This window comes from Nicotiana tomentosiformis, chromosome 3 (genome assembly GCF_000390325.3).
Source record: "Nicotiana tomentosiformis chromosome 3, ASM39032v3, whole genome shotgun sequence".
Lineage (NCBI taxonomy): Eukaryota > Viridiplantae > Streptophyta > Magnoliopsida > Solanales > Solanaceae > Nicotiana > Nicotiana tomentosiformis.
Genome location: NC_090814.1, coordinates 41,943,608 through 42,004,555, shown reverse-complemented (window position 1 = coordinate 42,004,555; position 60,948 = coordinate 41,943,608). Strand labels below are relative to the sequence as shown.

General features: G+C 41.0%; 2 protein-coding genes, 1 long non-coding RNA gene and 2 other non-coding genes across 5 annotated transcripts; 3 read left to right on the top strand and 2 right to left on the bottom strand.

Annotated features, from left to right (window-relative positions):
• Positions 1-15,917: 15,917 nt before the first annotated feature.
• Positions 15,918-19,451, top strand: LOC104114732 (uncharacterized). The gene is made up of 4 exons (XR_690458.4): positions 15,918-16,060; positions 16,171-16,327; positions 16,698-16,874; positions 19,044-19,451. It is a non-coding gene; the product is annotated as an uncharacterized lncRNA (long non-coding RNA).
• Positions 19,452-39,589: 20,138 nt separating this feature from the next.
• Positions 39,590-39,695, bottom strand: LOC117281092 (small nucleolar RNA R71). The gene has a single exon (XR_004511708.1). It is a non-coding gene; the product is annotated as a small nucleolar RNA R71 (small nucleolar RNA).
• An 839-nt stretch (positions 39,696-40,534) lies between these two features.
• On the top strand, positions 40,535-41,182 carry LOC138907693 (uncharacterized). Its single transcript, XM_070198298.1, has one exon. It carries the CDS (start codon positions 40,535-40,537, stop codon positions 41,180-41,182), a length of 648 nt encoding a protein of 215 aa, XP_070054399.1.
• A 17,783-nt stretch (positions 41,183-58,965) lies between these two features.
• On the bottom strand, positions 58,966-59,072 carry LOC117281093 (small nucleolar RNA R71). Its single transcript, XR_004511709.1, has one exon. It is a non-coding gene; the product is annotated as a small nucleolar RNA R71 (small nucleolar RNA).
• Positions 59,073-60,111: 1,039 nt separating this feature from the next.
• Positions 60,112-60,735, top strand: LOC138907692 (uncharacterized). Its single transcript, XM_070198297.1, has one exon. It carries the CDS (start codon positions 60,112-60,114, stop codon positions 60,733-60,735), a length of 624 nt encoding a protein of 207 aa, XP_070054398.1.
• The last annotated feature ends 213 nt before the right edge of the window (positions 60,736-60,948 follow it).

Genomic DNA, 60,948 nt, shown 5'->3' with positions numbered 1-60,948 from the left:
AGCCAAACACAATTACATATCATAAATACAACTATAATAGACTAAGATAATTAATGAAATCAAGACTTTAACAAGAAATTCAAAAATCGCCCTAAAAGGTCTCCCCGGGCCCACGTCTCGGAATCGGGTAAAGTCACAAAATATGAACACCCATTCACTCACGAGTCTAACCATATCAAATTTACTAAAATCCAACACCAAATGGTCCTTTAAATCCCCAAAATTCACTCTCCAAATCCCTAGCCTCTAACCCCCAAACGTCACCTCAAAAACACACCAACTAGGTGGGAAACCAGTAGGGAAACATCATTATTGAAGAAAACTGAATACAAGAAGCTTACCTCAGTAATCTCTTCAACATTCCTCTCAAAAACCTCCAATGTCCGAGGTCAAAATGATGAAAATGGCCAAAAATATCGAAGTCTCGCTTAAAAAGGTTCTGCCCAGGCATTTTCGTACCTTCGGAGCCTGGGCTCGCACCTATGCGCCCTCTTGTGCAGATAAATGAGCGCTTTTGTGCAAACCACTTAATCTCATCTGCCCCCGCACCCGCGACCTATAATCCGTATCTGTGCGATCGCAGATTTGGGAAAAATATCGCACCTGCGGACTCCGTTGATCCTCCTCACTTCCGCACCCACGGTTCCTAAGCGCATCTGCGGGCATCGCAGATGCGGAATTTTCCTCGCACCTGTGACCCCTGACCAAACATCCCAATCTGTTTCTGCGCTTGCCTCTATGCACGTGCAATTCTGCACCTGCGGTCCGTAAATAGAGGATCGGGGCTAATACACTCAAAACGATTGGCCGGATCGTTACATCCTCCCCCTCTTAAAACAATCATTCATCCTCTAACAAGCATAGAGACATACCTGAAGTGGTGAAAAGATGAGGATAGTGGCTGCGTATATCATGCTCGGTCTCCCAAGTTGCCTCCTCGACCAGCTGACCCCTCCACTGAACCTTCACGGAAGTAATGTTCTTTGACCTCAGCTTTCGAACTTGCTGTCCAAAATAGCCACAAGCTCCTCAACATAAGATAAATCCTTGTCCAACTGGACTGAGCTGAAATCCAAGACATGAGACGGATCGCCGTGATACTTCTGGAGCATCGAGATATGGAATACTGGATGAACTCCTGCTAGACTGGGAGGCAAGGCAAGCTAATAAGCAACCTCCCCATCAATTCACAACACCTCAAATGGGTTGATAAACCTTGGGCTCAGCTTGCCCTTCTTTCCGAATCTCATAATACCCTTCATGGGTGACACCCGGAGCAGGACTCGCTCTCCAACCATGAATGAAACATCGCAAACCTTACAATTCACATAACTCTTCTTTCTGGACTGGGCTGTGCGAAGTCGATCCTGAATCACCTTAACCTTCTCCAGAGCATCCTGAACCAAGTCTGTGCCCAATAACCTAGCCTCGCTTGGCTCAAACCAACCCACTGGAGACCGATACCGCCTACCATACAGAGCCTCATACGGTGCCATCTGGATGCTCAACTGATAACTGTTGTTGTAGGTAAACTCCACAAGTGGTAAGAACTGATCCCACGAACCTCCAAACTCCATCACACACGCACAGAGCATATCCTCTAATATCTGAATAGTGCGCTTGGACTGCCCGTCCGTCTAAGAGTGGAATGTTGCGCTCAGCTCCACTCGAGTACACAACTCATGTTGTACAGCCCTCCAGAACCGTGATGTAAATTGCGTACCCCAGTCAGAGATGATGGATACCGGTACATCATGAAGCCTGACGATCTCGCGGATATAAACTCGAGCCAGCTGCTCGGAAGAATAGGTAGTCATCACAGGAATGAAATGAGCTAACTTGGTTAGTGTATCGACTATCACCCGAACTACATCAAACTTCCACTGAGTCCGTGGAAGCCCAACAATGAAATCCATAGTGATCTGCTCCCATTTCCACTCCGAAATCTCTAACTTCTGAAGCAACCCACCTGGCCGTTGATGCTCCTACTTCACCTGCTGGCAATCTAGACACCGAGCTACATACTCCACTATTTCCTTTTTCATTCTCCTCCACCAGTAATGCTGCCTCAAATCCTAATACTTCTTCGTGGCACTTAGGTGAATGGAATACCGCGAACTGTGACCCTCCTAGAGAATCAACTCATGCAAACTATCTACATTAGGCACACATAGCCTGCCCTGCATCCGTAACACACCGTCATCTCCAATAGTGACTTCCTTGGCATCAGCATGCTGAACCGTGTCCTTAAGGACGAGCAGATGGGGGTCATCATACTGACGCTTCCTGATGCGATCATAAAGAGAAGACTGAGAAACCACACAAGCTAATACTCGACTCGGCTCAGAAATATCCAATCTCACAAACTGGCTAGCTAAGGCCTGAACATCCAATGCCATGAGCCTCTCTGTTACGGGTAGATATGCTAAACTCCCCAAACTCTCCATCCGGTGACTCAAAGCATCGGCCACCACATTGGCCTTCCCGGGATGGTACAAAATGGTGATATCATAATTTTTAAGCAGCTCCAACCACCTCCGCTAACGCAAGTTAAGTTCCTTTTGTTTGAACAGATGCTGCAAACTCTGGTGATCGGTTTAAATCTCATAAGGTACACCGTAAAAATAGTGCCACCAAATCTTCAAGGCATGAACAATAGCTGCTAACTCACGGTCGTGGACAAGATAGTTCTTCTCATGCACCTTCAGTTGTCTGGATGCGTAGGCAATCACCCTACCGTCCTGCATCAATACCATGCTGAGACTAATCCGCGATGCATCATAATATATAGTATAAGACCCGGAACCTGTAGGCAATACCAATACTAGGGTTGTAGTTAAAGCTATCTTGAGCTTCTGAAAGCTCTCCTCACACTCCTCTATCTACCTAAACGGAGCTCCCTTCTGGGTCAGCTTGGTCATACGTGCTACAATATATGAGAAACCCTCTACAAATCGATGTTAATACTTCGCCAAACCAAGAAAAATTCGGATCTCTGTAGCTGAGGACGGTCTGGGCCAACTCTTCACTGCTTCAATCTTCTTCGAATCCACCTGGATCCCATCACTCCATACTACATTACCCAAGAATGCCATTAAGTCTAGCAAAAACTCACACTTTGGAAATTTTGTATATAACCTCTTTTCTCTCAGGGTCTGAAGCACAGTCATCAGGTGCTACTCATGATCCTCCCGAGTCCGGGAGTACACCAGAATGTCATCAATAAGCACAACGACTAATGAGTCAAGATAGGGTCGGAACACACTATGCATCAAGTGCATAAATGTTGTTGGGGTGTTGGTCAGCCCAAATGACATCACAAGGAACTCGTAGTGACCATATCGAGTCCTGAAAGTCATCTCCCGGATATCTGGTTCCCGAATCTTCAACTGATGATAGCCTGAACGTAAGTGAAAACACTCTAGCACCCTGTAACTGATCAAATAGGTCATCAATACGAGGCAAGGGATACCTGTTCTTCACTGTAACTTTGTTCAACTGGCGATAATCAATGCACATACGCATAGAACTATCCTTTTTCTTCACAAACAAGACTGGAGCACCCCAAGGTGACATACTGGGCCGAATGAAGCCTTTATCAAGCAACTCCTGTAACTGCTCCTTCAACTCCTTCAACTCAGGAGAAGCCATACGATATGGAGGAATAGAGATAGGCTGAGTGCCTGTCAACAAATCAATGCCAAAGTCAATATCTCTGTCGGGCGGCATGCCTGGAAGATCAGCTAAAGATACATCTGGAAAATCCATCACTACTGGGACTGACTCAACTGTAGTGGCATCAATATTGATATCTCTCACATAAGGTAGATACGCGTCACACCCCTTCTCTACCATTCGTTGAGCTTTAAGAAATGAAATAACTCTGCTGGGAGTATACTCTAAGGTACCTCTCCACTCTAATCGCGGTAATCCTGGCATATCCAGCGTCACAGTCTTAGCGTGACAATCAAGAATAGCATAATGGGGAGACAACCAGTCCATGCCCAAGATAACATCAAAGTCTACCATACTGAGCAATAATAAATCGACTCTAGTCTCAAAACCACTAAGAGCAATCAAACACGACCGATGCACATGGTCTACAACAAGAGAATCTCCCACAAGTGTAGACACATAAATAGGAGAACTCAAAGAATCACGAGATACGCCCAAATACAAGGCAAAATAAGAGGACACATAGGAATAAGTGGAGCCTGGATCAAATAAAACCGACGCATCTCTATGACAGACCGGAACAATACCTGTAATGACAGAGTTGGAAACAACTGCCTCTGTACGAGCCGGAAGAGCATAATATCTGGCCTCGCCTCCCCCTCTAGGGCGACCTCTACCTCCCTGACTTACACCTCGAGCTGGCTGAGCAGGTGGGGCGGTAGCTGGTGCTGTAATCATAGCCTGAGGACCCAGTGGAGCACGCGGTGGCTGAGAAGTCTGTGGAGGTGCACCCCTCCTAAGTCTGGGGCAATCCCTTACCATATGGCAAGTGTTGCCACACTCAAAACAAGCTCTCAGAGAGTGTGGCTGCTGTGACTGGCTCGGGTTAGGTCTGCTGGACTGACCGCTAAAAGCACTCCGTGTAGGAGGTGCACTAGATACTGGCAGTGCATAATAAGGCTCCTGGGGCCTAGAAGGGGTCAGAATACCACTGGTGGCTGGAAGAGCTGAATGAACGGGGTGACTCCCATTGCCTCTACCATGGAAAATTGTAGCTGGGGCACGAGTACCGCTATAAGTGCCAGACTCTCGAGACCTCTTGGCCTCTCTCTCCTCTCTCTCTCGAGCAAGCATGCCCTCTAACCTCCTTGAAATACTCACAACCTGCTGGTAAGAAATATCCATCTCCAACTCCCGGGCCATGCTAAGCCTGATACTGGGGTGGAGTCCTCAATAATTCGACGAACCATCTCTCAAACTATGGCAACCAAGGCTGGTGCATATTGGGCCAAATCACTGAAGCGAACTGCATATTCTGATATAGTCATAGCACCCTAGCGTAACTACTCAAACTCCGCACACCATGCGTCTCTGAGACTCTAGGAACATACTCCCTCAAGAACATGTCCGAGAACTGAGTCCATGTAAGTGAAGGTGCCTCGACCGGACTACCCAACTCATAAGCACGCCCCCATTGATTGGCTGCTCCTCTAAGCTGGAATGCAGTAAAAGAAACCCTACTCGACTACGCTACACCCATCGTATGGAGAATACAGTGACACTTCTCCAGGAAACCCTGGGCATCCTCTGACGCCAATCCACTAAAGGTAGGATGGTGGTACTTCTTGTACCTCTCAAGTTTGAGTTGCTCTGCCTCAAAAATTGTTGCCCTAACCTCGAGCTGAGCTGGGGCTACCGGCTGCATCAGTATAATCTTTGGAACCTGGTCGACCTGAACCCACTGCTCTAGAGTACCAGCGACGAGAATCTGTGCTCCTCTCCCAGCCTGAGATGTGGCAGGATCAAGTGGAATCGATCCAGCCTGAGCTAAGGTGCTGAACATGCTCTAAAACTGGGATAGAGTCTCTTAGAGGGCTGGTGCAGCAACGGTACCTCAGATGCCTGCCCTCCAGCTGGAGCTACTGGGGGCTCCTCTGTAGCAGCTCGTGCGGGTGCTCTGGCTCCACCGCGTGGACATCCTCGGCCTCTACCCCGGCCTCGGCCTCTCGCAACTCTAGTAGGGGGAGCGGGTGCCTGGTCATTAGATCCTCCTGTACGTGTCCTCGCCATCTATAAGAGAATAGAATACAAAAGTTTAGAATTTCGAAGCCAACAATTTCGCACGACAAGGAATCAAAGAAGTGTAATTTTTCCTAACAATTCCATAGCCTCCCGAAGATAAATACAGACGTCTCTGTACCGATCCGCGAGATACTACTAAACTTGCTTGTGACTCACGACACTTATGAACCTAGAGCTCTGATACCAACTTGTCACGACCCAATTCTCCCTCCGTAAGACGTCATGACAGCACCTAGTCTCTACGACTAGGTAAGACTAACACAATGCGGAAATAACAAAATGGTAGTAAAACTTGGCAACTAACAGCAATGGATAATTGAATAACTAGTAACAATGTCACTCGGCATGTACAATAACCAATACTCTATAAATACATAGTCTTCCTAAAACTCGAAACATCGTAAGTCACAAGCTACAGAAGGAAAACTAGTATCTCTATACACCAGAGTTTAATAAAAGAAGTACGGAAGGAAAATGACATAGGAGAGAATAGAGGGGGACTCCGAGGTCTGCGGACGCGGAAGATGTACCTTGAAGTCTCCGTACAGCAGCAAGCACTCTCAGCTAATAACAGGGTTGATAAGAAGCACCTGGATCTGCACACAAAACATATGTAGAACAGTAGCATGAGTACACCACAATGATTCCTAGTAAGTGCCAAGCCTAACCTCGGTAGAGTAGTGACGAGGTCAGGTCAGACCCACTGGTATATAATAAATAAAGAAGGAGAATATAACAGTATAATAAGAGACTGGAATTTAACAAAAGGAAAACACAGCGAAATAACAGTACAAAACATAGGGATAAACAGTAGGGGATCTCCCGAGATACCGTCTCATAGTCCTAAAATGTAAATGTGCAGGGAAAACTCCCGAGTTACCACCTCGTAGTCTCAAAAGTAAATATGCAGGGAGAACTCCCAAAGAACCATCTCGTAGTCTCAAAAGTAAATGTGCAGGGAGAACTCCCGAGGAACCGCCTCATAGTCTCAAAAGTAAATGTGCAGGGAGAACTCCCGAGGAACCGCCTCGTAGTCTCAAAAGTAAATGTGGGAGAACTCCCTAGGAACCGCCTCGTAGTCTCAAAAGTAAAAACGCAGCTCAACTAATAAATACCACAGGTAACAGCAGGAATTCTACAGTTAGACTGATAAAGAACAAGGAAAAAATAGGAAATCAACTAGGCATGCTGCACAGAGTTCAAATAAGCAGTTAAAGCACGTAGACATGCGATATTAGACAAAACCGGATAACTACACATATTGGTATAACTCAATTAAGAATGAAAACAGGTTACTACTCAGTAAAAATCGGATTTTACAACAAATAACCCGTGTACACACTCATCACCTCGCGCACACAGCGCTCACATATCACAACAGTACCAAATCCTAAGGGCAATATCCCCACATAAGGTTAGGCAAGCCATTTACCTCGAACCAAGCTTAATCAATCAGTAAGAATGTCCTTTCCTTGATTATCCGACTCCGAATGGTCCAAATCTAGCCAAATATAATTACATATCATAAATACAACTATAATAGACTAAGCTAATTAATGAAATCAAGTCTTTAACAAGAAATTCTAAAATCGCCCTAAAAAGTCTCCCCAGGCCCACGTCTCGGAATCGGGTAAAAGTCACAACATATGAACACTCATTCACTCACGAGTCTAACCATATCAAATTTACTAAAATCTGACACCAAATGGTCTTTCAAATCCCTAAAATTTACTCTCCAAATCCCTAGCCTCTAACCCCCAAATTGCACCTCAAAAACACACCAACTAGGTGGGAAACTAGTGGGGAAATATCATTATTAAAGAAAAACGAATACAAGAAGTCTACCTCAGTAATCGCTTCAAAATCCCTCTCAAAAACCTCCAATGTCCGAGCTCAAAATGATGAAAATGGCCAAAAATCTCGGAGTCTCACTTAAAAAGGTTCTGCCTAGGCATTTCCGCACCTGCGGAGCCTGGGCTCGCACATGCGTGCCCGCTTGTGCGGATAAATGAGCGCTTCTGCGCAAACCACTTACTCCTATCTAACCTCGCACCTGCGATCTATAATCCGCATCTGCGCGATTGCAAATGCGGAAAAAACGTCGCACCTGCAGACTTTGCTGATCCTCCTCACTTCAACACCTGCGGTTCCTAAGGGCATCTGCGGGCATCGCAGATGAGGAATTTTCCTGGCTCAGACTCTTACAAACCGATCCATCCCAAAGAAACCCAAATCAAACATGCAAATACCATGGTACACATAGTCATAAAATCGAAGATTGCAGGCAACTAAGGGAGGAGGTGGCCCGTCTATTCAACGAGGGTCATCTTCGAGAATTCTTGAGCGATCGAGCTTAAAACTATTTCAGAGACCGAGACGCAAACAGGAAAAACAAGTAGGAAGAACCACAACACGTGATTCGCATGATCGTTGGTGGGATCGATATTCCATGAACTCGAGACTATGCGCCAGAAGGCGCATTATCATTCAATGATGAGGAAGCAGAAGGGATCTCACAACCCCACAATAATGCTTTGGTAGTCTCTATACTTATGAATAAAATTTAGGTTAAACGTGTTTTAATTAATCCAGGAAGTTCGGCCAATATTATTCGATTGAGAGTCGTGGAGCAGCTGAGCCTACAAGATCAGATTGTACCTGCAGCTCGGATTCTCAATGGCTTCAACATGGCAAGCGAAACAACTAAAGGTGAAATCATCCTACCAGTAAATGTAGCTGGAATTATTCAAGAAACAAAGTTCCATGTGATCGAAGGTGATATGAGATACAACACACTGCTCGGATGATAATGGATTCACAATATGAGGGCGGTCCCCTCAACCCTTCACCAAATGCTGAAATTTCCAACACCGGATGGAGTAAAAATGGTGTATGGGGAACAACCTTCTACCAAAGAGATGTTCGTGGTCGACGAAGTCATACTGGTATCAGCGCTTTTGTCAACAAAAAGATCGGAATCCAAAGGAAAAAAGGAAGCTAAATAGCAACCACAACTACCGGCCTCTACTCAATCAAAGAAGCAGGGAACGAACGAAGACGATGAATTTTGGATCCCTCGATCCTTTATAATCCCCGAGGATTCCGACGGCACCAAATCGACGGTCGAGGAACTGGAGCAAGTCATACTGATCGAGCATCTACCCGATCGAAAGGTATACCTGGGTACGGGGTTAACCCCCGAGCTCAGGAAATAACTCATCAAAGTTCTTATCAATAATATGGATTGTTTTACTTGGTCTCATTTAGATATGATAGGGATCCTGCCGAAAATCGTTGCACATCAACTAAGCTTGGACCCGAAGTTCCGCCTGGTAAAAATAAAAGAGAAGACCCCAATCCGAGGTAAAACAGGCTTTCATCAAGGACGAGGTAACCAAACTTCTCAAAATAGGATCCATTCGAGAGGTAAAATACCCTGAATGGTTAGAAAACGTAGTCGTAGTCTCTGAAAAGGGAAATAAACTTAGAATGTGCGTAGACTATAAATATTTAAACAAAGCATGTCCTAAAGACTCTTTTCCTCTACCGCATATCGATCGTATGATCAATGCCACGGCCGGCCACGAGATCCTTAGTTTTCTCGATGCCTACCTCGGGCAAAATCAAATACAAATGAACCTGGAAGATCAGGAAAAGACTTCGTTCATCAATAGATACGGCACCTATTGTTATAATGTAATGTCGTTTGGACAAAAAAATACTGGTGCCACTTATCAACGCTTAGTAAATCGAATGTTCGAAGAACAAATAGGTAATTTAATGGAAGTTTATATTTACGATATGCTAGTTAAGTCCTTGCGAGCAGAGGACCATTTGACACATTTGCAGGGGACCTTCGATATACTAAGGAAATACAACATGAAACTCAACCTGGAGAAATGTACATTCGGGGTCGGCTCGGGCAAATTCCTCGGCTCTATGGTATCAAATCGGGCTATCGAAATCAATCCCGATAAGATCAAGGCGATCGAAGACATCACAGTTGTGGATAATGTTAAGGCCATACAAAGATTAACCTGGCGCATATCCGCCCTAGACCGATTCATCTCGAGGTCTTCAGATAGAAGTCACAGGTTCTTCTCACTGCTAAAAAAAAAAAATTTTTTGCATGGACCCCGGAATGCCAACAAGCATTGGAAGAACTAAAGCGGTACCTCAAGCCCGCCACCGCTTCATACTCCAAAAGCGGACGAGCAACTATACTTGTACTTAGCAGTCTCGAAAATCGCGGTAAGTGGGGTTCTAGTTTGAGAAAAACAAGGTACGCAATTTTCTGTTTATTATGTTGGTCGAACTCTAGGTGAGGCCGAGACCCGGTACCCACACTTAGAAAAATTAGCACTCGCCCTAATAAGTGCCTCTAGGTAATTAAAACTATATTTTCAGTGTCACCCGATCTGCGTGGTGACTACCTATCCTCTTCGCAATATTTTGCATAAGCCCGAACGTTCGGGCCGATTGGCCAAATGGGCCGTCGAGATCAGTGGGTACGATATCGAGTATCGACCCCAAACGGCTATCAAGTCTCAAATCTTAGCGGACTTCATGGCCGACTTTACGCCAGCCCTCGTACCCGAGGTTGAAAAGGAACTATTAATAAAGTCGGGTACATCATTGGGGTGTGGACCCTATTTACAGATGGTGCTTCAAACGCGAAGGGGTCCAGGCTAGGCATCGTTTTGAAGCCGCCCATGGGTAATACAATTAGGCAAGCTATCAAAACTTCTAAGTTAACTAACAACGAGGCCGAGTATGAGGCCATAATTGTAGGTCTCGAGCTAGCTAAAGGTTTGGGATCAGAAGTTATCGAGGCCAAATGTGACTCCCTGCTCGTGGTAAACCAAGTCAACAGAACTTTCGAGGTCTGAGAAGATCGAATGCAGAGGTACTTGGAGAAATTCCAGGTGACTATACATCGATTTAAAGAATGGACCTTACAGCATGTGCCTCGAGAAGAAAACAGAGAGGCCGATGCCCTTGCAAATTTGGGGTTATCATTCGAAGATGGCGAGATTATCTCGGGGACTGCCGTACAACTTTCAAGGTCAGTAATCGAAGAAGGACACGCCGAAATCAACTCCATAAGTCTGACTTGGGATTGGAGGAACAAATATATCGAATATCTAAAGAACAGGAAGCTTCCATCGGACCCTAGGGAATTGAGGACTCTACGAACGAAGGCCGCACGATTCACATTGGCCGAAGACGGAACATTGTTTAGAAGGATATTCGATGGACCATTGACAATATGTTTGGGACCAGGAGATACCGACTACGTCCTACGAGAAATCCACAAGGGCACTTGTGGAAATCATTCCGGTGCCGAATCGTTGGTTCACAAAGTCATAAGAGCAGGATACTATTGGGCCGATATGGAAAAAGATACAAAAGAGTTTGTTCGAAAGTGCAATAAATGTCAAAGGTATGCGCCGATGATTCACCAACCCGGAGAGCAACTCCACTCAGTCTTATCCCCATGGTCATTCATGAAGTGGGGAATGAATATCATCGACCCTCTGCCATCGGCCCCAGGTAAAGCTAAATTTATTTTGTTTATGACTGACTATTTCTCTAAGTGGGTTGAAGCATAGGCTTTCAAGAAAATTAGAGAGAAAGAAGTCATAGATTTCATCTGGGACCCCATTATATGCCGATTCAGGATGCCTGTCGAGATCGTGTGCGACAATGGAAACCAATTCATTGGCAGCAAAGTGACAAAATTTCTTGAAGATCACAAAATAAAGAGAATCCTGTCGACACCATATCATCCTAGTGGGAACGAACAAGCCAAATTAACAAACAAAACCATCATTCAAAATCTAAAGAAGAGATCGAATGACGCCAAGGGAAAATGGAGAAAAATATTGCTCGAAGTCCTTTGGGCGTATCGAACGACGTCAAAATCAAGTACGGGGGCAACACCATTTTCTTTAGTATACGGCAACGAAGCTCTGATCCCGGTTGAAGTCGGGGAACCCAGCGTCAGGTTTCGATACGGCACCGAAGCAGTTTCTTTTTGTGGTACCGTTTTTGATATTTTTGCTATTTTTCGTATGGGTTTGAAGAAAGAAAGAAGTAGTAGGATTTGGTGTTTTGAGAAGGGGTTAACAACAAAACCTGAGGATTTTGCAAAATGGAAAAACTTGAAAGAGGTAAAGGCTTTGGAAAAGAAAGTGAAAGTAAAATTTGAATCAATGAAGAGAGGGCCTATTTATGGGATTTACAGCGATAATTTAAAAGCACTAGTGGCCGACCATCATCTGACGCTCATTAATGATTTGGGGAACTATACTGACAGGACGTTTTCGGTCATTTACGAGGATGACATCATGACAATGATGACGTCGTAATAGGTCAAACTAGAGAATCGAAGACACAGTTCATTTCTTGTTGTTATACTCCAAAAAACGAGGGGACTATCTGTATACGGTTAAAATCGGGCCCACCCGATTTTTCTATGCTGACCGAGACCAAGAAGCTGCATCGAAGGTCGATTCCGAAGTGGATCGGGTCAAGGCACGAAGACAAGATACCGAGCTCGGGATTCGAGACACCTGCTAAGATAGAAGCCGACAATAATTGAGACCAAACAAGACAGGCTTCAAGCAATACCGAAGATAGCATAATAACGGAAATATCGAAGATAGCATAATAACGAAAAAATGAGATATCCGTGACTGGTCGAAGGTCACGGCAGAAATCTCGGAACAGATCGAATCAAGAACGGTTGTTTAGCTACTCATGAGATTTCCTTCTGTAATTTGAATTGTACAATATATAGAATTTCTCTACTATATAAAGGGAAATTCTAACCATTTTGTGGACATAACTGAGAAAAAAATAATATAATTTTCTTTCTCGCTCACACTCTTGTTCTTCAGCTTATTGTATTTTTATTGTCCTTGCATCGACCAGTTCGAGGATACTCTAACTCAAGGGTTGAGTTCTACTCAAATACTGATTTGATTTACTTTATTGTATAATTCTTTCATTAATTTTTATATATTTCAATTGGTATTAAGTGAAATCACGTATCATTAAATCCACATTATAAGTTTAATTGTTATCCAATTTTAAGGGTATACAACCTTTATAACTCGGCCTTTGAATGTCCTATTTGAGAGTAAGTTAAGTGTGTGGATAAATTTTGAAATATAATTGATGATATTGTGAGTTTTGGAGGTTGAAGTTAATATTTATATTTATATTTAATGCATGAAATTTAGTACTTCTATCTCAATTAAGTTTATTACAAGATCATATGGTATTTTATTATTTTCTTTTATCGCGGTTAACTTGATTAGTTTGGGAAAAAAAGAGCTAGTTGATCTTCTTCTCCAAAACGCAAGGATTTGGTGACTCTTATTGCTCCAGTGCCCCCAACTGCATAAAGCAGAGATTCTCTGTAGAATTGATGAATTGGTGATGATGATGAAGGAACCAAACCAGAGAAGAGACAAAGTAGTAGTAATATGAGATGCCCGTATTGTGTGGGTCCTCTTTCTAAGGATATGGTAAAAACAACCATTTCTCTATTCCTTTTTCGTTTAGTTCTGTATTATATGTATATAATATATGTATGAGAGTGTTTCTCTCATTCCATTTTTGCAGGAGACAAGCCAGTGGACGGTTCCCCCTCTAATCCGTGATAGCTTTTCTATGGTTCGATTTCAGATTTTCAATTAATTATTATGTTAATACTACTTTTTTTCCCAATGAGTAGACAAGTTGCACATGCATATTGATACTGTTAGTAGTAGTCATGGGCGGCTCAAGCTTATACAGGGTCTAAAACCAAAGTTTAATATGAAGCATAAACTTTTAAAAGAAAGTTATAAAATATCTTTTTATTTGAAGTATATTCTTCTAACTTTTTGAGATACAAAGTTGTTAATAATATTTTTATAATCGATTTTCTCTTATTATTCCTTTTCAATTGATAATCTTTCTTCAGATATTGTTGATCCTAGATAGGATTTTATAGAGCAATAGAAGTATAGAACTATTGGAAGCTTGAAAGTATTGTTGAAATATGAAGAGATTGGAAAAAAGAAAGATTGACTTGGACAAATTAAGGAAGAGAGAGTAAAATTTTTAATGAAGTAAAAAGTGAAAAATTAAAACGTTAGAAAAATTATACATCTATCCATTTTTAGGTAAGTCAAATTATTACTTTATTTTTAAATCTAAAAAGTTTTTTTTTTCTTTTTATATTAAAAATTTAACTTTTGTATTAAAAGTACTAAATATTATTTTTTAAATACCTATGAACCTATTATTTTTAAAAGAATGGACCCCTCCAAATTTGGGGGCCTATGGCACAAGCCTTACTACTTCTAACGTTGGAGCCGGTCCCGGTAGCAATGAAAAGAAAATACGAAGAATACTTAAAGTTGGTTTTATAATAGAAATATTAGGTAAACTTTACAAAAGGTCATGTAACTATGATTTATTTTTCACCAAAGCCGTATAACTATGCTTTCTCATACAAAAAGTATAAAACTTTCACCAATTCGCACAAAAATCATATTGACCAAACACAACTTTTCGATAATATTTTTTTATTCCAAATTTATTATTTTTTTATTGTATATATATATATATATATATATATATATATATATATATATATATATATATATATATATATATATGCGCTTCCAAATATAATAATAAAATATATATTTTTGCATATGTGTATTATATACATAAATATACATATTCTATTCACTTTTTGGCTAGCGAATGTAATTAATTTCGATCGACCAGTCAATTATATTGGATCGGGACTGACCTGTCCGATCCAATACCCTTATACATAAATTAGAATAATACTAAAAGTGAGCCCTTCCCCCAAAAATAACTTAGTTTGAAATGCGTGAGATTCTGACCCAGTAACAAAAGGTATGGACAATTAAAAAGCTCTTGAAACAATAGTCCTATCAATTTGAATGAACATCTTGAAAAGAAAATAAAAGATAGAAGTATCGTGTTTTGGAGGATTCACTTTTAGTATCATTTTAATTTATATATATGGGTATTGGGTAAGGTGAAGTGAGGTTGGGTTGGGTCATTTCTATTTTAATTGAATTATTATTTATTAGACTGAAAAATATGGAATAAGAAAATACCATCGCAAAGTTGTATTTTTTGGTCACTACGATTTTTGTGTGAGTCAGTAAAAGTTTTATAATTTTTATGTGCAAAAAACATAGTTATATGACTTTAGTGAAAAAAATCATAGTTATATGACTATTTGTGAAATTTACCCCAGAAATATTGGTATTTAAGATGAATTGATAAATAAATTTTAATTTTTTTAATGTTGCAACATATGAGAGTTACGTAGAATAGTAATAGTACCTGTACTTTTAGAAGTGTGTTAAATGTAACTCTGAAACCCCCGTTTAAAAGTTTTATGAAATCGCCAATAGAAAATGTATTGGATAAATCGCCTGTTTTGTCTCTAAATCTGCTTGTCCTAATTCATCGCTCTTTTCGAGCTACTTAATTACTTACTTAATGGTTCAGATTGGTTCTGCAGTTGATGGGATTACAAGTGCATTTTATGGGTTCAACCATGGTATGAACCTGTGTTTTGAGTTTTCACCATCCTTACTTTATGTATTTGGTTAACATTTGCGATTCTCCTTGTTAACCGGCTTTTCGTGTCACTTATATACTTTTTTTCTTGAGGTTAAATGCTCTATGTTGATTATAATTTGCTCTATATGGAGCACATGGATGCTGGGAATTCATATGGCCTATGGCAACGGATACTTTTGCAACGGTTTAGAAACCGTTACAATAGATGGGCTGTTGCAACGGTTGTAACTGTTGCAATAAGATGTGGGTACTACCGGCACACTTTAACTATAAGATCATTGCATTTGGGTGGGAACCGTTCCTATAGGTGTTTGGTTTTGCAACGTTTATGCGAACCGTTCCAATATATATTTATTGCAACGAATCTTGGAAAAAATTTAATGAGAACGGTTATTAATTCCCTCCTAATTTCCCCCCTCAATTTTAGTGAAACCCGCCAAAATCCCTCTTTTTTGCATTTTTTGTCTTTACTTAATTAATATTTTTTTTATGTAATAACTATTAATTAACTTTTAACCAAAATGTTAGCCAAAATAACAAAATAGATTAGAACAGATTCTCACGGGCCACAGCAAATATAAACCCGAAAAGAAGACCCAGACCATATATATAAGGCAAAAAGAGGAGGCCTTATGGAATTAAACCTCAACCCATAACCAAAATTGATAAATCAAAGGTGAGAACCAATTTGGCGTTCATATTCTTGTTTTCGCTGGTTGCCATAGTGTTAATTGATTGAAATTTGCAAAAGATAAGCGATTAAGATTTCTGTGATTGTTCGATTAGGGTTTTGATTAGAAATAGGACTTGAAAGAAGGAAGAGGAAGACGAGAGTTTGACTCCAAGAAATAGCAAAAAAAAGACACTCAACCAAAGTTTCTTCCATCTCTTCGATCCCATTCCTCGCTGAAAATTGTCGCTTGTAGCTGTGGGAGAAACCACTGTAAATTTTTATTATTTTTTTAATAAATTTGGGATAACCACATTCGTTGGTTGTGTGTTTGAATGAAGATTTCAGTTTTAATGTTCCTTGTTACCCGGTTCTTTGTTTATTTTTATTTTTATTTTTATATATGGGGGTATTTGAGTGATACAGTCTGATTGAATGCATACATAAATTTTTATATGGGCTGTTCATCTCTTGATTTACTTTCTAATATTGTTTGAATTGACATGCCTTTTTGGAGTTTACTTGTTTTGACAATCAGTAGGGTTTGCACCGGTAGTTTAAATGATGTTTGTGGAATTGCTCGATTTCTGGCTTAATTGCTTGATTACCATTAAGATCACATTTTAAAGTTTAATATTTTAAGGTCGAATGGAATTGAGTTTGAGGAGGTCCATCAAAACTCTACAGAACCCGACTTTGTTCCCCGGAATTTGAAACTTCAACCTGAGAGATCGGCTATCCAGTTTATGATCGGAAGCTCTTCTGTCAATCTTCCATCAGCTGTCCATGTTAACCATAACTTCAATCTACTGTACTCTTGGTAATTGTTATCTTTCTAATTAAACTTTTGTTGGTGAACTTTTATGTGGACTTTCATTGTACTTCCATGTATGATAACCCCTATTTACAAAAATTAACATTCTTTTACTTTTATAAAGGACATAATCTTTACTCTTATTGAAAGATTAATCTTTGTTGTAACTCTTTTTTCTTTTATGATAGTATATAGTTAAATTTTTATTCTAAATATATCATACATGGTCAGATCAATCACCTTTTTCTTTTCTTCTTCTTTTTTAGTCGAGTTTGATCACTTTTTTCAAAACAAACAATTTAAAATCACTTTGTTGTTGTGATCTTTCTTTTATTCTGAGGGGAAATAGTGGATGCAGTTTCCATATATGTATACAATACTAGTTTCGTATGTGTTCTGATTATGTATTATTTGTGAGAGATTAAACTGATTCAAGGTTAGGAACTTAGGAATATTTTGAGTCAATTCTCTATTTAATCTTCTAACTATGGTGCCAAGAAGGATGAATAGTCACTTTAATTCCAACAAAAAATAAACTTCAATGTCTTGCTTTTTTCCTGTTTTTTGCTCTTTTTTTTGTTCAATTTTAGCGTGCTCTTTCTTGTCCAACATTGCTATAACATGATCTTCAAGTACTTTATAATTTGAATATTAAAGAAAATCTTTTAGATTCTTATAGTGGAAATCAAGTACGTTTAAACAGCTGTTGAGTACTCCATTTTTAATTAAATTATTGTTTGAGAATCTGTGTGAAACAAATTGCTGTAAGAGTGCTTACCTTTACAATTGGATGTTGGTAAGGCAAAGGCCTTAATGATTAAAATAGACTAAAGTTGGCAGGGAGATATTGATAAATGGAATAAACATTGCAAGAAGGGGTTATTTATTGAACAGGTTCTGGCTCTTCTGGTTAATGGACAGAATATGGTTTGAATATTCTTTGGATTTTCTATACTCATTATGCATACATGTTTCAATAAACTCATGCTGATAAAAGAGTGAAGGTGAAACTTTATTATTCTGTTTTTTTCCCTTGTATAATGTGTGCACTTCAGTATTTAGATCATCTGAAAAGCTTTTAGAATAGTCTGAAGGATTTCTTTTAAGGTCCTTTTCTTGTATGATTTTGCTTGATGACTTGCTTTATATTTTTATAAAGAATATCAAAGTACCTCATTCAATTCAAATATCATTCATGACATGACTACCAACCTGGATATTAGAACGTATAGTTTATTTTGCAATTTCTCTTTGTTTGTCTAAAGAGAAAGTAAATAGGCATTCATAAGTAACTTATTTCTGCGGTCAATTCTCTATTCTTCCTTCGATTTGCCGGAAAATCATGGCATATTGTCGACAACATTATTTCTTGTTTTGTGAAATAATATTTACTTGTGATTTACCCAAGTATACTTGTTGTCCCTTTGTGTGAAATATCCGTATCAAGTGTCTTTCTGTTGCATGAAATAACCTTCTTTTTGGTACTGAGAAATATTTCTCACTTTTTCCATCATATTAAATCATATAGTTGATTGACTTAGAAATTTATCTTCTTTTTTGCCCGAAGAAAATCATGCGTGGCCATCCTGTTTATAAAATTTATTTTCTTATTATTTCTAATATAATTGGATGACATAGATTGTGATATTCAACAATGGATATGGTTTGTAGCCTACATATCTCAAATACTCCCAGATTACTAATGAAGTTAAAAAGATGTGTTGCTAACATAATTGTCTTTATGGATGTGTGACATTGCATTGCCTGCAAACATTCTAGACTATTTAGTATAGCCATAGACTTGTGTTAGTCACTATTACTTACAACAATTGGACTTGTTGGAAACTGTATGCGTTAATTTGGAAATTGTATGCGTTAATTTGCTGTTAATATTAGACTTCCACCTCAGCTTAGGAGTTTCTGTTGTGTTAACAGATGTGAACTCCATCGAACTAGTTGAGCACATTGAGGGAGGATTTAATGACTCAATTCTTTGCTATTTGCTTGTTTTCTGCTGGCATGAAAAACTTCTTCCATTATGATTTGTATGAGCATTATTGAGACTCTTGTCTGGATGCCCTTTAAGCTTCATTAGTACTTAAGTTTCCTCATTTTTGCTTAAATTATCAACTAGCGCTTGAAGGTAATAATGACTTTATTTATCCTCTTTTGTAGGTGGAGACAAGAGTGGGTTGCTCTAGTGGTGAGCACCCTCCACTTCCAACCAAGAGGTTGTGGGGAATTCTTGGAGGGAGGGAGCCGAGGGTCTATCGGAAACAGCCTCTCTATCCTAGGGTAGGGGTAAAGTCTGCGTACACACTACCCTCCCCAAACTCCACTAGTGGGATTATACTGGGTTGTTGTTGTTTTGTAGGTGGAGAAAATGATGAAAAAGAAGACGAAAGCGATGAAGATCTTGACCTTCCTTAAGAAGAGTTTCTGATTTATTGCTGAAAATTTAGATGTTCTAGGAATCTTTTGTGATCAAACATTTTGAAACTTATGCTAACTCTTAAATTGTAAAACTTATGCACTTGGATTAAACTATTTTGCTTTTATGGATATTACTAGCTTGTTGGACAAGGACAATTAATTTAGATTGTAAATGTTTATGAATAGTTTCATTTTGTGAATTATATAAAGTTTAGTGCATTATAATTTATTGTATGTGTAAATAATTATATATAAAATATCATTGTTTCAATTAAACCGTTACAATAGGCCACCAAAACCGTTGCAATAGGCAACAAAATATGTTTCAGAAGGCTATGTACACCGTTGCAATAGGTCATACAAACTGTTCCAATTGGATATGTAAACCGTTGCAGTAGGTAATTCAAACCGATGTAATAGCTTTTGCTGAGCTATAAGAAACCGTAGCAATAGAAAAAACCCGTTATAATAGCTTTACGAAATCGTAGTAGTATCTTTAATTAGCTGTTGCAATAACTTATATGACCGTTGCATTAAAACTATGGTAACGGTTTTAAGCCGTTGCAATAAAATAAAAATACTCATTGCATCAGAGAGAGATGAATAACCGTTGCGGTAAATGGGACTATAGCAACGGTTAAAGCAACCGTTGCCGGAACCGTAGCTACAGACCTAATGGCACGCGATCTGGTGGAACGGTCTATAAACCGTTGCAATAGAGCTATGGTAACGGTTTATGTAGCTGTTGCAACAGTTGTCTCTATGTTGCCATAAATTGATTTTCCGGCCGTCTCTCCGACTAGTTTAGTACTAAGACTTAGTTGTTGTTGTTGTTGTTGTTGTTGTTATTGTATGCTCTGCTTCATGTGACAACCAAACCATGTTGTAACATGAAATACCACCACCCATCTGGGTATTGGTCAAGCATACTATCATTCATTTTGAATTTGAATTCTTTGTGGAAATAAATGAGTAAAAGATACTTTGATTTTGCTATTTTTCCTGATACTGATACGTTCATCTGAGGGCTAACTTTTGTCTAAGTACTATACTCGTATTATTATTTACCCGTAAAATGGCACAGTTGAATTTGTAGCATGGTTTATAGACAAACGAATCGATTTGATCCCAAAATAATAAATAAATTAAATAAAATACAAGACTTAGCATTGAAATCGAGATTGAATAGCAGATAGCTTGGCTCCGGGAGAAAGGCTTTCGAAGGCAGTGATGTGTGGCCAAAATACTATATTTTTAGTACATTACTCGCCTTACATGTTAGTTTAATGTTTAATTGTACGACGTTTGAGCTAAATCATATTGTTTTATGTGTAGGAGTATCGGACGACAAAGACAAATGAAAGTTGCGCAAAAAGAGGACAAAAATGCAAGAAAAGAGCATAAAAGCATCAAGTACCCAAACCGTGCTACAGACCAAGTAAAGCCAGCTCTATAGCCTGCCTTATCGTGCTACATACCAAGTAACGCCAGCTCTATAGCCAGCTTGACCGCGCTACAGACCAGGCGTAGCCAGCTCTATAGCCACGCTGACCACGCTATAAGCTTGGCCTCGCGAGGTCTATAGCCCGGTAATTAAAAGTCGTGAATTAAAAGACTCCAGCCCGAATTTGGACTCAAGAACTTCAACCCTAGCCTATAAATACTCCCTAAACATGTCTAAGAAGGGAGGACGTTTTTAGAGCAGATTCGACCTAAAGGAGAGACATTTTTTGAGAGGAGATTCGACCTAAGGAGGCAAGAACACGCTAGGAGTAAGGCGGAGAATTCTTCTACTAGTTTTTCACTCCCGTCTTCCTATTTCGATTATTGGTTATGAATTCTAGTATTGTACTTTTGCATACTATTATGAATAGCTAATTTGTTATCTAGGGTTTTGATGGAACCTTTTGTAGGATGAATTCTTATTACGTTTTTATATAATTGAGCCGTTAGATTTCTCTACTTGTTCAACTACGCGTTTATTGTTGTTGATTGAATGGCCATCAATTGACTATGCATATTTAGTGTGTATATTGCTCGAGAGAGAGTACACATTTAGGTAGTTGTTGAACAACACCACTCCTAACGTATTTGAGAGATCAATATGGAGGGTTTAAAGGCAGGATTAGAGATAACAAAACCTTGGTGCAATCGTAGTAAGCGATAAATTAGTGCCAGCTAGCGTAGTTCGAGAGAATACGTCTAGTAAATTTTAGTAGTTGCTCGAGAGAGAGCTACAACAACCAAAGTACTCATGATCGGTAGAGAATACTTAGGCGAAATTCTAGAAGACGTAGGGAGAAGGATTCCGAAAATTGGGGAAATCATAACTCTAGATCTCCTTAATCTTTTCTCCAACCCCTAGTATCCCTAGTTGTTAATTCACTACTTTAATTTGTTAGTTAATTAGTTTAACATAAGAATCTTTATATTTATAACATCGGAATTGTTCGAACTTGTATTCTTAGTGATATTTAACAATTATAGCGAAGCCTTAGTTCTCTGTGGGATTCGACTCCAGACTTTTAGACCGGATTATATTTGAAGCGACCGCTTATCCTTTTTAGGACTAGAGTTGGGAGTGATCAGGCAGCAATAAGAATAACGTTAGACAGGAAATAAAGTATTATTTAGCTTGGAATGATGTGTAGCATAAGCTTGTCAGAATTTTCGTATCCTACAATGGTTGTTGAAGCCACTATTTATAGCTATACCTAGGAAACAAGGTCCTAGGATCAAGCCCCTCTTAAATGACAATAATGGGAGCCATTGATGGATATGTAATGGTAGGGCATGGATGCCAAAATTCTCTGTAACGGATGTGTGTTTAATACTGAGGAATATTCTTTATTGAATGTCATCTAGTGAAAAATATCTGTTTGCTCTCGTTGATAATGTTCCCTTTGGGGCCTACCCGGTGCCAACCGAAGCTGTTGTCCTCGGATTTGGTTTCCACTCGCTTCATCTTCCGTCAGCCCCTCATTCCACGTGTCGCTCTGTCATTCGAGTATTTAATGTGAACCGATTTTACCTTATACAGATAGTCCTCCTGCTTTTTGGTGGCACATCTTTGTGTTACCGGGAAGTTGGTGAAGATTCCTTTCTTGGCGGGAAATTTTCTGAACACTTCTGAAAAGTTTCTCACGCTTGACAAGACACACGTCTCTTTGCATTTAATACCCCGAACACGTGTTACTCCACGATTTAGCAATATTTTTGCCGGTTCTCGAGATAATTATGGCCACGATTTTAGCCGCCTATTCCTTTACTTATACGCCTCATTCTTCTTCTTTTACAGTTATCAGTTTTACAAACTCTCTCAACTTCTTTGCATTCAACTCTTTTCTGCATTCATCTTTCTTTAATATTCTTCAAAGAACTCTTATCACCTTCTGCTGACCATGGCTTCTTTGCATTCATATTTCTTTAATCTTTTCTAAAGAACTCTTATCACCTTCTGCTGACCATGGCTTCTTTTACTAACTCTTCCAAGAACTCCGGTCTTCTCTTCGATGGGAGCCTGAAGAAGAGCAAAGACAAAGAAATTGACGTCGATGCTGACCCTCCCACGGTGAGCACCATCATCCCTAAACAACTCAACACAACCAAGGACTTCGAAGAGAAGTTCCTTTCTTCAAACTCTCGCACTTGGGCTGTTGGCAAATACCCTTCTTCTATTTGCCCTTCTAGCATTCCTGCTGTGAAGGAGGACTGTGATTGCCATGACCTGAACATCATTGCTCCCAATTTGGTGGAGCGAGTAACCTTCACTAAGAATGGCTTCACATACGTTTACATGTACCCACTCACTTTGGGTGCTTTTTCTTTGAGCGAGGGACTTGACCCCGTGATTTTGAAGCTGTGCCACCGATACCAGGTTTGTTTGGTACAGGTGGGATCTTCGGTGTGGCGAATGGTGGCTTGTCTGCGGAGGCTGTGCTAGGAAATGAAGGAGGACCTCACCTTGGCTCATATGATGAATCTTTACTCCCCCAAGGTTTTTCGTGGCAGGAGTAATAAATTTCAAAGCGCGCTTAAGCCCTGAAGGGAGACTCAAAACATATTGAGCACTTTGCCTCGCTTAACAGGCGCTTCACTGTTGTCATCAAGGCTCTAAGGCATATTATTCTTTTCTAACGAGCGTAATCCGGAAGAGGCGACACTAAACAATTAATATTTCACTTTATCATAAATTTTCTTCAATTTATTTGTCCATATATTTGGTATTCATGATTATAGATATTAGTCTTGGACTACACATACATATTTATAGTTTTTCTTTATTTGTGCCTTTCTTCATTACAGCCCATGCTTTATTTGCGCTTTGCGCTTAAAGCCCCAACAAACCGTAGAGCTTTTTTGCGCTTTTTGCCTTTGATAACATTGATTTCAACAAACGTGGTTACCATGCTTTTCTCACAAGCATGGATGAAGATAATGACCGTGGATGGATGGAGCGGTTCGTCGTCATTGCCACAAGGGACATCATCCCGACTATAACTTTGCTTTCCCCGAATCTTGGACTCGTACATGTAAGATCAAAGTCTATCTTTTTTTCCTAAAAAAGGCTGTTTCATGTCGTCGCTGATCCTTCTCCTTTCATTATTTCAGCAACTCGGTGGACACCACTGAGGGTTAAAGGCCTGGACTGGTAGGTTCAGAAGATTCTGGACATCACCACGCCTGAGACCCGCCGGTGGAAAGAGTTGTCCCCCAAATATGGATGGAGGGCCAAGAACCATGATAAGCTGACTCGTAAAACCGATTCTACCTTCATTTCAACTTTTTACATAAGAAAACTGGTTAACCTCACCTTTTTGTTGGGTTCAGGTCTCCCACAGGGCTCTGTTATCATCCCTGAGGAAGACATTTTGGTTGATTCCGTAGAGGATGCGAGGTTGTTAAATGAGGCTCTCACCCAAACAGGCACCATCGAATCTGCTTCCGGTGCAAGTACTTTCTCTCAGAGTCCCCGGTCGGAGAACAAGCAACCAAAAAGGCAGCGTTCTTCCTCGGCCGAGGGCAAGAATAAAAAGGTGAAGAAAGCCGCTCCCGAGCCTACCGCAGCCACTGTGGTTATTGACAATGATGGGGAAGCCAGTGATGAAGGGGCTTCCCTACAAAGGAGATAACGACATTCATCACTCAACAAAATGCTCAATCTGAAGAGCTTATAACCCCAACCGAGGACGATGTCCAAGTGCTCTGGGGAGAATTTGACTTGGTGAGAATGCCAATTCTCCCTTTCCAGTCCTAGTTGCTACTCCCGGTACTATGAGGCCGAGTACCGGGCCTCTTTCGCCTTCGGTTGGTGAGCAACCAACAAATAGCACTGCCTCTGCCGCAACTGCTTCTCAACCCACAACACCATCAAATTCATCTCCTTCCACGCCGGCCGCAGACACTCGAGAGCAGGATGTCCCTCCTCCCCAGTCCCCGAACCATGGGAATTTAGGACACAACTACTCTGCCCCTTCTGCAGATCCCCAGAGGAGGAGGAGTGTCTCCCTCGCGGTGTCTACTAAGTGCAATCTCTTGTCCCGACTGGTGGAAGGATAAGAAGAAAATACACTCTCTTTCAAGAGAGTATTTGTTAAAAAATGCCATGCACAATGCGGCAGCAGTACCGAACTTGCTCTTTCATTGCCTGTTTTTTCTTGATTTGTCGTGACAGGGTTTTTAACTTTGGTATTTGCTTCACAGGCCAACTTCCTTGCTTCCGAAGGCCTTCAAAAATTGATCCTTGACAAAGAAGGACTAGTTGTTGGCCGAGAGGGACCAAATTGTTGCTCGCCTCCCGGTGCTGGAAGCAAAAGCTGTTGAGGCGAGTGAGTTAGAGGCTCGGTTGCAATAGAGTGAGTAGGAAGTGATGGCCCTCAACCAAGAAGCCTCTCAGCTAAATATGCAATTTCAAAAAGCTAAGGCTAAATGGGATGAGGTCCAAAATACTGTGCTCGCTGTTGCCGAGCGTGAATCTGCCTTCATTGAGAGAGTGAATAACATGGAGGCAACCTTGATCTCCAAAGCTGAAGAGGTTGTTGCTGCCGAGGAGAAGCGTGCCCATATGGAGGATAGGTATAAGAGGATTATGGAATATATAAGGTTCATATAACCACTATCCGTGATCTTGATCTTAGCCTTAGTGCCACGAGATCCAAGTGGGATGGACTTCTGACCGAGGTTGATAGGCTTAAATCAAAACTTCAGCGCCGAGCGGATTCTCTCATCATAAAAAAAACACATTCTATGTATAGCATGAGCAGAAAAACCTTGGAAGAGGCCAAATCGGGCGTCATTGATATTGGCGATGAGATCGCCAAGGCCCGAGAACTGGAGTTAACTGCTCGAAGATGCCTCCCAGCTCAGCTTGATGAAACTGAATCTTCTGGTTCCGGTTCCGAGTTCTCAGGAACCAAGGAGGAATTTGAAGAGAATAATAATGAAGGTCAATATCCTGAGTCGACGACAGATCTGCTTACTTCTCCGGGGGCGCTGATGCTTCTCTTCCCCCGAGGTCTGGGAGGAACGTAATTTAGCTTTTTGCTTTTTTTGTTGCTTTTTGTATTTCTATACTTCTGCTGCTTGGCACGTAAAATAAATAAAAGTGCTTTTCTGTTTAAGCATTGTGCAAAGTTTACTCTTTTGCGTCGAATTATGCAAGGCTTCGGGTACATTTTTCCCCTATAGCATTTGGGTTTCGGGCATAAACTCTTCCAGAACCAACCCTTTATTAAGAGGGTTTCATAAGAGAGGGCCCTCTTATGCTTACGATGCTCTTGAAGAGAACGTCTCCTGTTCATTCTGGCACTAGCATTTGAAGTACTTTATTAACTTTCAAATGATAGAATCAATTCATCGTTTGGAAAAGAAACAAGATAAAAATAAAAGGACTTTATTTTATTTCTTCTATCTTCAAAAGTACATAAGCATTCGTTTTACTGAAAGAAAAGAAATTGCCATTACATGTGGTTAATTTGTACAACTTGTTTCTATGAGTTGGCGGTGCAGTCCCTAGTCCCAATGAGATATTTTTGTTCATGAATTTTGTAGTTCCGTTTTTTGTGGCAATCAGGTTGCCGTATTCTCATATTATTCCCCCCAGTATTCGAATGCGAAGAATGTGAATGGGAACACTAGATGTCTTGCTCCTATGAGAATTCCATTAGTGAATGGTTGGATAATCTTTTGTTCGATAGAAAGATTCATTTCGCGTTAGGAACTTTGCTATCGAGAAAAAATATTATCTAACCACCCCTAGTGGCTTGTAGGAAAGAGCACTCATGAACGATTGAATAGCCTTTGGTCGGATGGCAAGTTTTGCTTCCCGTTAGGAATTTTCCATCGAGCTAAAGACTATCTAACCATCACGCAGTGGTTTGTTGTTTCCATGCCTTATCACTTAAAGGTCTTATTTCTGCTGATGATGTTTTCTTCGTAGTATGCTGTCCACTGCTGCCTTGTTTAAAACCTTGCCAGAAAAATCCAATTGGGTTAAAAACTGGACGATGGGAAAAAGAGTGCAGCACATACTTTCAGTACAAGCAGTGCTCATCAGCAATAATACCTTTTGAGGCGAGTCACATTCCAGTTACTTGGGTAATTTGACTCTGTCTTGGTTTCCTAGTTCATATGATCCTTTCCCGGTGACAGCTGAAACCTGGTAGGTGCCTTCCCATGTCGGACCTAGCTTTCCTGCATTGAGCTCTCGGGTTTTTTGAGTCACTTTTCTTAAAACCAAGTCTCCCACTTTGAAATAATGGAGATTGGCCCTTCGATTATAGTACCTTTCCATTCTTTGTTTCTGGGCCACGATCCTTATGTGCGCCATGCCCTTGCGTTCGTCAAGCAGCTCCAAAAGTGACTAGCAATGCTTCATTGTTTGTTTCTTCGTCCGTCCGGAAGTATCACAAGGTCGGTTATTCTACTTCCACTGGGATCAGAGCTTCTGCTCCATATACGAGGGAGAAAGGTGTCTCTCCCGTGCTTGACTTGGCCATCATCCGGTATTCCCACAACACCCCCAATAACGCTTCGGACCAATTGCCTTTGACTGCTTCCAACCTCTTTTTGAGGTTTTGAGTAATCACCTTATTGGTTGATTCCGCCTACCCATTTGCGGTCGGATGGTATGGCGAAGATGTGATTCTTTTACTCTTCAAGGAATTTTGTGACCTTTGAGCCTATGAACTGTGGCCTATTGTTGCAGGCAAGCTCTTTCGGTATTCCGAACCGACAGATTATGTTTTCCCATAGGAAATCGACCTCTTTGCGCTCGCCGATTTTCTACTTCAACCCATTTAGTGAACTAGTCAGTTAAAATTAAAAGAAATCTTACCTTCCCGGGAGCCGGTGGCAGCGACCCGACTATATCAATCCCCCACTTCATGAATGGCCACGGGGATTGTACCGAATGCAGCAGTTTTGCCAGTTGGTGCACTAACGGTGCATGGCATTGATACTTGTTGCATTTCTGAATGAATGCTTTAGTGTCTTGTTCCATCCGGGGCCAGTAATATCCTGCCCTAACTAATTTTAGCACCAATGAATTTGCTCCTGAATGATTCCTGCAAATTCCTTCGTGAACCTCTCTCATGATGTAATTAGCCTCGAAGGCTCCTAGACATCGGGCCAACGGGCCTTGGAATGACCTTCTATATAACTGTCCTCCCCAAAAGCAGTAATGAGTTGCTTTGGTGCGGAGCGCTCGGGATGCCTTCTGGTCTTCGGGCAACTTGTCATGCTCAAGGTAGTCGATGATCTCATTCCTCCAGTCCCAGACCAGTTTGGTTGTATTTACTTCATAATAAACATCCACATCCAGTACCGAGTGCCTGAGCTATACGACTGTACCGAAATCTGATCCCTTCATTTTCGTGGACGAGCCTAAATTGGCCAATGCATCTGCTTCTGCATTTTCTTCTCTCAGGATGTGGGTGATTGACCATTCCCTAAAACGTGCGAGCAAAGTTTGGACTTTAACCACATATTATTGCATGCGTTCTTCCTTGGTGTCAAAGATCCCATATACTTGATTTACCACTAGTTGGGAATCGCATTTGATATCAATGACCTCGACTTCATTGTTAGTTAAGGGAACAATTTTTATGGCCTGCCTCAGAACTTCTCTCAAGGACGTGATTAAGACCACCCCTAGCCTGGACCCTTTCACGTTGGAAGCTCTATCCGTTAACAAGATCCAAACTCCCGATGTCGTTTCCGACACCATCACCACTTCTTTTGTGGCCAAAGGTAGTAGCCTGGGACTGAAATCGGCCACGAAGTCGGCTAAAACTTATGATTTGATCGCAGTCTTGGACTTATATTCGATATCAAATTCACTAATTTCAACCGCCCATTTGGCTAGTCAACCTGACAACTCAGGTTTGTGAAGGACATTTCGTAGGGGAAAAATTGTCACTAAGGCTATCAGATGGCACTGCAAATAAGGCATAACATTTCGAGCGGCGACTACGAGAGCCAATGCCAGTTTTTCGAGGTGCGCGAGTTTCCGCTCCTGATAAAATTCTGCTAACATAATAGATAGGAGATTGCGTTCCTTCTTGCTCCCAGACTAGAACGACCCTTGTCGCTACCTCCGAGACTGCTAAGTATATTAGCAACTATTTGCCTTCCTCCAATTTTGATAGTAACGGAGGGCTTGACAGATATCATTTCAGGTTTTTTAGAGCTTGTTGCCATTCCAAAGTCCATTCGAAGTTCTTCTTCTTATTCTTCTTCAGAAATGAGAAAAAGTGAGGGCATTTTTCCGAAGACTGAGAAATGAACCTGCTTAGAGCATCAAGTCTTTCGGTTAGTCTTTGGACTTCTTTCACGTTTGTCAGCTGGTCTGAAATGTACTCGATGGCTTTAATCTTGTCGGGATTGTCTTTGATCCCCCTTTGTAACACCAGTAAACCCTAAAATTTATCGGAGCTGACTCCGAACACACACTTTTCGCGGGTTAAGCTTCATGTTATGCTTCCTTAGGATGTCAAAGGTTTCTTGGAGGTGTTTAAAATGGTCACCTGCGTTCAAAGACTTCACAAACATATTATCTATATAAACTTCTATTGTTTTCCCTATTTACTTTTCGAACATTTTGTTCATGAGCCTCTAATAAGTGGCTCCGACATTTTTAAGCCCGAAGGGAATCACATTATAGAAATATGTGCCAAAGTTTGTTATGAACAGAGTTTTTTCCCGATCCTCCGGGTTCATCTTAATTTGGTTGTACCTGGAATAGGCATCGACGAAACTCATCAACTTGTGTCCGGCCATTGCATCAATCATTTGATCAATGTTTAGCAATAGGAACGAGTTTTTTGGGCACGCCTTATTCAAATCCTTATAATCTACGCACATACGAAATTTATTATTCTTTTCTGGAACTACAACTACGTTAGCTAGCCAGTCGGGATACTTTACCTCCCGAATTGAACCGATATCGAGCAATCGAGTTACCTCTTCTTTAACAAATCTGTTTCTGACCTCAGCAATTGGGCGCTTCTTTTGACTTACCGGCGGGATGCTTGGGTCCAGGCTTAGCTTATGCATGGCCACCTCTAGCGGGATATATGTCATATCCGCGTGCGGCTATGCAAAACAATCAACGTTAGTTTTAAGAAATTCAATAAATCCTTACCTGAGCTCGGGGTTTAGTCCTGTCCCCAAGTGGAAATGTCTCCCTAGAAACTTTTCGAACAATGCCACTTGTTTGAGTTCTTCCGCAGTGGACTTGGTCGTGTCTGTTTCTTCCGGTACCTGGAAATACCTTGGTACCTGGTGGGATTCCGATGGCTCCTCCGCTTTGTCGTCTTCGTTTGGTTCGAGAGCAGACGTCGATTCCTTTAATTGCTATGCTGCGTGTTCCTTTCCTTTACTACTGGAAACTGAGACCGCCTTCATCTCCCTTGCCGCCGGTTGATCTCCTCTTATTTGTTTGATTCCCTCTAGAGTTGGGAATTTCAGAAGTTGATGATATGTTGATGGTACGACCCTCATCTCATGTAGCCAAGGTCTTCCAAGGATTACGTTGTAGCCCATATCGCCATCTACTACTTCGAATAAGGTAGTCTTAATGACCCCTTCGGCGTTCGTGGGCAGCAAGATCTCCCCTTGGGTTGTCACACTTGCTAAGTTAAACCCGACGAGGTGTTTTGTTATCGGAATGTTGCTTCCGGTTAGCTTGGCTTGTTCCAGCACTCTCCACTAAATGATGTTGGATGAACTTCCTAGGTCCACCAAAACACGTTTAATTTTAAAATCTAGAACGTTAAGAGAAAATACAGGGCATCGTTGTGCGGTAGTAGAAGTTCATCAGTGTCCTCTTTTGTGAAGGTGATATCATCCTCGGCGATTTTTCGAAGCCTCTTGCTATGAGTCACCGACACCTTTGTCTTTTTTGCCACCGAAAAGGTTACACCGTTGATCTCGTTCCCCCCGAAAATCATGTTGATAATTAGTCGAGGAGGGTCTTCCCCTATCTTCGAGGGCTCTGTTTTGTCCCGCTGCGGCCGTAATTATTCTTAGCCCAGTCTCTTAAGAACTCTCTAAGATGGTCATTTTTCAACAACGTTTTCACCTCCTCATGTAGATATCGGCAGACCCCAGTTCGGTGGCCGTTAGTCCTATGATACTCGCACCATAGCTTAGGGTCCCTCTGGCTGCGATTAGATCTCATCGGCTTCAAGAACCGCGCTTCCTTGATGTTCCTCATCGCCGATACCAGCTCCACTATGCTGACAGTGAAATTGTAGTCGGGTAGCCTAGGATAGGCGGAATCCCGGGAATCCGATACCTCTTTGTCTTGCAATGACCTGTTATTCCGGCCGCAGTCAGTTCTTCTATCGGGAACGAACTTATCCACCGACCGGAACCCTATGTCGCATCCTTTGACCCTTTCGTAGGGCAAAAACCTGCCCTTAGAAGATCGCCGATCTGCATCAAAATCATCCTTTAATTTATCCTTGTTCTTTTCTTGATCCTGACCCTTAGTTGATGCCGGGAACCCGAGCTGATCATCTTCTATTCTTATTGATTCATAATGGTTATGGACATACCGCCCATGTAGTTTCCTGGAACTCAAGTAGGCTTTTTTTCAGTTTTCGAGAGGCGTCAGAACTCCTCTGGTTCAAACCTTTAGTAAATGCCTCAGCTGCCGATTCATCTGGCAGGGCCGGTAGCATCATCCTTTCTTTCTGAAACCTGGTCACGAACTCACGTAGCAATTTGGACTCTCCTTGCGCAATTATGAATATGTCCACCTTCCAGGCCTGGACCTTCCTGGCCCTGACATGGGCCTTGATGAAAGAGTCTCCGAGCATCGCAAAGGAATCTATTGAGTGCATGGGTAAGAGTGAGTACCATGTCAGGGCCCCTTTTGTGAGGGTTTCTCCGAACTTCTTCAGCAGGACCGACTCAATCTTATGTTAAGCCAAGTCGTTTCCTTTCACCGCCGTTGTATAGGTGGTGAAGTGCTCTTGAGGGTCCAAGGTCCCATTGTATTTTGGTACATCTGGAATTTTTAACCGCTTCTGAATTAACTTTGGTGTTGCGCTCGGTTTGAATGACAACTAGGTGTATTTATTTGAGTCTGGGCCCATCAGCACTGGTGGTGCGCACAAAATTTGGTCCATTCAAGCATTTATTTCCCTCATTATCCGCATGAGCTCGATTTTGAAGGGATCATTACTGTTGTTGTTACCAGATCCGCTGATGAACCCTCCTGCCCCATCGAAGCCAACCTCACCCCTCGGGGTGTTGTTATCGACCCTTTGTGCTATTTGATTTGCGGTAGAACCGGGAGGAACTAGGCCTCTTCCATTCGCGTTGTTGGAAGCATCCGCCAACGCTTGCCTTAATTCTTTCATGGCTTGGTCTTGCCGTGAGAGATGGCCCATGATGGCCTTTTGCTGTTCTCTCAAGATCTTCATCGTTTATGCAACGTGCTCGTCCTCAACATCATTAGGAGTCAGCTCCCGTACGTGTCAGGGATATCGCCCGCCATGAACCGTCGTTGCTACGTCCTCCTCATTGTGGGTGTCACTGATCGAATCCTCGTGTTAAGGTAGGTTTTCTTGTGCCTCAACGTTGTGTTTGATATTGACCTTAGCAGGCCGTTCCTTCATCTTCCCACCCGGCCATAGATGCCGAGGTGGCCGTTCTCGAAGTGGCTAAGGATCCCCTCATGAAGAGCTTTGTATATGGGGGTTTCTCTATTGGGAATGACTTCCATGTCGAGAAGGCCTCTAGTTAAAAGGACCGAGGCGAGGGAGCATGGAGATATATATGCTCCGTCACTGAAGAAACCCTACCTATAGTCCGAGCAGACTATAATTAGGAGGGTAAGGATGTGGTCGTCCCCGGGCCAGATGACAACATCACTACTCATGTGAAGGGTATTTAAGTGTTTACACTTACCCCTTCATTCTCTCCCCGGTAGACCCCATAGTTCTTGTTTTTTTGCAAAAGGTATGGGATGTGCCTTGGGCAAATTCACCCGTCCTTTTGGAGGATCGTGATCCTCTTACGCCATTTCGTGAACTATACCGAAGCTCCTCGGTTCACCCTCGACCATCTACTCCCCGCCTGTACAGTCCCTGATATTTTTGAGAAGGGCTAATCAAGCTCGTTCGCTGAGCAAGCAAGGCTCCTTTTTCGAGCATCATTGAGGACCGAGACCGAGGCTGGATAGGAAGTTCATTTGAGTGAAAACCAAAGACCTGATCCCTCCCGAGTTTCTTCCGTTCCCCGAGAAGTGGAACACATCTCGTAAGTATTGTCTTCTTTAGTATTCACTTCGTTTTATTCCTTCTCTCATTGCATGTGTTTGTTGCATACACACTATTGCCCAAGTTTCTAATGCAATTCCTCGATTCAAGGAGTGGATCGAGGGGATCTGCAAGCATATGCGGTACTTTGAGCACGCATGGCACAAGCTTTCGAAGGGCAGATGGGAGGACCATTCTCATGGTGAGGGTTTTTCCTGAATAATTACCACCATGCTCTTAACTTACACAGTGCTAACCCTTTCTCTTTCCTTACAGGTTTGCCTAAGACCACCGTACTTAGGCCGTTGGACGAGGACGAGGATCCGTCCTCACTTGTCGAATCCTCCATTTCGGGGCAACCCGAGATTGCCGCGAAGGAGGAGAAGAAGAAGAAGAAGAAAAAGAAGAAAAGAAAGTCATCGGGTTCTCCGGACACCGAGACGAAGAAGAGGAAAGTGACCATCCGGGTAATGAAGCCCAAATGAGCATCAAGTCTAGGGTACCGGAGCCCGATTCTCTCTACCAGCTTAGGGACGTGCCTGAGGATGATGATCTTTTTATTGCTCATGGGTCGACCCTTAACGAGGGGTAGCAGGCAATGGCCGAGAAAAAGGACGGTGAGGTCGATTCTCCTATACTGAGTCCATGCTCGAAGACTCCGTAAGAGGAGGCTGCGAACCCCCCAGGAAGCCGTTCCCAACCCAAAGGAGGTAGCCAGTGTCATTGACATCGTGGAGACACCCTCCTATACTGAGTCCATGCTTGAAGGGGTCCAAGCGGGCAAAGAAAAGTCAAGATGGGTGGCACAGGGCCCAGACGACTCCCTCCCTCAACACGTACTTTGATGGCATGGATATGGCCGCACTGGAGGATTTTTCCGAGCTTGGTCACCTGGAGGTCCCTAAGAAGGATGTGCCATCGGGAGAGGGCGGGCCGAGTTCGAGCCCAAAATTAGTGAAATAATTTTCTGCTCCGAGCGTGGACCCCGAGCACAAGAGAATGTTCGTTCTTACAATCTCGGAAGATGCCCCGGTTCTGTCTGCTCTGGTGGGCATAGCCAACTACGTTCGATGCTTGGTGACCGAAGAGGACCAAGAAAAGATGAATGAGGTGGGCACGTCGAGCCTCTTCAACGAGGCACAACAGGCGCTGAACTGGGTAAGGCATCAGTCCTTTGTACCCCTTTGTGAATCTCATTTTGGTTTTTTATGTCCTCTACTAACTTCATTATTTTCCAGGCTTAAGTGCTTCGTCATGAAAGCTTCTTCCGGTACCACTTGGAGATTAGCCAGCTTGAGATCGAGCTCAAAGAGTAGGACTAAAAGGACATATACAAGGCTCTTAGTGAGCAGCAGGATGAGGCCCTCAAAGACCTCCTGATTCTCCAGCCCGAGCTGGAAAAAGCTCAAAATGAGGCCTCGACCCGGAAGCGGGAACACGCCGACCTAGTTGAGAAGGTAAAGATCTTTGAGGCTAAAAACGAGCAGCTAGTCGTGGTGATTAACAACACAACTTTGCAGGTTCAAGAAAGATAGACCAGATCGATCAGCTTCGGGCTGAGATGGAAGAGGTCCCACTACCGCGACGCGTGGGGCGCCGTGCATGTACATTTTCCTGCTGTCTGTCAGATATCAACTCTTTGGATTTCCCCACTAATGCCCCGCATGGCGTGTCATCCCATGCGGCGTGCCTGTGTATTTTTTTACAGAGTAATTTTCCTATTTTGGCTAGGATAAGGTAATTTCGTTTGGGCACGACCCTACTTGGTATAAATACATGGAAAAATGTTATTTTAGGGACTTTTGACATATTGGAGACCTAAGGAGGCTAAGGAGGAGTTGGAGAAGCAAAAGCACAAGGAATTCATCATTCAATCCTCACTCAAGACTCGAGTTTGGATCGTTTTATTTTGTTCTTTACTTTAAATATATTTGTGATGATTTGCTCCATATCTTGTAAGGCCCCGTAAAAGGTTTTCCTAAAATCCGGGGTTCTGTGATGCCGGGGCAGGCGTAGAGGTTAATAATAGTAGAAATTCTTTGCGGAGAGCTTGCGAGCCGCGGTTCGGAATTTTTGGAATGAACAGTGCGCTTGGGAGTTGAAGAAAATGTTAGGCAGAAGTATGCATTTCTGCGGCCTATTCTGTGACCGCAGAACCACTCTGCCTACTCTAAAATGGTTGTAGAGTGGGTCAGTTTTCTGGGTCATTTTGATGTCAAATTTCGCGGCCATTATGCGACTGCATAACCACTTTGCGGGCCACACTCTTGTCGCATATCCCTCATTGGAATTTATCGGAAGGAGGTTCTGCGATGCACTATGCGACCACAGAACGGTTCTGCGGTGCATTATGGATCGCAGAACAGGTCTGCGGGCCGCATAGTGATCGTAGAACGGGTCAGTCACGGCCAGTTTTGGAGGCCAAATTATGTGGCCGATATGCGGACCGCATATCAATTATGCGATCGTAGACCTTGTTCCAGAGCTCAATTTTGGAATTTTAAATCCCGACCCTACTTCGTTAAATACACGCTTTGGGCTATTTTTGAGCTAAAATCTGACACTTTTAGAGTGAGAGAGTGCCCTAGAGTGAGAAGGTGTTCTTCAACAACTTGTTCTTCAATTCTTGCTTGAATCTTGGAAGATTATAGAGGAAAACTCACTAAGTCTTCATCCTAAAGGTAAGATTCTACACCCTAACCCTCAATTTTGAATTTTGTCTAGAAATGGGTAATTAGAAAGATCATTTGTGGGCATGGGAGTTGTCCATCTTACATGCATGTGTTATAAAAGGGTGTAGGAAGATTATTGAGCTAAAAATAGTAAAAAATGGGTTGTGGGATGATGGAATCCTCCATAAAGGACCTTAAAACATTGATGCACACCTAGTGTTTGATAAAATGCTCAAATGAGCTAGAACCATGATCATCTTCCTAATTTTGGTTCAATTTGTTATATTTCTAAAATAGATTGAGGTTTCTAAGAATTTCGGAACATTTTAGAGTTTAAGGAAGCTCCATTGAGGTATGTTGGTTAAACTTTCTCTCTTAGAATCGAATTCCATAATGTCCCCGTAAGTTTCAAAGTATGGATTGTGTATTAAAATGTTATGACTTTGAATCGTATTTCAAATGAAAGCTAGTATGCCAAATTGTATGAGAAAATCTCAATATTCTTTAGACTCTTAATTGCTCATATATGTACCCAAAGTGTTGATTGGAAATGTCTTATTGTTGATAATCTATGAAGATAGTTGGAAATGAAATAATTGAATTGGGGGTATAGTGTGTGGCCAATGTGCCAAGAATTTAAGTTATGATTGTGGCTAGTAGTGCAAATTATTTGAGAGGATGCGATAAAGAATATGAAATGAGCCTCGACTCAATTGTTTAAAAATAATTTCGAAAATAGAATTGCCTAAAAGGTTTTGTACTCAATTCATGCCCATAAGTGGCTGCTTTAACTAATGCTTTGCTTTACAAATATATCCATTGTGATTCGAGTTCTTACATACTTAGGTGTTGGAATGTATATTTTTATTTCTGGGAAAGAGTATTGCAAGAATAAATGGTGTATTGATTACTTATGATTTGATGTGTGCTTGCATTGCTGGTCGGTATGCCCCATTATTTGGGAAGAAACCTTTTGTGTTTAAAGTTCCCATTACTAATAAATTTGAGTTATATGATTGCTGAAATATTCTATATGTTGATATTTGATGGTGATCTTTGAAATTAAAAGAGGCAAAAGTGTGGAATATGAAATACGGCCACCGTGCCAGGAATAAAGAATCTTGTAAATGGCCAAATGAGCCAAGGAAATATTGTTGTTGTGAGTGTCTGGAAATACTAACAAGAATTTATACAATGTGAAAAATGTTGAGGTGAGTACAATTGTATTTATGTTAGCTTGTGTGCAAATTAAATAAAAAAAAATATTTTTGGGAGCATCATTAGCAAAACCGAAGGGTGAGTCATAAGGCCCACACCTGAAACTACAAGTGCCGGTGTAGGGGTGGATTGTGATTATTCCCCTTATTTGGGATGAAATTGAAATATTGGATAAATTGTGATATTATTCCCCTTAATTGGGATGAAACTGGTAACAATTGTGGATTGGAAAATTCAACCCACACGGCATATGTGGGAAGGCGGCCTAGCTGATCGGGTGGAGATCGGACGCCATGTTGCGCACATGGTGGTACTACTCTTGGTAACAACTTTCTTTCGCATCACTAATCAAATCACATCGTTCGTGGGGAGATGGCCTAGCCGATCGGGCGTGATCGGACACCGTGCTAACACAGACGGTGGCATATCGATGGTAATGATCTCCCAACCAAAATATTGTATATGAAGTTCGTATTTTGAAACGTATTATGTTTTAACTGGAAATTTGGATATTGTTGATTGTGACTTGCCGTTTCTATGTATTGTCTTTTCTTATATGGTCATTCAATTTTGAAAGAGGACTTTTAGTTTTACATACTAGTACTATTCGATAGTACTAACGTCCCTTTTGTCGGGGATGCTGCATCTTTAATGGATGCAGGTGGTTCTACAGTAGGCGGCATTGATCTGTGATAGCGGTACTCTTTCTTCAGCTGACTTGGTGAGCCCCCTTCATTTCGGGGGTCATGTATCTTTTATTTCTCATTTACTGTATTTTGAGGTATAGCCGGGTCCTTGTTGCTGGCATTTCCATATTACTTTTCTATTGTACTTAGAGGCTCCGTAGACGGGTTGTGGGTTGTGGTTGATGTTGGGGATTGAACTAGAAATGTTGGTATTTGGAAATCATATTTTTCATTAATTTTATAAACTCATAATATTTTGAAAATTATGAATGAAGCTGCTAATGGGAATGAAATGGAAATTGTTAATAAAATCTTTTCAGCGTTTGATTAATAGAGTACATCTCCTCTTTATTCATAGATGAGTTTGGGTAAAAGGTAATCTAACTGGCTTGCTTGGCCGGGTTTGATAGATTTGGTGTATTGATATTTGTTTGTGGATTATAACTCTAGTTTTATATATTAAAGCATTTTTAATTATTTAATTATTGCATCTACATTCAATAGTTCATGTAATCGAGAGAGGCATAACTTGTGATATCTTTGCATTTTCTTGTTGGTTGAGTTCATTAATTCTTCTTAGTAATCGAAAGAAGCTAGTTGAATCATTGATTAAACCTAGTTAGGAGGATAATCGATAGAGGTTCTCCTAAAGACCAATCCAATACGTATTCTTGCATATCTTCACGTGCTTAAATTGGTTCATCTTGTGAGGTTAAAACTTAATCGAGAGATGAGTTTTTGCTGAACGTTTGAACTAATAATTAAGTGAATTCGAGAGACTCACTTGAACATTAGGAGTGAATTACCTAGAGTTAGATCCTGAATAATTATCTTGCACCTATCCTATCAAAACCCTATTTTCTCCCATTGATAACCTTCTTTGCTTATTCCTTGTTTTGATAGTCATTAGTCAATATCTTTATATTCTTAGTTAATTTTAGTTATTAATCATATAAATCTCGATTGTTGACTCTCCTAGATAGCAATCAAGCTAGAAACTACGAAAATACTGTTTAACTCCAATCCCTATGGATACGATATTATACTATACTATCTTTGACTAGCGAGCATAATTAAAGTGGTGATTCGAGCTCGTCAAAGTTTGGCACCGTTGCCGAGGATTGGCAATCAATAGTGTTTGAAATATTTTGTAGTGCTAATTCAGGAATATTTCTTTTATTTTTGTTTTATTTTTCTCTTTTTACGTTTGGTGTTCTTTGACAATGCGCAGGTTACAAGTTAGATTGGTGCATGACTCGAACTTTTACGAAGAAAGTGCTACCATACGAGCCAGAAATTGAAAAACAACTGCGACAACTGAGGAAGGAAAGAAATCTCACCGAGACACCAGGAAAGGTTGGGCAATCCTCAACCAAAGAAGATATGGCTGGAACCGGTGATAATAATGTGGATTTGGCTGCAAGAGAAGTAGCCCAACGACGAGAACAAGCTGCATGGGATGCTGAAGAAGCAGCTATTAGAGATGCACAAATTATCTATGAAGAAGATAAGGGTCGTAGAATTGCTCAAAATCAACCTTTGGGTGCAGACCAGTTTGGAAATATAACTCCCATTCCTGGGAGACCACTTGGCGATTATGCTAGACCGATCTACAATCAAGGTTTATCAAGTGTTAGACCACCTCCAATTGCAGCTAATAATTTCGTGTTGAAGCAAGAGTTGCTTCAAACCCTTCAGAATTACTGTGTATTTAGAGGGAAGATGAATGAAGAACAACTATCTAATGGACTTTGAGGAGATTATGAATACCTTTCAATACAATGGTGTGTCACAAGATGCAATTTACTTAAGGGCATTCCCCTTCACACTCAAAGATGATGCAAAGCAGTGGCTTTGAAGCTTACCTAATGGATCGATTCGAACATGGGATGAGATGACCAGAAAATTTCTTGATAAACATTTCTCATCAACTAAGACGAGCAAGTGTAGAAGAGAAATCCATAACTTCTATCAGAAAGAGAATGAAACTGTTTTTGAAGCATGGGAGAGGTTTAAGGAGATTGTTAGAAAGTATCAACATAGCAGAATTGAACTCTGGATGCAACTCCATAACTTTTGGGATGGATTAACACCGGCATCACGTAGAACATTGAGCAATGTAGCTGGAGGCTTGTTGATGAAGAAGACTCTAGAAGAGATAGTTACAATTCTTGATGAGTTATTTGAAGATGCTAATTAGTGGCCCTCTGAGAGTGCTGAAAGAAGAAGATCAACTGGTGTTCACCAAGTTGATGCTAACACATCTGTGCAGGTAAAACTTGATGCTATGGCTAAAGAGATAGGGAATTTGAACTTAGCATCAATACAGAGTGAGCCTCACGCAGCTTGTGATATATGTGGAAGAGAACACCCTACTCATGAGTGGCAAGCCTCAACTGAGGAAATAAATGATGTAGGAAACTACAATTTTAATGCAATGGGCCAGCGGCACCCCGGGTTTTCATGGAGTTTACCTGGAGGTACTGCAAATACTTGGCAACAAAATAACTCTAGACCGCAGGGAGAAGGAGCTCCAACATACCAAAATTAGCAGAGGCAGTAATTTCAGCATCAACAGCCCATTCAACCTGGTCTAGAGGATCTAATGAAGGATTTCATTATCAAAACTGATGAGAGGCTTAAAACTCATAGCGCAGCTATCCGGGAACATGGAGCAGCTATCAAAGAAATAGGTACTGGTTTTCGAAACTTGGAAAGATAGGTTGGGCAGCTAGCCACTCTATTGTTTGAGAGGGTTCCAGGAACTCTCCCCGCTGATACTGAGGGAAATCCCAAAGAAACAGTAAATGTTGTGACTTTGAGAAGTGGGCAAGTGTTGAAAGATCCCACCCCGATCTAATGATGAGGACAAAAATAAGAAAGGCCCAATGAAAACTAAGAAGAAGAAGAAGAAGGAAGAAAAATTAAGAAGGGAGGAACATGAGAAGAGCAAACATATGCCTGCTTTACCTTTCCCTCAAAAGCTATGTAGAGAAAAGCTAGACATGCAGTTTGAGAAATTTCTGGATGTGCTGAAACAGGTTCATGTGAACTTACCATTCATAGAAGTGATCTCACAAGTGCCAGCTTATGCCAAATTCTTGAGAGAGATCCTTACAAAGAAGAGGAAAATTGAGGAGACCTCAGTGGTGAAGCTCACAGAGCATTGCAGTGCTATATTACAAAATAAACTCGTACAAAAGTGTGGAGATCCAAGGAGTTTTACTATATCTTGCTCTTTAGGCTCTATTAATTTTGATAAATCTTTATGTGATTCTGGTGCCTCAATTAACTTAATGCCTCTATCTATTTATTGGAAATTAGAGAAAGAGATTGGAGAGATAAGGTCAGTGCCAATATCTTTGCAGCTGGCAGACCAAATGAATCTAATACCCAAGGGGATAGTGGAAGATGTCTTAGTTCGGGTAGATAAGTTTGTATTTCCTGAAGATTTTATAGTAGTGAATATGGAGGAGAAAAAGGAGGTCCGCCTCATCTTAGGAAGACCATTCATGCAATGGGTAGAGCAATATTAGATATACACGAGAGAAAGCTCATGCTTATAGTGGGTGAGGAGACTGTAACTTTCAAGATGAATGTAGAAACGGGGGTGAAAAAGGAGAAGCCAGCTACAAGTGTTGAGTGGAAAGTGAAGGGCTCAAAAGAGAAGGTTACGGCAAGTGAGAAAGATAAGTGTGGTGTGCACCCCAAGAAGGCAAAGAAGAAGCTGTCAGCATGGATGTGTGCATTAGTTCGAAGGCGAGGAATGGATATCATTCGACGAGTTTCTTGAGGGATTAAAGTCGAAAGAAAAAAAAACAAAAAGATTTATTTCGTTAGGTAGTGTATTAATTCCCCCTTGGTTTTTTTGTGCCGCGGTTCTTTTCCAAGGGTTTTGTTTGAACCGGGCGTAGTTAGTTTTTATTTTTGTTAGGAGTAGGAACCTTGTGGTATGAATTGAATGGAAGGCAATATCTCTTGACTTTATTATGCCTTGAGAATAGTAAGTGCTTTAGTTGTGACGCTTAGGCTCAATTTTTGACTCTTGTATAAGTACCTTAAATTGTATGATCTTAACTTTGCTTAACTGATTTGACTAGAGTGTATTGATAGTCCAATCTTGAGTGAATTATGTGCTATGTGTGCGTGAGGTTTTGTGTTATTCTATGCATTACATTTGATGTCTAGAACTTTCTCCGTGTATTTGCAAAGTGAGATGGTAGTCTTGTTCAGTCTTGGAAGTGATTTAGGCATTTCTTTATTGAGCCAGTTATATGTTATTACCCACCTAATTGTTATGTATCTTAGTTAACCCCTTTTGAGCCTGTAATCCTGTTTCTTTGGCAACCACATTACAAGCTTGTAAGGCCCCGTGAAAGTTTTACCTAAAACCCGGGGTTTCGTGATGTCTGGACGGACTTATGCTCGAACTTTTTAGGTTGAACAGTGTGTTGGGGAGTTGAAGGAATCGTGTTGCAGACTATGGCATTTCTGCGGTCCACTATGCGATCGTAGAATCACTCTGCAGGCCACAGAATGAAGCAGAAACTTGAGCTAAATTTTGAGGACCATTATGCGGCCGCAAACCATTTTGTGGGCCGCAGATCCCATCACAGAATCAACATGAGAAATTTCCGAAGGAGGTTCTGCGGTCCATTATGCGACCGCAGAATTGGTCTGCGGACCGCAGACCGGTCGCAAAATGAGGCAGAATTGCCCTGTTCCGGAGGGAAATTGTGCGGTCCATTTTACGGACCGCAGAACCGCTAATCTGCATCGGGGCTTCAATTTTTCTAATTTTTGACCCGACCCTATTTCGATATATTGAAGTAGAGGGACTCTTTTGAAGCAAAAATCTTATATTTTAGAGAGAAGTGAGAGTGTTCTAGAGAGAGGGGGAACCCTAGGCTAATTGTTCATCAATCCTTGATCAAGACTTGGAGAATTCACAAGGAAAACTTACAAGGTCTTCATCCAAGAGGTAAGGTTCAAACCCTAGTCTTCAATTTTGAGTTTGTGTATAAGATGGGTAATTTGGGAGTATGATTTTTGTGTATGAGAGTTGTAATTTATGCATGCATGTAGCTATGAGGATGGTGGGGAGGAAATTTAACTAGTATGAGTAAACTCTTGGCATTGAATTAGTGTTGGAGTGAAGGAAATCTTGTGGAAGAACTTTGTAATCAAACTGGCACACCCAGTGTTTGATAAAATGCTCCAATGACCTGATACCATAAATATCTGCCTAATTTGTGTTCAATTTTGCTATGTCTCTAAATAGATCGAAGTTGCTAGGATTTTCGGATCTATGTAGTGAATTAAGGGAAGCTCAAAGCGAGGTATGAAGGCTAAACTCTTTTTCTAGTATTGGAATTCTCGTGTTATTACAAAACCCCATCATGTAAAGTTCGAACATGGAATGCTATTGATGTGGAGGATTCAAACTAGTAGAATTGATGCCTGATTGGCATAACGTGTTAGAACTTTCATGTGTTAATGATTCTCTATTTTTGACTTAATCATATTATACCCCTTTGGGAAGAAGATCTTGTATGAAATCAATATGATTAAACACTTATTTCTCATATGATGAAACTTTATGAATTTACACTTGCTAAGGCCTAAGGTGCCAAACAATTGATTAAAAGGGAACTCTTTTATACATATTATTATCATTTTGGGAACTCGAGCTGAGGCATTGTGGTTACACCTCCACCTGCATACGTTGGGGTGAGGCGGCGGGGACACTTTGTGTAGAGCTGTGGTATTGTGATTACACCTCCACCCGCATATATTGGGGTGAGGCGGCGTGGACGCTTTGTGTATACTTGTGGTATTGTGAATACACCTCCACCCGCATACATTGGGGTGAGGCGGCGGGGCTGCTTTGTGTAGAGTTTCTGGTATTGTGATTGTACCTCCACCCGTATACATTAGGGTGAGGCGGCAAGGCCGCTTTGTGTAAAGGTAGTTGTAGAGGATTCCCGACTTGAAATTTATAAGTGTTATTGGAAGTTCTTAATAAATCTGTTTTGACTTTAATGGCTACATAAGCCCTATGATTGTTACCATGATTCATCATATTCATGTTATATTTCCAAGTCCTTGAATAGGTGTTTTGGTTTTCATACTAGTACTATTCGACATGTACTAACGTCCTTTTTGCCGGGGGCGCTGCATCTTTAATGGATGCAGGTGGTTCCACAGCGGGAGGCATTGACCAGTGATAGCTGTACACTTTTTCTCAGCTAACTTGGTGAGCTCCACTTCATTTCAGGGTTGTGCATATTTTGTTCCATGTGTATTATGTTTTGAGGTATAGCGGGAGCCTTGTTGCTGACACCATCATTGTACTCTTTTATATCTATTAGAGGCTCCGTAGAAATAGTATGGGTTGTGTATTAGTGTGGGAAAGTTAAACTAAAGATGTCGTAATTGTATCCATGCTTCCACTATAAAATTATGGTTATGAAATGTATTGTTTTGGAGACTTATAAATTAAGTAACTAATGATGATGGAACTAGTGTTGTTCATGAACCCTCGTGGTATTAATTATTGAAGTTTATATTCTCTTTATTTATAGGTTAGTTGGGTAGAAGGAAATCCAGTAGGCTTGCTCGGCCAGGTTATCTCGGTTGAGTGTCAGTCGCGCTCCCCGAGGTCAGGGCGTAACAAAGCCCTATCCATTTATTCGAATTGACCATCTATTTGAACCTTTTACCTCTCGTGAGAACTTAAATTTATTATGAACTTTGTAAAAATTAAAGTGTGGGGTGGTTGGTTTGGCTTTTGAGTGGAACTAATGAAATAAGGAGAAAGGTGCACTGTTTTGAAAAAGTAAGAGCCACTTGAATTGAATAAGAAAAAAGAAAGAAAAAAATAATAAGTGCATAATTGTGAAAAAATGTTCCTTGATAGTTGTGACTCTTGATGTAATTGTGCTTAAAGAAGTTGGGAGTTAACGTATATTGATGTGAAGGTGGTGTTATGGTTTGACATAAGTGTGGGGTTTTGAAAGGTAAAATGTATGTATTAAAGTACTTAGGGAGGTGTAGTCACTCTTATATCTAAATGTATCCTACCCATCCCGTAGCCTACATTACAACCGGTGAAAGTCCTACTTGATCCTTGACTGAATGAACTCAATTAGTAGAGTAGTACACTACGGGTAGGCTTATGGTACGTCTTTTGTGGCACATGAATGTTGTTTCTAAGAGTGAGAGAATTCTTTCTATCTTGAGTTCCTAATTGTTCTTAAATTTTATTGTGTGTGGAACTTCTCTCTATTGTTGTGTGAGGGCACTTGATTCATGAAGGAAAGGTAATGTCGTTGACCTCTGTGTTAGTGTAAGTGGGCGTGTTATAAATAATGTTTGGTGCTTTTGAGTCAAATCTTGAGGCTAGGATGTTACAGTATTGTGCTTAATCTATTTTAAATATTCTTCGGTGTGATGAGTAAGGAGAGTTATTTAAAAATGTCGTATCTATATAAAGTGTAGTTTGATTGCTCGAGGACGAGCAATGGTTTAAGTGGGGTGTTGATGGTATGCTATAATCTCGTGTTTTAGTCGCTTATTGCACTCCAATTTAATGCACTTTATTCGTTTTGAGCTTTAATTGATAGTGTTTTGAACTTATTGTGCGTTTTATGCCTTGTAGGAGTGATTCCAAGCTCTGTAGATGTTATGGAATGAATTCGAGTGGTTTGGAGCTCTGAAGTCTGAGTAAAAGCCCAAAGTATTAAGCCGGGATCATGTTCGTGAGTTGAGAACCACATTTGGATATCAAAAAGCAAGGAATATTCCGTACTCTGAGAAAGCCCCACTTCCGCGGTGCGTGGGGCGGCGCGTGTACATTTTCCTACTGTCTGTCAAAAATCAACTCTCTAGATTTGTAACACCCCGAAAAATTTTGAAGAACTTAAGTGTAAAGCCCGGTAAAATTTGCAAAGAAAATAATATTTCATGGTGCCGGACTAGGCTTATGTGTTTGAGGACTGCTCGGACTTTTTGGATTGAACAATGCATCGGAATGTAAAGGAAAATTTTTGGCGGAAGAGTGCATTTCTGCGGTCCATTATGCGACCGCAGAACCACTCTGCGGACCGCATAATGGCCGCAGAGTGAGGTAGTTAATTGGGTCAGTTGGAAGCAACTATGCAGTCGATTATGCGACCGCATAACTATTATGCGGTGCATTATGCGACCGCATAACAGTTATGCGGACCGCATAGTGATCGCATACACAGACCGTTCTTTTGGCTATTTTGTAACCAATTAGGGGACCGATATGCGGTCCGCATATCGGTTATGCGATCGCATACCTTGTTCCGGAGCTCCATTTTTGGGTTTTAAAAACCCGACCCTATTTCGTTAAATACACTCTTTGGGCCATTTTTGAAACATAATCTGATATTTTAGAGTGAGAGAAAGTGCCCTAGAGTGAGAAGGTGTTCTTCAATAATTTTTCTTCAATTCTTGCTCAAGTTTTGGAAGAATAAGAAGGGAAGCTCACTAGGTCTTCATCCTAGAGGTAAGATTCTACACCCTAAACCCTAATTTCGAAATCTTCTGAAAATGGGTAACTAGCAAGATAATTTTTGGGCATGAGAGTTGTTTATTTTACATGCATGTGTTATCAAAGTGTGTAGGAAGATTGTTGAGCTAAAAATGGTAAAGGTTGGGTTGTGGGATGATGGAGTCCTTCATAAAAAGGACATTGAAACCTTATGCACACCTAGTGTTTGATAAAATGCTCAAGTGAGCTAGAACCATGATCATCTTCCAAATTTTGATTCAAATTATTATATTTCTAAAATAGACTGAAGTTGCTAAGAATTCCGGAACGTTTTAGAGTTTAAGGAAGCTCAAGTGAGGTATGTTGGCTAAACTCTTCTCTTAGAGTTGAATCCCATGATATTCATGTAAATTATGTAAGTCCCGAGTGATTCATTATGAAACTGGCTATTCCGAGTAAGATTGGGTTGAAAGATATATGTTCAACAAGCATCCCAAATGCTTTATTCATGTTATGTTACCAATTGAGGATATGTTAAAATATGGGCTGTGCATTAATAATGTTTCGACTTTAAGTCAAGTTCAAATGAAGGCTATTATGCCAAATTTTGTGAAATATCTCTATGTGCTTTAGACTCTAAATTGCTCACATGTGTATTACACACCTTGATTTGAATTGTATTTGCTGTTGATGATGATAATGATATTTGAAATTGATAAGGTGAGCATGAAATGCTGAATATGGCCAACGTGCCAAGAATGATCTTATAATAAAATGAAAAGATGTGAAAGTAATACGAAATGTGATGATTGATATAAAAAGGTTGATGTCTCAAATAAGACAGCCTAGCCGGTCGGGTCGTGATCGGACACTATGCCGCACACATGGTGGTGATTGTGCTGGAAATTGTAATTGAAATTGTGATTGTGGTCGATGTCCCTAATGGATAGCCTAGCCGATCGGGTCGTGATCGGATTCCGTGTTAAAGATGGTGGTATTGATATTGAGAGAAATTGTGGTTGATGTCTCTAATGAGAAGGCCCAGCCGATCGGGTCGTGATCGGACTCCGTGCTAAGAGTACGGTGGTACTGGTTTTTTGAATAATGGTATTGTGAATAATAGTATTGTGGACAATGGTATATCGATACTAAAAATCTCCCAATGTGAGTTATGGGAATTAATTTGAACACTGTCTTGATCCTAAATTGAAGTTTGATGTTAATTAACACTTTCATTGATATTATGATAATCTTGTTTGTATTATTTGTCATTCTATTGAGAGACTGTTTAGTTATACATACTAGTGCTTTTCGACAGTACTAACGTCCCTTTTGCCGGGGGCGCTGCATCTTTAAATGGATGCAGTGGTTCCACAGCAGGAGATATTGATCAGTGATAGCAGTACACCTTCTTCCCAACTGACTTGGTGAGCCCCACTTCATTCCGGGGTCATGTATCTTTTGTACTTTGTGTATTCGGTTTGTGAGGTATAGCCGGGGCCTTGTTTCCGACATTATCATTGTACTCTTCTTTATCTATAGAGGCTCCGTAGACATAGTGTGGGTTGTGTATTGGTGCTGGGGAAAGACAAACTATGTTATGTTGTGGTTGTATTACTTGTCCATTTGAGACTTTAAAAATGATGAAACTATTGGAAATGAATTGGTATTGTAGACATGAACACATTTTCGTCTAATTAATGATAATATGTATTATCTTTATTCGTGGATGAGTTTGGGTAGAATGAAATCTAACAGGCTTGCTCGGTCGGGTTCACTCGATTGAGCGCCGGTCACGCTCCTCAGTTTTGGGGCGTGACAGGATTTCCCCACTAATGCCCTGCATGGCGCGTCGCCCCATGCGCCGCGCCTATGTATATTTTAAAGAGTAATTTTCCTATTTTGGCTAGGAGAAGGTGATTTCGTTTGGGCCCGACCCTACTTGGTATAAATACATGGAAAAATATTATTTTAGGGACTTTTGACATATTGGAGACCTAAGGAGGCTAAGGAGGAGTTGGAGAAGCAAAAGCACAAGGAGTTCATCATTCAATCCTCACTCAAGACTCGAGTTTGGATCGTTTTATGTTTTTCTTTACTTTAAACATATTCGTGATGAATTGCTCCATATCTATGGAGTAGTTCCCTTTAGGGTTTGATGGATTTGGTGTATTTATATTTGTTTGTGTATTATAACTCTAGTTTTATGTATTGAAGCATTTTTGGATGATTTAATTGTTGCATCTATATTCACTAGTTCATGTAATCGATAGATGCATAACTTGTGATATCTTTACATTATCTTGTTGGTTGAGTTCATTAATTCTTCTCAGTAATCGAAAGAGGCTAGTTGAATCATTGATTAAAAATAGTTAGGATGATAATCGAGAGAGGTTCTCCTAAAGACCAATCCACTACGCATTCTTGCATATCTTTACGTGCTTAAATTGGTTCATCTTGTGAGGTTAAAACTTAATTGAGAGAGGCATTTTTGCTGAACGTTTGAACTAATAATTGAGTGAATTCGAGAGTCTCACTTAAACATTAGGAGTGAATTACCTAGAGTTAGATCTCGAATAATTATCCTACACATATCCTATCAAAACCCTATTTTCTCCCACTGATAACCTTCTTTGCTTATTCCTTGTTTCTATAGACATTAGTCAATAGATTTAGATTCTTAGTTAATTTTAATTATTAATCATATAAATCTCGATTGTTGACTCTCCTGGATAGCAATAATAATAGAAACTATGAAAATACTATTTAACTCCAATCCCTGTGGATACGATATTATACTATACTATCTTTGACTAGCGAGCATAATTAAAGTGGTGTTTCGAGCTCGCTAAACGGAATGCTCTCGGACAAGAATATGCCGCACTGAGGTCTAAATTGGATGCAACCTCTGCTGATGCCGAGTAAATGGTGTCCCAATATAAGGCCGATGTGGAGGTAGCCGAGAACCGCTTAAAGATGAAGACTGAGTACATAAAGCGGCTATCCCAGAAATAGACCCTCGAAGAGATCCATGCCCGAGGTTTTGACCTATCAGCCAAGATTGATAAATCTAGGAGGCTTGAGGCTGAGGCAAATGAGTTCTATGAGCCTGAGGGTCGTAAAGGCTCCGAGGGTTTCGAGGGCTACGATGGTTCTAGTGACGAGTCGGACCCCGGTGAAGACCAGACATAGATGCCTTAGTACTTTTCTAGTTTTTCCTTATGTATTTATTTTTGTTTATTTTGAGGCCGTTCTATCGTCCCTTTGTAAATATATTTTGGAGTATATAAAATTTTCCCCTTTCTGGCAATACCGTGTCTTTACTTTTCCAGCATCTACTTGCAATTTCTATTTGCGTATTGTTTTTAATGTCTTAGCATAAAATCAGCTACAATTCTGGATTCGTTTTTCGGAGGTTCGAACGGAGCCCAACTTCAATGCAAGTTTGGTTTACTTGTGGCTTCAAACCCTTGGTGAGACCGAAAGTTTTTAATATGCTTAAGTGTGTTTAGACGATGTTTTTGCTGAGGGTAACCTTTTAGTAGGTTTCAATTTTTCGTAAGGGCCTTACTTTCTGGTTATGGACTTCGGACGTCTCCGAGCCGTTTTTAGGGTGGCCATAGCCTTTTATTTTCGGGCACTGCCTAGTGGGTTCGGTGCCTCTGGGATTCGATAGCTCGGGTCTTTCGAATTTTCATCGGGCGACAATCCCTGATTAGGGGTAGGGTGTAGGCTTGATAGTCCCCGAGTAGGGGTAACCCGTGGGCTCTAGGATCCAGGATCGAAGAAGAAAAATGCGTAGTAATAAAGTGTAAGGGAAGTAGAAATTTCATTCATTACTTAGTATGCAAGGTACATGATCGAGGTTGCATAAAACTTGTGCCATGGCTAGAGTGCACTATGTGGGTATGGTTCATATGACCGTTTGACCTTGATAATGAATCCTAACCACCAAGCCTTAGCTTTTAGCACATAAAATTTTCTTTTTCCTTTGCCAAAGATCATAACCCGAGGGTAATGGCCCCCCAATATCCGAGGTCAAACTTTGTGAGGGCTCGGATACTGTTAATCCGAAGCAAATGATCATCGATTTTGATTTGATACCGGTCTTCAAATCTAAGATAGCACATTTTACTATTGCCTCGTTAAAAACATTTCCGAAAAACCCACTTTGGGACAAAACTAGTTCAAGGGAAAAAGAGTGTAACACGTGCTTTCAGACCTAATAGCCACATCCGTCCTTGGCTGATTACCTACATATGTTAGTCTGATTTATAACATAATTAGAAAGTAATTGATTTCGTACCTTAGCAGTAGTACCGCTTTAAGTGTATCGCATTCCAGTTGTTTGGTAGTTGTACACCATTTCCCGCTTCAAGTTTACATGAGCCTTTGTCCGTTATTCCGATAACTTGATACGGTCCTTCCCAATTCGGGCCCAGTTTCCCTTCGTTCGTGTTCCTGGTGTATAGTGTTACTTTTCTCAACACCAAGTCCCCGACTTGAAAGTGTCGGAGGCTGGCTCTTCGGTTGTAATACCTTTCTGTTCGCTGCTTCTAGGCGGCTAACCGGGTCAGGGCGGCCTCCTGCCTTTCATCTAATAGTTCCAGGCTCGTGATCATGGCCTCGCCATTCGACTCTTCGGCTGCGCACTAGAACCCGAGGTTCGGTTCCCCCACCTTGACTGGTATCAGGGTTTCAGCTCTGTAAACCAAAGAAAATAGGGTGGCCCCGGTGCTTGATTTCGAAGTCGTACGGTATGCCCACAGGACTTCGGGCATGATCTCCTTCCATTTTCCTTTCGAATCGGTCAATCTCAATTTCATGTTTTGAAATATAGTCTTGTTCGTTGATTCTTCCTATTCATTCCCTCTAGGATTATAAGGCGTTGATAGTATCTTTTTGATCTTGTGATCTTCGAAAAACTTACTCACCTTGCTGCCGACGAATTGTTTTCTGTTGTCGCAAACAATCTCAGCCGGGATTCCAAATCGACATATTATGTGGTCCCAGATGAAGTCAATGAATTCTTTATCTCGGACCTTTTTGAACGCTTGGGCCTCAACCTATTGGGAAAAATAGTCGGTCATGAATAGTATGAAGTGAGCTTTACCGGGTTCCCATGGCAGGGGACCGACGATGTCCATTCCCCACTTCATAAATGGCCACGAGGACAAGACCGAGTTGTGCATTTCTCCCGGTTGATGGATCATCGGGGCGTGTCTTTGGAAATCATCGCATTTTCGTAAGAAGTCCTTCGCATCCTTCTCTATTTCGGTCCAGTAGTAGCCAGCCTTAACTAGTTTCCTAACCAAGGATTCTGCGCCCGAATGGTTCCCGTAAGTGCCTTTGTAAACTTCTCTCATGGCGTATTCGGTCTCTCCTGGTCCCAAGCATTTGGCTAGTAGACTAAAGAAGGTCCTCCTGAACAATGCCCCTTCGACCAAGCTAAATAAGGCAGCTTTGGTGTGCAGGGCTCTCGATTCTTTTGGATCTGAAGGAAATTTTTCTATTTTCAAGTAGTCTGTGTATTTGTTTCTCCAATCCCAAGTTAAACTCATTGAGTTCACTTTGGCATGGCCTTCTTCTATCACCGAGTTCATCAGCTGCACTACTGCTCCCGAACTGAACTCATCGGAATTGACTGACAACCCCAAGTTAGCCAGTGCATCGGCCTCACTATTTTGATCTTGGGGTACATGCTGCAGGGTCCATTCCCTGAATTGGTGTAGGGTTACCTTCTATTTTCCCAAGTACCTTCGCATCCATTCTTCTTTTACCTCGAACGTTCCCTTAACTTGATTCACCATGAGGAGGGAATCACACTTGGCTTCGATTACTTGGCCCCAAGACTTTTAGCCAATTCTTGACCTGCAATCATGGCCTCATACTCGGCCTCATTGTTAGTCAATTTCACAGTTCTAATAGATTGCCTAATTATATATGGTTTTAATACGATACCGAGCCCGTCCCCGAGGTCAACAGTAATTCCTTTTCGACTTCAGGTATTAAGGCCGGCGTAAAATCGGCCACGAAGTTTTCCAAAATCTGAGATTTTATGGCGATTCGGGGTCGATACTCGATATCGTACCCGCTAATTTCCACGACCTATTTGGCCAACCGCTCGAGTGCTCGGGCTTGTGCATGATATTCCTTAGTGGGTAAGAGGTCACGACACATATGTGGTGGCATTGAAAATACGATTTAGCTTCCTGGAAGCGCTTAGCAAAGCGAGCGCCAATTTTTCCCGGTGAGGATACCTTGATTGGGCTCACCTAGAGTTCTACTAACATAGTAAATATAAAATTGTGTACCTTTTTCCTCCCACACTAAGACACCACTTACTGCCACCTCGGAAACTGCCAAGTAGAGGTACAACTGTTCGTCTGCCTTCAGAGTGTGCATCAAGGGTGGACTTGATAGGTTCCCTTTGAGTTCTTCCAAAGCTTGCTAGCATTCCGGGGTCCAGGAAAAATTCTTCTTCTTCTTTAATAGTGAGAAGAATCAATGGCTCTTGTCTGAGGACCTCGAGATGAATCGGCCCAGGGCGGCTATACGCTCGGTCAGTCTTTGAACGGCCTTGATGTTGTCCATCTTGGTGATATCCTCTATGGCCTTTATTTTGTCGGGGTGGATCACGATCCCTCAATTGGATACCATGAACCCAAGGAATTTGCCCGATCCAACCTTGAATGCGTACTTCTCCGGGTTCAGCTTCATATTGTATTTTCTCAGGATGTCGAATGTCTCTTGCAAATATTTCAAATGGTCCTCTACTCGTAGGGACTTGACCAACATATCGTCAACATAAACTTCCATTGATTTCCCTATTTGTTCTTCGAACATCCGGTTTACTAGGCGTTGGTAGGTGGCACTGTCATTCTTTAATCCAAATGGCATTACGTTATAACATTAGGTGCCAAATTTAGTGATGAAATAAGTCTTTTCTTGGTCGTCCGGGTCCATTCGAATTTGGTTGTACCCAGAATAGGCATCGAGAAGACTGAGTATCTCATACCCGGCCATCACGTCGATCATTCGATCGATGTTAGGCAAAGGTAAATAATCCTTAGGGCATGCTTTGTTCAAGTCTTTGTAATCCACTCACATTCTTAGCTTATTCCCTTTTTTAGGCACTACCACTACGTTAGCTAACCAGTCCGGGTATTTAACTTCCCCGATGGTTCCTATTTTAAGAAGTTTGGATACCTCATCCTTGATGAATGCATGTTTGGCCTCGGATTGTGGCTTTCTCTTATGCTTGATCGGATGGACCTTCGGGTCCAAACTTAGCTTATGAGTTGTTACCTCCGGTGGGATCCCCGTGTCACGCCCCAAACTCGGGGAGCGCGACCGGCGCTCAACCGAGTGAACCTGGCCGAGAAATCCTGTCAGATTTCCTTCTACCCAAACTCATTCATGAAATAAGAGGAGATGTACTCCATTAATCAAACACTTAAAAGATTTCATTAACAACTTCCATTTCATTCCCATTAGCAGCTCCATTCATAATTTCCAAAATATTATGAGTTTATAGAATCAATGAAAAACATGATTTTCAAATCCCAACATTTCTAATTCAATTCCCCACATCAAATACCGCCCACAACCTGTCTACGGAGGCTCTAAATACGATAGAAGAGTAATACGAAAATGCCGGCAACAAGGCCCCGGCTATACCTCAAAACACAGTACATGAGAAACAAAATATACATGACCCAAAAATGAAGTGGGGCTCACCAAATCAGCTGAAAAGAGTGAACTGTTATCATTGATCAATGCCGCCTGCTGTAGAACCACCTGCATCTATTAAAGATGCAGCGCCCCCGGCAAAAAGGACGTTAGTACTGTCGAATAGCACTAGTATGTATAGCTAAAAGTCCTCTTTCAAAATAGAATGCCCATATAAGAAAAATCAACACATAGAAATGGAAAGTCACAATCAACAATATCCAAATGCCCAGTTAAAACATAATAATTTTCAAAATACGAACTTCATATACAATTTTGGTTGGGAGATCATTAGCACCGATATACCACCGTCTTTGTTAGCACGGAGTCCAATAACGCCCGGTCGGCTAGTCCATCTCCCTACGAACAATGTGGTTTGACATGTGATGCGAAAGAAAGTTGTTACCAAGAGTAGTACCACCATATCCGCAACATGGCGTCCGATCTCCACCCGATCAGCTAGGCCGCCTTCCCACATATGTCGTGTGGGTTGACTTTTCCAACCCACAATTGTTACCAGTTTCATCCAAATTAAGGGGAATAATATCACAATTTATCCAATATTTCAATTTCATCCCAAATAAGTAGAATAATCATAATCCACCCCTACACCGGCACGTGTAGTTTCAGGTGTAGGCCTTATGACCCACCCTTCATCGGTTTTGCTAATGATGTTCCCAAAAATATTTTTTGATTTGATTTGCACACAAGGTAACATAAATACAATTGTACTCACCTCAACATCTTTCACATAGTATAAATTCTCATTAGTATTCCTAGTCATTCATAACGACAATATTTCCTTGGCTCATTTGGCCATTCACAAGATTCTTTATTCCTGGCACGATGGCCGTATTTCATATTCCACACTTTCACCTCTTTCAATTTCAAGGATCACCATCAAATATCAACATATAGGATATTTCAGAAATCATATACTTCAAATCCATTTGTAATGGGAACTTTAAACACAAAAGGTTTCTTCCCAAGGAATGGGGCATACCGATCAGCAATAAAAACACACATCAAAATCATACACAATCAATACACCATTTATTCTTGCAATACTCTTTCCCAAAAATGACAATATACAATTTCAATGCCTGAGTATGTGAGAACTCAAGCCACACTGGATATATTTATAAAGCAAAGTATTAGTTAAAACAGCCACTTATGGGCATGAATTGAGTATAAAAGCTTTTAGGCAATTCTATTTTTGAAATTATTTTTAAACAGTTGAGTCGAGGTTCATTTCATAATCTTTATCACACCCTCTCATTTCATTGGCACCACTAGCCACAATTATAACTTAAATTCTTGGCAAGTTGGCCACACTCTATATCCCCAATTTACTTATGTCATTTTCAAGCATCTTTATAGATTATCAACAACAAGACATTTTCAATCAAGACTTTAGGTACACATATGATCAATTTAGAGCCTTAAACATATTGAGTTTTTATCACACAATTTGGCATACTAGCCTTCATTTGAAACACGACTCAAAGCCATAACATTTTAATAAGCAACCCATACTTTGAAACTTACGGGAACATTATGAAATTCTATTCTAAGAGAGAAAGTTTAGCCAACATACCTCAAATTCGTCCCTTAATGATACAACATGATCCACTACACTAAGCAACTTCAATCTACAATAACAACATCCAATGAGACCAATATTAGTAACAAATACCATAATTTATGCCATTTAGGTATTTTATTAAACACCTAGTAGGCATGAATCTCTACATCTTTTAACCATAGAATTAGTCCATCCAACTACTACCATTTACCAATAATTTATTCCACAATCATTCTTAAACAATTCATAACTTCCAACATCACATACATGATCATCCATCCACACCAAACCAATAAATTTCCATCAAATAATCACCTTTCAATCTCTACAATGGTTATATATTAAATTGGGAACATATGGCTTCCAATCACCATACCATGGGATCCTATACTTAATTCTACTCATATTCCCATAATATATCCATACATGTAAGTCTAAGGGTGTAGGATTACCTTTTGGAAGTAATCTTGCAAAACCCTCCTTTGAGTTCTTGAAGAAATTTCTTGAAGATCTATGTATTTTGTGTGTAGATCTCATAAATACTAGCGTAGAAATGATGGAATTTCACACAAAGATTATGGGAATTGCTTACCTTGAAGATGAGAGGAGTTGGTGGTCTTGAGAGAGTGGAGAAGAGATCCAAAATTTGTCCAAACGAAATGGGGGAAATTAACCCTGACTTGGCTTAAAAAGAGCTGGAGCTGGGGTGCGTCTACTCTAGTGAAGTGTGCCTCACTTCGCTGTCCAGTGCATGCAAGGGAACCCTGAATTGGTAATTTGATCATAACTTTTAGTAGGAATGTCCAAATGATTAATGGCTTGATGCTTTAGAAACTACACTCAAAGGTATTTTATTTGATAGGTCATCCATCACATAACTCTTTATATATATGTAGATATTCTCATCCAAAGTTTGGTCTTGTGCTTACTCATTTGGAACTTTTAGCCTATCATGTAATTTCCAACTTGACTTGGACTTAAGGCTCTCCTTAGACCCCACATCACTTATAATATGCCTTGTACACTTATTATCATATCCAACTGATATCCATTATATTAATAGTCCTCGTCTGCACATAAAATAATATAATTAGCACACATCAACTTTCTTACTAGCGCTTAAATACTTCAAAATTTTTCAGTGTGTTACACCCTGTCATGTCAAGATGGGACCAAGCGAAACAGTCTACATTAGCTTTAAGAAAATTAATAAGTTTTTCCCTAAGCTCGGGGGTTAACCCCGTGCCCAGGTATACCTTTCGATCTGGTAGGTGTTTGATTATTATGACTTGCTCTAACTCTTCAACCATTGATTTGGTGGCGTCGGTGTCATCAGGAGCTATGAATGATCTCGGGAGACCGTTATCATCCTCCTCACCTGCTTCTTGGTGTGTGGCTATAATTCTATATTTTAGTACATTAATTACCTTTCATTTTATGTGCTTTAATATTAAACTACACTATATTTGCGCGTAATGGAGTCTATTTTATATGTAGGTGAATTGGAGATGAAATTAGAGCAAAAGGAAGATTTAAAGAATAAAGTATGCTCGAAAACTGTGGAAAGAAGAAAGAATGCATTAAGCAGTGAAAAGATGAAGAAGCTCGCGAGGCAACCCTTTGGTCTCGCGTGGAAGCTGGCGACGCGAGCCTCTGAGCGCTCGCATAGGAGCAGGCATCGCGGAGGGTGAGGCGAACTCGAGCTCACATGGGAGCTGGTGCCGCACAGTGTTAGGCGAGGTTCATCTCTTGTGGAGCCTCGCGAGGCATGGTCTGAGGTGCGCTTACTCCGGATGTTGAAGGCTTATTTCGTCTCCTAATTTGACTAGGACTTGACCTATGTCGTTTAGGTCTTTTCCTACACATATAAATAGACATAAAACACCACTTTTGAAGGAATTTATGCGACCAGAGGAAAGAATAGCTCGTGGAACACCAGATGGGAGATAGAATCATCGATTTCTACATTCTTTCATCTTTACTTTGAAATTTAGTTATGCAAAATATTTGGGATATTGTTACTATGAGTATGAGTAGCTAAACTCCTAATCTAGGATTTTGATGGAACCTCTTCGAGGATGAATTTCTTGTTACGTTAATATAGATTTGCCGTAGTATTTTCTCTATTTGTTCAACTACGTTATTATTGTGGTTTGTTGAAGAGCTCTCAATCGACTGTGCCTATTTAGTGTGTATTACTCGGAAGAGAGTGCATATTTAGGTAGTTGTTGAACAACATCACTCCTAACGTATATGAGGGATGAATACGGAGTGTTTTAAGGCACGATTAGGAATAATGAAACCTTGGTGCAATCCGAGTGAGCCGTACTTAGTGCCAGCTAGCGTAATTCGGAAGAATATGTCTAGTAAATTGTGGTAGTTACTCGGGAGAGAATTATAACACTTAGAGTGCTCATGATCGATAGAGAAAACTTTGGCAAATTTATTGAAAACGTATAGAAAAGGATTCCGACAATAGGGGAAATCATAACCTTAGATCATTTCAATTCTTGTCTACAACCTATTCGTAGTTAGTTATTTATTACTGCATTTTTATTACGTGATATTTAGTTAGTAAACATCCAATTTGTTATTTAAATATTCCTGAATATTGATTGCGTGAATTTGTGATAGTCTAGTAGCTGTGCTTAATAGGTTAATTCCCTGTGGGATTCGACTCCGGACTTGTTGACCGAAATATATTTGCAACGACCGCTTAGTCCTTTTTGGAAGGCATAGTTGGGGGTGACCAAATTTTGGTGCCGTTGCCGGGGAAGTTAACAGCGTTATTAATTGCAGCTAAAAGAAGTGCTAGAATTCTTAGTGTAGTCAATTTTCTTCATGTTTTAAACTAAATACATTGAAATTCTAACATTTTTATTCTTGGGTGTTACAGGTGCATGCCTAGAAACTCCTCAAGAATTGGTGAATTGTTCGAAGCAGTATCAGATCGTGAGAAAGTTTTCAAGGCACTGAATCGTGCAAACAAGAAGGGCAACCAACAACAGAACTCAACCGAACAAATCGAACTAGACATGGATGACGGAATAGAAAATCCAATCAACAGAGTCAATGCAAATGACTAGAACAATCAGGGTGTGGTGCCTCTTGTGCCTGAAGCAGCATTGTATGATTGGGCACAACCCACCGCCAAAAATCTGGTAACCGCAATTGCAGTCCCTCAGATACAAGTGGAATATTTTCAAATCACAAACAACATACTACATTTGTTGCAGAACAAGGGACTATTCTCAGGGTCTTACATTGAAGATCCTCAGCAGCATCTGAAACATTTCCTGTCGATATGTGTCACGCAAAGGCAACCTAATGTGACACCGGAAGCAATAAAGCTGTTACTATTTCCATTCTCGGTGACGGGAGAAGATCAGACTTGGCTTAATTCACTCCCCATAAACTCCATCACTACTTGGGAGGAATTAGTTAAGCAATTTGTGAACAAGTTCTACCCACCCAATAAGACTGCCAAACAAATTGATGAGATATTGAGCTACAGGCAGACACCAACAGAAATACTACAAGAAACGTGGGAGAGGTTCAAGGGTATGTTAGTTAAGTGTCCACATCATGGCATTCCAGATCAGATGTTGCGGCAGAGGTTCTACATGGGATTGGTAGACAGCTTAAAGGCCAATGTTGATGCTTCAGCGGGTGGAGCATTTTTGAGCAAATCATTCAGAGAATGCAAGCTCCTACTTGATAAAATGGCTCAAAACTCAGGATTGATGACAAGAGACTCTACGATCACTCATGTAGTTCATTTTGTGGCTTTGGACCCAAACAACTCCATAGCCGAAAATATGGCCACTCTGATGACACAAATGAGTATCCTCACAAAAAGGATCGATGAATCAGGCTAGAAGCAGCAGGTACACATAGTTGACACGACTAATGTGGGTTTATGTACACCATGCATTAACCAACCATATGCATGCTCTTGGAGTGCAGAAAGTGATAACCAGCACTATCAGGAAGATATGAACTATGTGGCCAATTATGGAGGACAGAGGCAAGGTGGTCAGAATTGGGGGCAACAGAATCAGCAATATAGACCAGCACAACAACAGTATAATAATAGCATCAATTCTGGAGCTATACGACCACAGGGTCAAGTTGTGCCGTACCAAAGGTAACAGGGATACAACCAGCAAAATCAGTAGCTAGCCTATCAACAACCTCAACAACAGCAAATAGTGAGACAAGAAGATGGGTTGTCTGAAACTAAAGGAATGATACAATAACTAATTGGGGCCAATGGAAAAATGCAAGAGAGAGTGGACTCATATGAATCAACGATAAAAGGCATTGAGATTCAATTAGGACAGATTTCGATGGCTCTAAATAATCGTCCCCAAAGGACGTTACTGGCCGACACACAAGTCAATCCAAAAGAGCAGGGCCCGAAAGAGCTTATGGCAGTGAGTCTTAGAAATGGTAGAGACCTAGATCTTGAGCAAGAAATTGCTCACGAAATCCGACCAACTAAAACACTTGTGCCAATACCCATTGAGGTAGATGATTCAACAGGGTTAACTGAGGTGACGATATAACATGCACAAGAGAGCACAAGCAAAGAAAAAGAGGTTGCGAAGGAGACTGAGGTAGCACAAAAAATGACAGTAGAAGCAGTGCCTCAGCAGGATAAGACTCAAATCACAGGACGGAAGCGACCTCCAGGACCATTCCCACAGAGATTGGCCAAATATCAGAAGGATGAGCAGTATAAGAAATTCATGGAGATGTTGAAACAAATCCAGGTAAACATTCCACTAATTGACGCCTTGAGGGAGATGCCTGGGTATGACAAAATGATGAAGGATTTGATGTCTCGCAAGTTTGAATTCCAAGACTTGGCCAATGTTACCCTATCCCAGTCCTGTAGTGCTGTCGTGACGAGACCCATAGCTGAGAAGTTGTCAGACCCAGGGAGTTTCCCAATCCCATGCACAATAGGCAGCTATGCTTTTGCTAAAGTATTGTGTGATTTGGGGGCAAGCATAAACTTGATGCCCTTGGCTATATACAAAAGGTTAGGCATTGGAAGAGCAAGACCCACATCAATGTTACTACAGCTAGCCGACCGGACAGTGAAGAGGCCATCAGGTGTCCATGATGATGTACTAGTGCAAGTTGGAAAGTTTGTGTTTCTAGCAGATTTTGTCATTTTGGACTGCCGGGTTGACGAGGAGATTCCCATAATTTTGGGAAGATCATTCTTGGCCACTGGGGAGCACTGATTGATTGTGAAACTGGAGAGCTAAAAATGAGACTGAATGATGAAGAGATCACATTCAATGTGCAGAAGTCTATGCGGCGACCAAGTGAATTTACTAACTGCTCTCTCATAGAAGCTGTGGATGTAATTTTGGAGGAGGAAGATGAGACTCTGAATGCTAAAGACCCTCTAGCAGCCTGTCTCACGAACTTAGAAGAAGTAAATAGAGAGGACT

Excerpts from the sequence above, each read along its gene's own strand:
- LOC138907693 (XM_070198298.1), top strand. The coding sequence starts at position 40,535 with ATGAAAACTAAGAAGAAGAAGAAGAAGGAAGAAAAATTAAGAAGGGAG.
- LOC138907692 (XM_070198297.1), top strand. The coding sequence starts at position 60,112 with ATGACAGTAGAAGCAGTGCCTCAGCAGGATAAGACTCAAATCACAGGA.